This window comes from Tribolium castaneum, chromosome 7 (assembly GCF_031307605.1).
Source record: "Tribolium castaneum strain GA2 chromosome 7, icTriCast1.1, whole genome shotgun sequence".
NCBI classification, from domain to species: domain Eukaryota; kingdom Metazoa; phylum Arthropoda; class Insecta; order Coleoptera; family Tenebrionidae; genus Tribolium; species Tribolium castaneum.
The window spans coordinates 16,256,066-16,328,154 of record NC_087400.1 but is presented as its reverse complement, the minus strand read 5'-3'; the positions used below and the strand labels follow the sequence as shown (position 1 = coordinate 16,328,154).

Here is a 72,089-nt window from a genome sequence, read left to right as displayed (position 1 = left end):
TTGCCAAAATATATGACCTTGCGTCAACCACAAATTTGCAAAAACTATTTAAGTATTTACCAACAAGTCAAATGCAAATCTTTGTGATTTGGAACATTTGTACATCTTGTTTGCTCATTTTGGTTTAACTGTTGTTTATTTACAGTAAGTAATGTAAGCAGTCTATATTGAAGAAAGACAGTACTGTTAAAAAAGCCACATCAAGGACTTACAAAAATTCTGACCTGAGAACTGGATGTTATAAACAAGCAGACACATTAAGTTAGTATTTATTACCAGGATCAGCTTTTATTTTTCTAATTTCAATATTTTTAGATAATTTTTCACTACTGCTTACGTTTGCAAGGAAACACTTCAACTTCTTGGAAATCACAACGATCTTCGAGGTATTATTTGTAATATATATTTGTATTATTATTATTAGTAATATTTTTTTTCAGGGCTACCTATGTTTTTAATGAGATACTATTATTAATTTTATTTTTATTTTATTTTGTTCAAAAATAGTTATTTGCAAATTTGTCATTGTTTCCTATTCACATTGAAAACATAGTCAATTCTAAATAAGAAATGTCAGTTTAAATAGACGAATGTGAAGCAGATTTATTGTTGTCATTTCTCTGTTGCTTATGCGTTGATACACAACAATATCAGTAAATCTGCTTATAATTAGTTGTGCAATTTTTTGTCGGCTGAAAAAATATACAAAAAAAAAAACAAAATGAAAAAGTAAATAAAAAAATGGGGAAAAAATAAAAATAAAACAAAGCAGAAATGAAAAATACAAAAAATAACAAAAAAAAGAAAAAAAAATACAAAAAATTAAAAATATAAAAAAACAAAAAATATAATACAAAAAATGTCGAAATAACTATACGAAAAAATGCAACAAAATGTAAGACAGCTTCTATAAACACTTAATTTTTGACACACGTTTTTACAAAATTGGAAAATCATTTATAAGATCATTTTTCTGAGGTTTGTATAAGCTGCCTTATTTATTTTACTCAAATAAGTGAAAGATGTAATGAAATTAGGAAAACGTTTTTGATTTTGCATTCGGTTCACAATTCACAATAAATTGACATCCTGTTTTCCAAATTTCAAATAATAAGTGCTATGTTCTTCTACCGGTAATGTAATACTGCTTATTACGCCAATGAGCGTATTTTTGTAAACGCTTTACTTTCTGTGACTTCAAAAATAATTGCTCTCCGGTCTTATAAGAAAAAATAATCAAATTGTCCGGTTTTTGGAAATCGTGTTTGGTCTAAAAATCGCTGACAGTAACTAAGTGACTAAGCTTTATATTTTGTTGTATTTGCGTTCATTGTTTATATTAATGTGTACATAATTGTTAACGAAGTACGGAAACATTTCATTAATTTTTCAAAATTTATTCTATATTTTACATTTTTGTTACTTTATAAGATGGAAATTATTTACAATCATTTAACAATTCACAATTGGTTTTCGTATTTCAGTTCGATGGTTTCCTTTTTTATTGTAATAAGTTCCATTTTGTGAGATACTGTTTTAAATTTGTATGATACATTAGTTTAGTTTCAATAAATATGAAATATTGTGTTTTAAAAAAGACTGGAGAATGTTGAATTGTCAGATTTTTGGAAATTTGATTGGACTAAAAATCAAATGACAAATTCATATATATTTAGATTAAGTTGTATTAAATGTTTTGTTATATTGGATTTGTAAGAAAGCTAAATTGTACTACATTTATAAAGATCAACCAAATATGAAAAACAATATTTTAATGGTCGGTTTATGGAAACGTTATTAATTTAGTCCGCAATTAAATGCATCACGTGGTCAAATTGAACCAATTTCATTGATCCATTCGTGTTCTTAACTTTTAACAACGTGTTCAATTTTAAAAACAGCTTTCTTTAAACCGGCTCTAAAATTAAATAAGTTAATTTGAAACTTACTAAAATAGAAAATTTTACGTTTTTGACGTTTTTCATTTTTCGTTGATTACAAAAAAAATCTGTCTGGTTAAACTACCCAAATTTGTAAAATAGATTTTGGAACTAATAAGGTATGTTGAAGTGTTTCATTTGACCCTACTTCTTTAATCAAGTCATCTAGAATTTATTGCTTAAGCTAAAATCGACACTTGATCGTATAAACGAGATTTCTAGAAGCTTTATTTTGTCAATAAAATATAACTTTTATCACCTAAAAACACCCTTACTCTACCTACTCTATTATAGGACTCCCCGCTGCGCTCGTCGTGCTCTAAATTCATGCGTGCGACAAAATGCGTCTTATAAAACTCGTATCGTAATACTATTAGTCTGTTCTTTAGCAACAGTACTAATAAATCAAAGTACTCGTAAGATGTCTACATTATTCAAAATTAAATGTCAAATTTAGTGAAAATATACTTAAAGTTAAACTTATCTCAAATCCTAATAGTTCCTTTAAAAATGAATATAACGAATAAATTTGCTTGAATATAGGACCTTCTACTATGGCGAGTGTTGCGATGATGACAATTTTTCAGAGGAGAGGATTAGCATAAAGACTAATGGTTTCTAAGCTAAATTATTTTGGATGAAATAAATAAAATTTAGAATGTGAATGTGTTAAATAAAAACAAGTTACTTAAAACAACAGACATCTTTCTAACAAATTTGAATCAAAACATTTTATTACTTAATTTCTACATTTCTAAATATAAACATAACTGAACAATAAAATTTAACTAAACTAAAAAGAGACCTAAATAGTACTTATTTTACCTATGATTACCCCAAAACCGTGTATACAGACATTAAAATAATCAAGAGGACGTATGTATTGCGAGACACATTAAAGGTTGAAATACGCTCATGGAATCTGCTAAAAGCAATTTTTCAACAAAGTTACATGTTATTGAAAATATAAAAAAATATAAATAAAATAAATAAAAATATTCCAGTATGTTATAAAAGAAAAAAACCGATTTAAACAGTTTCAGACGGTTCATAATTACAGTCGAAAGTCGAAGTTTCTTTATTTTTTATATTTTTATCGTAACTCTTTCATATAACTTTTTGCTTCACAATTCAAACAATTTCGCCCTTTAATCTTAGTTTCGTCTTTGCATTTGAGGCATAAAAATTTGTTTTTTTGGTGAGAAAGCTGCTACCCAAAGTAAATAACAATGACATCTGATCTAAAAATAGCAAAGACTGCAACCTCAATTTGACGCATGCGCACACAAAACAATCGACTACATCATTATCAAAAAATAATTCTGGATTCTTACAATTTTTGAATGTGGGATTCCCAAAAATGGCGCATTGGCAAATGAAGTGAATCACAATTGGCACAGCTTATAGACTTCACGCACATTTTTTTGAAAAATTAAGATTTAGGGCCGGTTTATAGAAAGCTTTGTTAAAGTTTAATTGATTGTTAAAAGTTAACGACGCGAATAGACCAATCATATTGGTGGAATTTGATCACGTGACCAGTTAATCACGCATTTATTGAAGATTTATTTAATGACGCGTCTATAAACCGGTAGCTAGGTATGCAATTTTGAAACGATTATAACATTGGTGTTGAAGTAAGACACATTATTTTTTATGTCAATTAACCTCAACCCTTGACAAGAACAAATAAAAATGTATTACTTACTTATTTGTAAATAATAAAATAGGGTTTCACGCTAAAATTTAGCTAAAATGCTTAACAAATGCATAATTTTAATTATTTAGGCAATAAGTTAAGTAAACTTGAGTTAAGCAACACTGTTTGTAACGAGTAAGAACAGTTGACCACACGAGCCGTGCGCAAGTTAAAAAAAGATATTTTACTCACGAGTTGCATACAACATTTTTTTGTATTTTTGTACAATGTCCGTTATAAAACTTAGCATTTTTTCCACATTTTGGATTTTGCATTAAAATAAAGCGGACAAAACTCTCTCTGTGAAACACAATGAAATCATTATCTTTTTTCCAATACTGGTCCTTCGATTTCTCATGAATAATAATGAGTGTAGTTGCATTTGCCGATTTAATAACATCTTCGGGTATGCAATTAAAGCGTTCGTCATTTTCACATTCCATCACTAATGTAACAACTATTAACACCAATTCTTTGGTGCAACAACACCCTTACTTAGTTTGCAAAAATATTTGTTTATGCGTTACGACACTTTTTTTAACGCAAAAAAGTGAGGAAGTCGCTATTAACTTTCTTATTTTAAATGGAAAGCAATGTTTTTCACTGCGTTTCTGAATTAATTGGGTTATTTTGAGGGAGTTTTTATTAACCTTTCCTATACCAAAGTTTAACCATTTTTGAGATATTTAGGATTTTTTTGAAAATTTTTGGATTTTCACCTGTCAGTAACTCGCTTAATTTTGGAGATTTTGAAATCATATTTAGAAAATTAAATAAGAAGGCCCATATTTGTTCTTCAGTGTGTTCAAAATTGAAAACGATGTTAAGAAACCCAAAAATTTTAAGGCTAAGTCTGAACAATGTCAAGTACATATAACTTAATTTTTGCATAGTTTGTCATAAAAATATTGTTATTAAACTTAAACGATAAACTCTGTTCAAAATTGTATTATCCATTCCCTAAAAACAAAATAAATTCACTGAATGTTGGTTTTCAAAGCTTTAATCTTTTACATTTTTTTATTCGGTTCTATGTCAAAGTATGAGAATAGACCTATGGCTAATGAATTTCTTAATCTCAACAAAAAGTTATTGTAACTTGTGTAACCTAAGTACCTAAGTAACACAAGTTGGTGCCAGCCGGCTCTGGGTGTTGGGCGTGGGTGACCAGAACGAAATCCAAACTGAAGTTATTGAGCGCCACCACAACTAGAGGGTTGAAAAGAAAAGACAAAGGTTTTCCCTCAAAATTAATTTTTAATAAATTAGAGTAAATGTTACAAAAAAATATATGTAACAGAATAATAATAAAAAAACGATGTTGAAAATTGAAAATTATAAAAATAATAAATACTATATCTACGCTGGACAAGTAGACAAGGTAAATTGTAAATTTTATTTTTAACGATCAAGTACTCGAAATATTATTCTTTGTCGGCCGCAAAGTCATAGATCTATGTTTTGTGACTGATATCGATAAGCGAAAAATTAACAACCAAATTTACCGACCGATATGTCCAGAGACAATTCACAAAGGAAACTATATGTATTACATTACGAAATAAAATTATCAAAATTATTATTATTTTTTTGATCGTGAGGCGATCAAAAAATGAAGAATGAGAAGGGAAAAAACACGAAGCAGCGGAACGGTTCGAGGTTGAGGGTTCCGGCGCGTCCGAAAGTAACAACAAAGGCTTGCCTGACCGTCTTAGATGAGAGGCTCCCCCAGAGGTAACTGTTGACCTCGCAGATGGCTGGTTTTAGTCGGCCTTAGGTGATAACGGCGAAGGACCACGTCCGGAACGAGAGATTATGGAGGTTGGGTCACCTCAAAGATTATACTCCCTCAATTTGAAGCCTTTAAATCGAAATACACACTGAACCAAAAACAAAGAAAAGGGGCTCTTGAGAATAAATTCTGTACCTTTGATGTTGGCCGGTTTCAAGTTCCAAGTGCTAGTAAAAGAATTTTGTCTTGGGAATCCGACTATCCGATTATAACGATGGTGCTAGCATTTACCACGAAAATCTTAGTGAAGCTGCATTTACAACGAATCACTCCAAACGATACTCAAATTTTCACACTCTATAACTTCAAATCTCCACAATAATATAAGATTATCTAAAATGTCATTACTCGAGATCACTCCCACAACAGAGCTAGGACAAAAGTATCAGAACGATTTCCATTCAAAGTTTTAAAGAACGAGACTCAATAAAAAATGGAAACAATCGAAAATTTCAAATTTACGCGCTAAACTGAAGATGAAAGGAAAACCAGAAAACTAGACTTTAGAAAGGTAACTAAGATTGACAACTACAGGTTAGATTCAAATTCAAAACAGATAAGCAAATGTAGACAACGACATGGGCAATTAAACTGAGGCCCCCATAGCTCAGATGAGAACCCCTAGGACAGGCAAATGGAAATAAGGAGGCTATCCGGCTCTAACGGATAGCATTTCCGACGATTTTTCCAACTAAGTTATCAAGGCACCAACTTACGGCATTTTAACCAGAGAGATTTCCAGGACAGTGGGCAGTAAAAGGCTACGGCATTCAAGTTTGCTCACAACTCAATGCTGGACGCACCGAGCCACTTATAAGGAAAGAAAGAAGCAGTTTTTTTTGTAATGTTGACGAAAAAAAAAGGACAACACAGAAGGAACATGAACATTGACGCTCCGACATCAGTTGTTCATTCTGACGCCGTTAAGGGCATTAAAATTGCTCCCTGACCCACCCTTCTAAGTCAGGGTGGATTTTCCAAGTGTATATAACATACATAGATCGATGCAGAATTAAATTCTCTACCATCCAGTGAAATCAAACTTTTAGCATTTTATTTGAAAAATATTAGTTATGGGTGCTTAAATTTTTGCAAACCTAACATTAAAAATTTGGAGATTGTTATTCTTTCTTAGAAATTTGAAAACACTAAAGGAAGAGTCTAGGCTTCTCCTTTTAAATTAAGATTTTTTTAAATGGCAAAGTTGCAAATTAAAAAAACTTAAAATCATAAATCTTTCTGAAACGCCTAAATTTAGTTATAGGGTGAGCCTATAAAAACTACCTCAAAATAACTCTTGTAATTCAAAAACGCATTAAAAATTATAGCTTTCCATTTAAAATAAGGAAGTTGATAGCTACTTTCGGTATAACCGGAAGTGCTGCCATCTTGAAAATATTTTCATTGAGCAGAACCTAAATGATTATGGTCATACACAAATTTTCAGATGACTATCATTATTATAACTCTAATGTGGGGTTTAGGTGGAACAGCCTGTATACTTTATGAACAGGCATGAATCAAAAAAAATTTTTTATAACGGAGGTTTTAAAAATATTTTATTACATAACACTAATCTTCTAGTGCAGAAGATTGAATATGACATTAAATTGTAAAGTTTTCAAATTGAATCGCAACAATTAAAAACGTAAAAATAGCATTAAATACACCAAGAAGTGTCTTCCTATTTAGATCAAAAAATCTGGCGGCCGTAAAGCGCAGAAAATCGTTGTTCACAACACTCATAAGCTTCTTTATTTCTTCGAATTCTCCTTCGTCAACACATTTTGCAGCAGCGATTTGATGAAACACGATTCCTATGCTCCTAACTTTTTGTTCTATCAAATCACAGATGAAAACACTACTGAAGGTCCCGACCTTAAAAAATTCAGATTAGTTTAAAAGTATTGAAAATTGTTTTAAAAACTAACCAAATGCCACGTAATAAACATTATACGGAATATGATTGCGGGAAGAGGATTTCTCTTTCCAACGATAATATACTGTATGTGAGTCAAGAGTTCAAAAAACGAAAATCCAATCAAAAGCAGCATTAGCCAACTAAAAATGTTATTGAAAATGTGTACAGATTTTGTTAATATCAAAAAATTGCATTTGATTTTGTTCAAAGTGGTGGTATTATGTGAAAGTCGATTGGAGTACACTTTGAAATTTTTCATAATTTTAAACAAATTTTGGACGCCTTCCAGTATTATTTTCAGAAATCAATAAACCATGAAGTAAACAATAAATTGGGCGTACAATTGATAATACTCCACTGCATACATTTTGAAAAATTCAACACCTATTGCTTGCGTCCAAAGACAAGTTTCGTAAGTTATCATTATTATGAAAACAACATTTGCCAAAAGAAATGGTAAAAACCAAAATTTATTCGTATCCTCGTCGTGACTTAAACGTTTCAAAATAATGATGAATTTGTTCCATTCTTGTTTCTTCGTCATTGTTACGAGAATTGAAGCGATATTGAGAAAAAACAAACTAAGATCTGTAGCTATCTGCAGCGTAAGTCCTATTGTACTGTAAGTTTTATATGGAGGTGTTCTGTATACAGTGGTAACAGATATTCCTAAACAGAGTAGTACTATCCACACCAATGAGTATGCTTTCGACGGAAACAAAAGCCTATTTTTTTCTATTTTGGTAGGTGAGATTGCTAGGAAACTTCCAATTTTGAAAACAAGATTTACTAATTTTAAAGACATAGTGCTTGATTTTTAAAGCAGATTATCAGTGTTAAGTCGAGAATAATGTAATAAATGTATTCACTGTTAATAATAATATTGATTTTCAAATTACATTCAATTAGTAACAATACCATTCTCAATTTGAATATTTAAAGAGGCACGCAAAATGCGTAATTTCTAAGCTTCCTAAAAGAGATTTTATCAGTAATAATTTTTTGTGTTTGCCTCTGTTTTACACAATTCTGTACACCAATTTTCTTTGCGGTTCATAAAACCGTGTGTGTGTTTCTTAAAAAAAGATTCTTTGTTAATAAACACAAAACAAGTTTGTATTGTAACTCATGTCAGAAACAGTCTGTATACAGTGTGTTAGGGAATGGTTTAGCAAAAATTTAAAGGTAGAAGAGAATAGCAAGACAAATCGATAAAGTAAAATATATGTAAATCAAAAATGCATAGGTTTCCCAAAAAATAGTTCTGAAATTAAAGTCCCAAATTTTACGAACCGCTGAACTAGAATTATAAAAATTAGCGTAAATTTTAATATTATTGACAAAACAGCAGAGGTAAATTAACTTATTGGTCCACTACGTTATTCTTGTATTTCAATTTGTGTTTTGTTATTAAATTTTACAAAAAGAAACAAAACTTTTTTTTGCCAGGACTGGGATTCGAACCTCCCACTCGAATGAACTTGTTAGCCGGTATTTTAACCATCTCCATTTTGTTTAATGAAAAAATGAACTGCTAATAAACTACCATCAGCCACACAGTGGCTCTCAACAGGTGGGTTAATAAATTTTTTTGAAGAAAGTACGCATTTTTTGGAAAAATGGTATAAAGGCTTTTAACTCGTCTGATGTGAAATATTGCTAAACCATTCCCTAAAACCCTGTATTTGGAAATTTTTAGATGAGGCAGGGGGTTAGTATCTACGGCTGAGGGAAAAAATACTTTTCTAACATTTAAAGGTGAATAATAGACTTTACCAACTCGCAGGGACTGTATAACACTTGTAATTGTATTTTTCGATAAACGTCAACCAGCCGAAAATATTATTAATTATTAAAAATGTTTGTACATTCTACAAAACACAGTTATTTAGTCTATTAGACTGCAACTTCAAAGGATTGATATCCTTAGAGATATTTCGGACTTTGTTAAGTATTAAGTTCAAAAATGCATAAATTAATAAATAAACAGCAAATTAAAAATAAAATTGGAAGTATTCCACTGCATACATTTTATAGAATACTCAACTCCCATTACAATTTATAACGGGTGTGTCAAAAGTCGCGGATAAGCTTTTAAGAGCAGCTACTATTTAGAGCTATACAATACGTTATTTTCGATAAAAAAATTTGAAAACCTATCATTTGGCTGAAATCAAAAACAAAAATGGCAACGCCGTACACCCATTTTTATACGTTTAGAAAAATATTAATCAAAAGTATTACCATGGTAACATTACTAAATGTTGCCAAATGTTGCTGCACTTTTAAAATGGTGTTTTTTACTCATTTTAAAAACCAAAGAAAATGTTTTCCTACAATTCTTTTTGAAAACTTAGATAATAAATCAAGTAAACATGAAAATAAATTATTGAAAATAAAGTTAACAGGACCGCTTCTCCTAAAATTTTATATTAAAGTATGCATTTTTTGCAACTTTCATTTTTAAAGAGCAGTGAATTATTATTTTTTAGCGGTCAATAAGGCCACTAGTATCCACTCTCAAGAGCTTTTCCGCAACTTTTGACACACGCGATATGTTGGTGATATTGATTTTTACATTTCCTTCGTCCTTTCGATTAGTATTAAGACCACTCATAATTTGAACATTTTTAAAGTAGCACGCAAGTATGCGTGTCGCTTCTAAATTTTTAATTTCTGGTGATGTTCCTTATGTTCGTGCGTTTGTTAACACAATTTTTGTATTTGGGGTTAAAAACATGGCCAAACTAAAAACTAAACTTAGCAAAACCTAATAGTAAAAACATTCTGATTAACAAAGCTTAAAGTAATTCATAAAATTTATACAGTCGCTAAAAAGTATGGATACAGTTAAATATTTTCAGAGCGGTTTAACAGAAAACCTTAAAATTTGGGAAACAGTTAAAATACTATCATCTGAGAGTTTTTTCAAATAGCGATCTTTCACTTGTATATTAGCGAAAAATTAAACTTGTAGATTAACAATGGTAAATTTAAGTAAAACTGAACGATAAAAGTCTCATGTTGGTTGGTTATTGCGACAGAAAGCCACAAAGTTAGTGAAAATCACTTTGAACATCTTTACTTTTATATAACATAAAAATCATGTATTTAATGTATATTTTTTTTTATGAAAACGTGTTTTTTTAATTAAAAGCGTTATTTTAACAATTATTTTTAACTTTTACATATTTTTTGGTCAGTGTTTAAGCAGCAAAGAGGTAACGATAGAAAATGACGACATTTCCAAGGCTAACAAAATTTAACATTTTTTAAAATTCTGTTAGTTTGAATTTTTTTCAAGTTTCGCTTAAATTAAGGTATGCATGCGTTTGACCATAGAACTCAGAAAATATGTTCTTCTTAAAATATTACATTTGACCATTGTTGTCATTAAAAAAAAATCAAGTTTGCCTTGTATTGCCTTGAACTTTTTTATGATATTTAACTGTATCCATACTTTTGAACGACCCTGTAATTCTGCTGTGGGTCATTTTTCGAAAAAATCCTTGAGCAGGTCGATTTAATTTTTGTAAAAATGCTCTCTGAATAATGACGCCATTTTTGTTAATGGCAACTGATATTTTTGGTTACTGTTTATGATAATAAATAGGTACTTCCTTTTATCTTTCTGATAAGTACAAAAAAATTAAATAATGAATTTAAAAAAAATCATAAAAAAGTAAATAAAGTAAAAAAAGCAAAAATGTACTGGTAATTAAATTACACATAAGAGTTTATTGTTGTGTTTGTGCCTTATTTTATAAAAAAAGGCGATTGTTTTTTTGTTTATTTTAAAGTCACTCAGTATGTCAAAAAATATAGTATATTATTCAAAAAATTATATAGGTAAATTTACATTATATTATAACATATTTTGGATAAAAAAAAATAGACAAATTTATTGAAATATTTTAACATACAGTAAAAGTTTTACTCAGTAGCTTGACATTCACCATTCTAAATTTTTTTGAAGACTCTGCCGCAACTTAACTACGTTTTTTGGTTATCTTTCTAAATTTAAGTTTTCTTTTTTGTAACAATTCTTCTAAATTAAAAGTAACAAGTTTTAGTTAGGGTTTCAACTTTATAAAATTCAAATACATACAACACAATTATGTATTTCCTCGTAGTTAATAATTCTTATTCACATTTTCATTGTAAATCGTCTTTTTGATTAAAATGAATCACTCACAATAATTTGAACATTAACGGTAGCACGCAAAAATGCATGTTTTCTTAATGATATTTTCATGTTTAAGTACTTTTATCAGGATATTTAACTGTACAATGGTAAACTTTAAAAGCTTTTATTTAACTTTCTTTGTTGTCTGTCTGTCTGTTTCATATTTCTGGAGCCAAATTTGAAAGGGTTCCCGTTGTCCCAATGATTTGAAATTGTACATACTTACTTAATCTGCGTGACAAAGCACTCCTATGTGGTTAAATACCCCCTTAAGGGGTTAAATGGGATTTTGAAGTTTAAGGTTATGTTTAGAATTAGGTTTTCGATGTGTACATACCGTAACTTATACCAACATTACCGATTGGGAAATATATTAATACCTAATTATTTTCATTACGTTTCGTTATAAACGAATATCGCTATTTTTTTTTAAACAAGTTTGTACAAATCAGCAAAAGAGTGGTGTTATAATAATAAGGCGAAATTAAATCTCAGAGCAAAAGACGTTTAGATTAAGTAAAGACTAAAAAGCGATAAATAAAAAGAAATAAAAAATGTTTTTTAGGAAAAAGCTCTTGTTTAAAAGATGCACTAAAAAGTAAAAAATAATGTTTTTTTTATCAGAGAAGAATATTTGTGCTTACAAATTAGGATTTTAAAATTTATAAAAGCTTTGGGAACGATCACAAGTCATAACAACACTTACTTTCTTAAATTGAACACTCTTCCCAAAGCTTTTAAATTTTAAAATTTAAAATTTGTGCGCAAAAATAATCTCCTCTAGTAGAAAACCTTTATTTTTTACTTTTTAGTGCATTGTTAAAGTATAGGACCTTTTTGAAAGAAAGCTACGTTGTGTTGTTTATGCAACTTATCGGAAAGTAATTTGAAGAATTAATATATTCGCACATCTTATTGTTTGAAATAGTATTAGTATTTTCTTATAATAAGGCACCTACATTTGAAACAAAATGCAAAGTAAATTATCACAAATACCTACACCAAGACACGAAAACACATGTACTGTAAATAAATAATAATCAATAGCTAAATTATCCAAAACACACCAATAAATCATCCTACATGTGCATCTCTTTTAAGAATAATTACCTGGACTAAAAATCACATTGTAGATATGAAAAAACGCCGTGTTAGGCTGCTATTGTACAATGTGTTTTCAAATGATTCTCATCTAGTTAACAGTGAAATTTGTTTACATGTAAAACAATTTTTGCCGCTTTGCTCAATTGAATCCTCTGTCAATAAATGTTAAATTGTGTAAAATTCAATTAATTTCTTTTAAAAATTTCGTAAAAATACAACTAATTTTTTACACTTACAAGAAAACACTTTTATTATCAAAGCTTTTTTCCAATTGAAGACTTAATAAATGGAAAATGGTAATATTGGTGTCTAAATGCCTATCATTAGTTCTATGAAGCGGCATTTTATACGAGAATTTCACAGACGACTAGATGAGAATGGTTTAAAAACACAGGTACATTAAGATAAACGTAAGTTTTCCAACTGAATTGCAATAATTAAAAACGAAATAAGAGTATTAGTAACATCAAGAATCGTTTTTCTGTTGAGAATAAAATATCCGGCAGCTGTAAAGTGGGGAGAAGTGTGTTTTATGACTTCGACAAGCATTTTTAGTTCTTTTGTTTCTTTTCCTCCTGCACAGCTTGCTGAAATTTGTTGGACTACCATTTTTATGTTTCTAACACTTTGTTCAATCACATCACACAAGAAAACATTAATAAAAGTTCCGACCTTAAATTCAAGAAGTGCTTATTTAAAAAAAAAAAATTAACACGTAACTAACCATATGCCATGTGAAAAACAATAGCTTATATGTAAGAATTGCAACATTTGTGTATTCTGATTTGATGATCAAAGTTTGCATATAGACCAATTGTTGTAGAAAGCTAAATCCCATCATCAGTAGTATTAACCCGCCAAAAATATTGTTAAAAATATCTATGCATTCTGCCAATGCAAGAAAATCGGCTTGTATTCTCTTCAAAGCAGAATTATTTAAGCATTTCAAACGCTTTATATCTTTGGAGATATTTCGGGCTTTTTTCAGTATCAGTTTCAAAAATGCATAAATCAAAAAATAAACAATAAATTGGGCATAAATTTGAAAATACTCCACTGCATACATTTTGTAGAATTCGACACCCATTATGCTACCCCATAGGTAAGTTAAATAAACTATGTTTATTACCAAAATAACATTTGTTAGAAGAAAGGGCAAAAAATAAAACTTATTCTTCTTCTTATTGTTATTTCCAAGAGTTTTCAAAATCATCATGAATTTGTTCCATTGATGCTGTTTCGTTACTGCTGTTACAATTGTGGAAATGTTGAGAATAAACAAAACTATATCCGTAGCTACTTGAATAATGAGTTCTAGTGGATGGAAGTTTTCATATCAAGGTTTTCTGTATACAACGGAAACTGATACTCCTGCAGTCAGTAGTATTATCCAAAGTAGTGCAAATGCTTTTGATGGAAACAAAAGGCCATTTTTTTCCATCTTAATAGGTGTGATTGCTAGTAAACATCCAACTTTAAACACAAGGTTTATTAATTTTAACGACATTATATCATGTCAAGAGAACGCATTTATAAGAACCAAAATTTTATTGTTGGTTGGTAATATTGATTTTTACATTATATCCTTTCGATTGGCATCAATATCATATTTAATTTTAACAATTTTACAAATGCGTGTAGCTTCTAAATTTATGTTCGTAACTATTATTAATTTTTATCAATTTAATTTTATCTTTAATTTTTCCGGCCACTGGGGCCCCTGTATTATAATAAGATGATACTTTTACAAAAATTAATTAAATAACTTTCCATCTATAAATATTGATATTTTTAAGATGTATTAAAAAATTATTACCTTGTTTTTAATTTAAATTTAATGCTCTAGTTTCTCGCCTCTTCCACTGAGTTGATTAGTTTGTAAAGTTGCATTTTAAATTAAAACGATGACTGTAGCTTGTAGCGTTGCATTGATAAATAGCCCATTTTATTTCTTAATACGGGGTGTCCATTATTGTTCTTTAATTGTTAGAAAATTAATCTTGTTGTTTACGAAAGCCGTATATACTAACCCCCTGACTTACCCAAAATTATTTTCAAGTATACAGAGTGTTTCTAAAATTAGCTACAACACAAACCTATGTTTTTTTTATGGAACAACCTATATTTCTTTGCATAAATAAAAGTTCAAATGAAACACGCATTTTTTTATTTTTGCATCTAAAAGACTAAAAACAATAACAGTTAAGCGTTTTTTGTCGATTTTTCAAATGATATTTAACATTAAACATTATTTTTTTAACTATTGTTGCAGTCGTCAAAAAGTGAAATTTTCTGCTAATAATAAATTTAATGTTACCCTTAGGCCATTATTTGTCATTTATTACAGTGATATTACATAAATAATTAATTTATGAGATCTTGGATTTGGGACTATCAAAGTTGGTAAAGTCATTTATAAAAATTAAAAAAAGAATGGGTCCTAAAACCGATCCCTGCGGCACACCCAATTCAACAACCGCTAGTTCGGACATGTGACCATTTAGAGCAACAACTTACCTTCTTTCATGTAAATAAGTTTTAATCCAATTATTTGGAATTCCACGAATACCACCATGGTGAAGCTTTTCTAACAGAATACTGTGATTCACAGAGTCAAAAGCTTTTGTCAAATCATAAAAAAGCCCAACTGTTTGTTGCTTATTATTTAATGAACTATATAACGCAGAAACTGTTTCTTTTATAGCAGTTATTGTATTGTATTGATTTACCTTTTCTAAAACCATTCTGTAGAAGAGATCAAATGTGTACATTCCAAGAACTTTACCAAACGATCAGAGAACATTCTATAGCAGGAGACTTCACTTTTGGAAAGTTTTTAAAGCTTCAGGAAAAACACCATTTGCAAAAGACTCATTGATTGAATGGAATAATGGGGAAGATATTAGATCCCTGACCGCAATTAGTAAGGAACCAGGTATTTCATCAATACCAGGTGTTTGTTACATGTTATATTTATGACTGAAATTACCTCCTCCGGTGTTGAAGGTGCCAAATAGAAACTTTGTACAACGGTTGAAGTACATTCGAAGTAATAATAATAAAGCTGACTAATTTCTTTGGGAAAATTGAACACCATCAGCAAAGCAATCTTTAAAGAAGTTACAGAGATCCAACGGTTCACTGATCACTTTGATGTTTTTATCGACTAACTCAATGTTGTTGGTTTTAAAATCTTTTCAATAGCTGTTAATTATATTCCAGCTTTCACGCACAACGTTATCTGAATTAGCCAATCTGTAGTCATCATATGTGTGCTTTCTACATTTTAAAGACTTATCATAAATTTAATAAAATCGACTTGTTCTAGAATTTGTTTGAAAAGTGACCAATAATCATTAAGAAATATATGAATTTTGTGCGTTACTTTTGGTTCAGGATGTATAATGTGTGAAATTTAGATTTTTATAAAAGTACGAGCCAAAAATTTGGAGCACTTTTGACACATTGTCAAAAAGTATAGGAACTTATTTGCTGTTTCAAAGCTGCTAAAACGCCAAAGTCGCATTTTCTTTCAAAATTAGTTGTCATAAATTATTCATGCACAAAAAAATAATAGTTAATAAAATTTATCCTTTCAATGACATTAATAACTATTTACAATTTTATCACATTCATTAAAAAAAAACGGTAAAATGCGACGTTGGTGTTTTTGTATAGTTTTAAGACAGCTAATACACACGTTTAGGTCAGCAAAATGTCAAGGGTATCCGAATTGTTTTACTTGTCACCGTAGATCTTATACAGGGTGATTTTAAAAACAGATGGTGCTCTAGATGTGTTGCTTATGGCCTGATTTCAAAAATAAAAAAGTGAGTCAAATGGCTCTTACATATAAGCTGATGCTTGTAAGATTTTTATAAATGTTATAGTATATATTGGGTTATATTTTTAACCGTTCTGAAGTATATTTTTATTTTCATAATTTAAAAGATATTTTCTTTTACACAAACAAGTTCAAAAATATTGTTTAAATATTAAGATATTGGAAACATATATATATATATATATATATATATATATATATATATATATATATATAAAAGTTAAAAAATAAAAAAATACGCCTCTGCTACCAGTCCCCTCTTACATTTGTGGGCAATTAGACTCCGCCTGGGTGTGTGCTTATACCAGCTGACAAGACTTTTAACTTTTATTAATTTTTTTCCAACTTTAGTAATCATTTTGAATTAAAATTTTTAGTAAAAGGACAAATTGCACATGTTTCAGATTATGAAGAGCAAAATATCGGTCCCAATTTAATTTAAAAAAGTTGAGTGAATTTAGGTTAAAAAAATACTATGACATTCAGAAAAAAATTAAAAACATTAACTTACACTACGTCAAAAGCGATTTTATTTTAGTTGTTTAATTTTTGACATTAGGTCATAAATAAAAATTCTACAACGCCTGACGTTTTTAAATTACTCTGTATACTTAATAAAAAACTGTTTTACACAATCCGACACTGGCTTCAAATAAAGTGTTTATTAAAGACGAATACACTACAATAAGATTTGCAGTAAAGAATTAGGAGACGCTTTTTTAAATTTTTAAATTTTAAAGTTTTCGAACTGAATCCCAACAATTAAAAAAGTAAACAAGGCATTGACTGTGCCAAGAAACGTTTTTCTATTGAGATTAAAAAATCTGGCTGCTGTAAAATAACGAAAATTGTGTTTTATGGTATCGACAAGCATTTCCAGTGCTTCAGTCTCTTCTTCTACACGATTAGTTTCAATTTGATGCGCTACCATTTCTACGTGTCTAACTCCTTGTTCTATCATATCACACAAGAAAAAACTAATAAATGTCCCGACCTTAAATTCAAGAAGTGTTTATTTAAAAAAAAAAATTAAAAAAACAAACCATGTGCCATGTGATAAACATGATCTTGTATACAAGAATTGAAATAGTGTCTCTCGATGACTTAACGACCAAACTGTGTAAATAAGTCAATTGTTGGAGAATGCAGAATCCCATCAATAATAAAATTAAGCTTCCAAAAATATCGCTGAAAATATCTGTACATTCTGCCAATGCAAGAAAGTCGGTTTTTAGTGCTTTTAAAGCACAATTATTTAGTCGATTAGGTTGCATCTTCAAACGATTGATATTTCTGGAGATATTTCTCACGTTGTCCAATATGAGCTTCAGGAATGCGTAAACCAAAAAATAAACAATAAACTGAGAATAACATTGAAAATATTCCACAGCGTATGTTTTGTAGAATTCTGCGCCAATTATTTGACTCCAAAGATATGTTTCGTAGCCAAAGTTTATTACAAAAATAACATTTGTTATAAGAAATGGCAACAAATAAAACAAATGCTCATTATTATTACTTTGAAGAGTCTTTAAAATCTTAATGAATTTGATCCACTGATGCCTTTTGGTTACTGTTGTCATAATAGTACAGAGATTGAAAACAAATAAAATAATATCCGTAGCAACTGAAAGTGTAAGTAACACCGAAGTCAAGTTTTCATATGAAGCTTTTTTGTATACAGCGGAAACAACAACTGCTGCAGTCAGTAGTATTATCCAAAGTAGTGCATATGCTTTTGATGGAAAGAAAAGTCCACGTTTTCCCATCTTAGCAGGCGTGATTGCTAGTAAACCACCAACTTTGAACACAAGTTTTATTAACTTTAACGACATTATGCTCTAACTAACGTCTGACTGAAAGAACACAACAATGAAAACCAAAAAATTTCATTGTAACTATTGATTTCTACATTACATCCTTTATTTATTTAAATATTTAAAGTAGCACGCAAAAATGCGTGTAGTTAATAAATTATTAATTTCGAACACAAAATTTTCTTAATGATATTTTCATGTTCTAGTATTGTTATCAAGATATTTAACAGTTAAATGACACAACTTATTTCTAAATCTCAATATAATTTTTTTAAATGCTTTTTTTGTGCAGGTATGCGCTACAAAAATTAATTTAACAAAATACACAAACTTGTTCTACAAATAATAAAATACCAACTTGCAACGTCAATTTTTTGTTCTTTTCTTTCTTGGTTGTAGCACTCGAACCAAAGTGAAAAAAAATAAGCATTGCTTATTTCATTCTTCATTCTACTTAGCAGAGTACCTAAGTAGAATGGCGGATAGCTAGTGAATGGTTATTTACCTAGTGAGTTTAGACAGTGCAATTATCCACATGAGCAGTTTGTTTGCTGCAAATAATTATTTATGTTACAAGGCTATGAATTAAGACTTTTTTTTTATGAGAATTAATATAATTTGGCGAGGCGCAGGCCTTAATTAATAAGTCAGTTAGAACTTATTCAAGAACTACGTACTAATAATGTCATCAAGAAAGCATTGTTTCTATTTATTAATAATTTTTAAAATTGTTGGTGTAAAACAACCGATTATTTTTGTTTTTATTTTTATAACAGTAATCCCTGAACCGATTTGAAGAAAACTTTTTTCTACTTCGGTTTCGTACTAAGGTCATTACGATACGCTATTTGCTATTTGCGTATCTTAATATCCAACGGAGTGCAATAATAATTATACTAAAAACCAGGGTAATTTAGTTGGAAATGTTGTCAACCTAATTTTTTGGCAATTATCCGAGAGAACTGTCAGTGTCAATCGGCACCTGTTTCAAGTGCATAATTTAATGAAATTAAACAAACACGAACCTGTAGAGGCTTTTGTACCAGCCCTGATATGTGGCCCTTTCGAAAACCTTTCAAGTAAAGTACAAACATAACTTCAAAAGTATTTCAAATACTTCACGTGTTTGCCACAGAAGGCCGTATTTGTTAAGGGGTACATCGCAAAACGTCGGGCACTTTCAAAACACATTTATACGAATAAACTAATGACGGTCCAAATTATTAATTTCAACTGCCACAAAATTCCCTAAATTTCGAAATTAATTTTCTATGATGATATATGATATCTTGATATCTCGTTTATAAGGCATTTTGTCGCACTTACTCTATTATGGGTATTAAATTAAATACGTGCGTGCGACAAAATGCGTCTTATAAAACTCATATCATAATATACTATTATTCTTCAAAATTTCCGGTTTTTCTCCTGTGTAAGTCAGTTTTGACAACTGTTTGGCATTTCTCAATACGAAACGATTATTTTTAACAGATTTAAAGCAATTTGAAGCCTTGTTGAGTCTAATTCGATGAATAAAATGTTGTATTTTAACTCGTTTTTGTATAAATCGGTTCATTTATTTCACCTCGTGAATGATAAACCACTCGTTTTCACTTGTGGTTTAATTATCCACTCATGAAATAAAACGTCCGATTTACAACTCGTTAAATAAATATTAGGACATGTAAGAAGCTACGAGTGTATTATATTAAGCACAAAAATAATAGCATGTCATTAAAAAAATTTATTAATGTGACGTCATAGCTTTCTTGAGACACTCTGTGTAACCAACCGATTTACAGAAAACTTTAAGGACATGTAAAAAGTTAGAAAGGCATTCTAATGAGCACTTAAAAAATAATAGCATGCCATTAAAAAAGAAATAATTATGACGTCATACTTTTTTGTAACAATTTTTGGGACCTAAATTGTAAATAACGTCTGCAAAATATCAAGAGTCCAACTTTACTAATAACTAAACTACAGAAGACGAAAGCTAAGCTCGTCCACGCTCTATAGGGATGTTGTCAGTCTTTAGCAGTGTTGTTGTATGATAGTTTTTTATTCTGAAGTATGGTTAATTTTTCCGAAAGTTTTTGAGCTTCTACTATGATTTCGTCGTCAAAGTCGGTGAAGTTTAAACGTTTATTCACAGAGGAAGTTTAAGCTGACTTGTTTTTGGAGGAAGAGATTATTTTCATTAATTATTTTCTCTGTAATTTTGCGTGACTAGGGGGATGGGGAAGATAGTAAAGGTTCATTCATTTGCAATGTGTTAAATGTAGAAAGTCCATTTTTTCCCATCTTAGGAGGTCATTTACGAAACTTATCTGCAAATCGTTACTATAACTGCAAGTTGCAATTCCGTTACCAAGGCTTATCGAGATAGAGACTGATCCAGAAATACTGAGTCTGTTGGCAACAGATTTGAAAGTATTTATGCTCGTAATTTGCAAAATTGCAACCGAATTCGATTTTTCTTGACAATTATTTGACGTATGTCAACCCCACAGAAATGTTAAATTTTTAACTGGAAGCGTACTCCATTGGTATCCTCAAAAATTTAAGTCCAATGTTACCAACAGACTCAATATTTCTGGATCAGTCTGTATTTGCAACCTAATTCACAATAAAATTGCAAGCTATCGGTACCTTACCGGATAGTTAACGAGTTGTTTATAGCAACGCAAGCTGAATTGCAAATCCATTGCAAATCTAAATATCACTTATCAAATTGTCAAAACAAAAAATAAATTTATTATCAAAATATGTTTAAAGTAATGGCGAAAACCTCAAAACGCCAAAGAGAAGAAAATTATTCAGCCATTTGTAATTATGTTGTGTCTAGTTTGAGGACCGCAACGCAACACAGGTCTTGAAAGTCAGTTCTTCCTCCACGGGCTTTGAAACGTGGTGTTTTGTTTGAGAAATTTCCCAAAATAGCTACATTGACAGAAAAGATATATTAGGTCGGAAAGGAAGTTTTCCAGATTTTTTATTTTTATTACAAATTACAAATCAAAATAAATGGTACAGTTACAAAAAATTTATATTTATTTATTCGTCATAACTTTCAACTATCCTTTTCCAACGAGGATACAACAATAAAATAAAAAAAATTAAACGTTCTAAGATCCTAGGACGCCTGTAATAAGGCAATACTGTTGTATTATTTTTTAATTTTTGTGTGTACACTATTTCTTCTTAGTGTATATTGTAGAGAAATAAAGCGTAAGAGAAACTCATCCTTAACATCTAAAAGAAATAGTGAAAAAAATAGCACTTTACAAGTCGATCGTTTGCAAACGTACGGTTAGACCAAAATTATAATTCAGAATAATTCCTCCCCAAGTAATTGTAATTGGCTCCAATGTATTTGTCATAAAAGTCAACAAAATTCTTCTGTTATTCTTATTGTATAAATACCAAGGAGAATATGCCAACATCTCAAACATTTGACTACTCTGAAAGTTGTATTTAATTTGTTTTTGTTTTTTGTAATGTTTATTCACCTCATCACATAGTCTTTGTGATCCTTCTACAAACATGTAGACAGAGAGGATAGTACAACCGACGACCACAACTAAGCGAATCTTGAGGATAGTGCTAGTGCTTTCAAAGCTCTGTAAAAGCACATAAAAATTGTACAAAGATTATATTGGTGTTCTATGCTTGTGGAGCTAAAGAATATAACTTACGTAGAGGACAGAAAATGTGACAAAAATGGAACCCAATATTCCTAACAAGACGAACACTGGCATTGCTTGAATTACTTTCCGAAGAAATGATTTGGTCCATCTGTTTCAAGAAGAAATTAATAATGATGGTAATGATGATAATGATGATAATAATGATAATGATGATAATGATGATAATGATGATAATGATGATAATGATGATAATGATGATAATGATGATAATGATGATAATGATGATAATGATGATAATGATGATAATGATGATAATGATGATAATGATGATAATGATGATAATGATGATAATGATGATAATGATGATAATGATGATAATGATGATAATGATGATAATGATGATAATGATGATAATGATGATAATGATGATAATGATGATAATGATGATAATGATGATAGTGATGATAATGATGATAATAATGATGATAATGATATTGATTTTTTTCCTTTAATTTAAGAAAAAAATTCTGCGCCCACCTTTTTATTTTTACATTGTGAGAAATGCATAAACACATTTTTTGTGAAACAGCTTCTTGATACGATAAATCGTCAGGAGCAGTTTCAGAATTTGTATTATGTCCTTTAGGAATTTCAAGTATTTGTTGGTTGAGTAGAAATATTTGTAATTTGATTTGTAAACTGAAATACATCATTATAAAGGGCAGACGAACGCATGTCCAAGCTGCCATGGGTTGACTGTAATAAAATAGATTGTACGGAATGTACCACCAAGAACCGAAATATGCTTTATAAGCCCAAACGTTTAAAAACCATTCGCTTTGATCTCCCCAAACCGGGAACAAGATAACTCCTAATAATCCAAACCAGGCGATGATGAAATAATTAAGAACATTTGTTCGATGTATAAATTTTGGAAGTTCTGAGGTTATCATTTCAGGAGGCCAGAATATGGTTTCGGCTTCAGATAACAAATTTAGGAGTTGTTTTTCAAAAATGAAGCAGAAAAGCATGCCCGCTATTACCTACAAAAAATTAACAACTCATTAATTAATTACTCATTAATTCATTACTAAGTAGTAATTTAATCAAATACGTACATAACTGATAAGCATTATCATACATCCGTATCTCACCATTGCTGCTATGCTAAAATTGTTAAACAGGTAGTAAAGATCTAGTAACAGACTGCCGGAATATAAAATGAAATAGACAATGGTAAAAATTTTCATAGTTCTGTGATAGCCGAAATCAATAAAAATTCTTTTGATGTAATGCCAAGGGAAATTTCTAAGCGCTGCTTGCTGCATCTATTTTACAATGTAATGGAAATATTTTGGTCAGATCAATTTATGTGTTTAACTATGTACTCGAGGACGTAAGGCATTTATCAAGTTTAGAATACAACAATGTTGAAGAGGTAATTATGGTACCAGTCAATAATTAATATCTCGTAAATTTTTTATATTAAATATTGTTCTATACTTACTTAACAAAACTACACTAATACAAGTTTAATGATAAAATATGTAGTGGGGAAACATATTGATTTATCATTTTTTACAATTATTGGCTTATTTACAACCGCTAATGTAATTTGCCGATTCCTAACTTCTTAAAAATTGGGAAACAGGTCATTAAATTCCACGATCAGTATACAGCGTGCTCAAAAACTGGCGCACCAACTCAATGGTGTGTGGTAGAGAACTGGTTACATATAAAGGTAAAAATAGTAAAAAAATTCATTGTATTAAAGTTATTGATAAATAACGGATTTTAGATAAATTGTATGTGGCAACATTGTCTAACAGTCATGATCGCAATAGAATTTGAGCAACAATAAAAATAAATTATTTTTGAAACGGTTTCCTAGGAAATAATTCCCAGTGTTGGCACATCTACAAATTGTGATTTTTTGGGTAAATTTTAATTTTTTTAAATTAAAAAAACTGTTAAAGTCTGAAAGGAAATTTAAAAATAATTATTCATCGTTTTGTTACGGAACGATTACCTGGTATGAAACATAAAAACATAAAAAAATAATGAAAACTAAAGAAGTTAACACAATAAGTTTGTAGCTCCAGATTTTTTAAAATATGACTTTAGGAATTTTTTCAACATTTTTCCCGTAATCTGCACTTGCTTCTCAATAACGTACCACTGAGTTGGTGCGCCAGTTTTTGAGCACTCTGTATAATACCATGCGATCATTTGAACTTATAATTAGAATAGATTTTGTCAGTTTTTTAACTTGGATAAAAACGGTGATTGTAATAATTAATCAAACTGAAGAGTCAAATAATAATGTTTTGAAGGGTAATAGTCAATTAGAATACATTTTTCCCTTAGTTTGCACTAGTTTTTCAATCAGAAAGACACAAAACAGCCTACTCTAATTATAAATTCAAATAATCGCATGGTACTATTTATAATAAAAATTCTAAAAACGGGATCACAACAGAAATAAAAATTCCGTGTCAAACAAAAAAAAACTTTATACTACAAATATAAAAATGATTCAATACCTAAAGAACGGTTTGATGAACACGCAAAAATATTATAAGTAACTATAAAAAATGCCAAAGGTTTTTTTTAATGAAAATCACATACAAAATGCTGTAAATAACACCAAACCAGTGTGGAAAATTATAAAATATGTTATTAATAATGTTGAGCTTAGTAAAACGGACTCAGCATTGATAGGTTTAAAAATTGAAAAAGGAAGTGACCAGGAAGCAGTAAACAGAATTAATAAGCACTTTATTAACATAATTGATCACAACAATAAACATGATAACAGGTACACTAGTTCCTCCACAGAATTTAAGAAACCTAAATATTTCGTAAATGGCTAAATTTAGGTAAAAGGACTTGTAAAAACTACCTTAAAGTAACTCTAGTAATTAAATATTTTCAGAACGATTTAACAAATGTAGGATGAAGTCCGAGCGGTCATAATTTTTTTTTTAATTTTATATTTTAATTTAATGGTAGTTTGTTTTTTTTACTTTTCGTCATAGATTAGCATGTAGATAATTAGGGTAATTAGTCAGTAAAGTTCCGAAAAGACCCCGAGACTTTTATTTCGAGAAACATAAACACTGGAGCCTAATTTATTAGCTAGTCAGGGTGACAAGCAGACCACCCCAAGTCGATCGTGAGAAAGACGCCTTCGAATATGCAATTTTGCATATGAGTTTTTAGTTTTCAGCCACACTTTAGAGGGGTAGTGTGAGCTAGAGTCAGTTCCAAGTTAGAGTGACTTAAAGTAATTGCTTAAGTGAATCAAGGTGAGTTATCACTGAGTAATCCCAGTTTGTTGGTGTGTGAGGTTTTTCAATCCAATAAGGTGTAGAGATTTATGATAATTACCATATCAACGGTAGGGTGAGTCGTTCACTTATTATTTTAATTGCTGCGGTGTTGATATTTATAATTGTTGATAACGTTCATCAGAAACCTGCGTGAGTATTGAGTACAATATCAAACTGAAGTTGAATTAATGCGCTATTCATCAGTTGATAGTTTATTTAATTGGTTGATACTAAAGTTGGTGATATTTGATGAGAATGATATTGAATTGAGAGTTGACGAACTATAAATAAGATTGAGTTGAGCCCCGACATGTCTTGCTAAATTTTGTTAGTCTGTCTATCCTTAATTAATCCACGGTTAAGCTTGAGGCGGGGCGGCGCTCGAAAATGCCCATTGCACGCCGAGATTAACCCAACAGGGGACGCTGGATGGTCGCGGCGTCGCGAGGCCTCCAGGTCTGGTTTATGTTTATTTGTGGACGCGGGGGATCACTAGGCAGCCGCGTTCATTGCACCCCCAGGTCTAGTTTGCAGAATAGGTCGTGGGGAGAGCGCTGGAAGGTGATCATTGCACTTGCTCGTTGGTCCGTGAGACGGCTTCGGCTATGAGGTTAAGGGACTTGTTCGCCACCTGCACTATGAAGAGGGCTTCCATTGCACGCTCAGGGCTATGTGTGATTAGCAGTTGAGCAGGTTAGCCAAAAAGGTGTTCATTGCACTGCCCGGAACCGCCCCTGAGATACGGCTGCGGCCATGAGGTTTATAGAGACTTGTTCACCACCTGCACTATGAAGAGGGCCTCCATTGCACGCTTAGGGCTATGTTTGATTAGCGGCCGAGCAGGTTGGCCAAAAAGGTGATCATTGCACTGCCCGGAACCGCCCCCTTTTTATGTTGGTCATAGGCGAGCACCATGAACATAATATCCATTGCACGCTTGGTGTTGAATGACCTGCGGGTCTCGAAGTAGACGCTGGACGGATATTACCGGGGTACTCATTGCACAACCTAAGACAAGTGGTGGATGACAAGGCAGCGTTGCCTATTGCACGTCAGAACCGCGAGGTGGTCTCTCGATTGCTGCTGATCCAGAGACAAGCGGGCTGGATGGTATCTATGAGCAAAGGGGTAACCCTTTGCCTGGTTTTCCCTATGCTCCTGGAGTCCTATTGACCAGGACTGCGACTGTTAACCTTTTGAACCCCTTGGACAGAGCTCAACCGATTCTATTCGAATTACATATTTTATTGATGGTAGATTTGCATAATTATTTTGGGTTAACGACTGTTACATTTATTGGTTCACAAATGGCGATTGTGGACGTCTCACTCTGATGGACTGGATTACTCACACCCCCATTTTATTTTTCAGACGTTGTCTTAACTAAAATTGATGACCTGACCCCGACACCTCGGCACCAGCTCTCCTGACAGGATTATTTAAAGTGGTTGAGTACTTTCAAAGTTAGTAAAGTAGTGAGTTGCTAAAATTGCCGCCGGTCCAAAGATTTTCCTGATATTTGATAAGCATATGTTTTGTAATTTGCGATAATTACGCTTCTGTACAAAAATCGGTTCATCAAAGGCCATTGTAATGGATTTTGCACGTGTTCAAATTAGCTGTTATTTTGCGTTTCAAAAATGGCCCTACACAAAGAATTTTAATATTTGGGAAACATTAAAAGGGTTCAAATTCTATCATCTGAGAACTTTTTCAAATTTCTATCGTCATCAAGGCTAACTTGATTTTTTTTACATGGCACAACAGGTCAAATTTAATGATTTTTAAAAGAGCATATTTTCAAAATTCACTGATGTAACATAATACCTACCTATATTTTTATTAAAAGGTAAAAAAAATAAAAATTTAAAAATTTAAAGCTTAGTTAGCTTTGAAAATACTGTTATTAACGATTTGTCACTTATATATTACCCAAAAAATAAACTTGGGTGCAATAATTAGTTTAACAATGGTACATTTAAGTAAAACTGAACCGAAAAAAATTTACATGTTGTTTGGTCATGGCGACAGAAAGCCAAGAAGTTAATGGAAATCATTTTAAACATCTTTTGTACCGTAAAAATAATCTATTTCGTGTTCTTTTTTAGTTGAAAGTGTTATTTTAATAATAATTTTTTATTTTTACTTATTTTTGGTCAATGTTTAAGCAGCAAAGAGCTTACGATAAGTAAAGACAACATTTCCAAGTATAACAAAATTTTACATTTTTCATTTTTTTTTAAATTCGAAACGATGATTAAAAGATTAAATTAATGTATTAGCTGGTTCAAAACAATAAAAACGTCAACGTCGCATTTTACCAATTTAATTTAATTTAATTTTTTTATTAAGATAAATAAAATTGTAAAATAGTTATTAATAATTAGGTCTCTCATTGAAAGTGTAAATTATATTAACTGTTATTTTTTTGAAGTGCATGAATAATTTATATCAGCCAATTTTGAGACAAAATGCGAGTTGGCGTTTTTATTTTTTTTATTTGTCATTTATTACAGTGATATTACATAAATAATTAATTTATTAGATCTTGGATTTGGGACTATCAAAGGTGGTAAATCATTTATAAAAATTAAAAAAAGAATGGGTCTTAAAACCGATCCCTGCGGCACACCCAATTCAACAATCGCTAGTTCGGACATGTGACCATGTAGAGCAACAACTTACCTTCTTTCATATAAATAAATTTTAATCCAATTATTTGGAATTCCACGAATACCACCATGGTGAAGCTTTTCTAACAGAATACTGTGATTCACAGAGTCAAAAGCTTTTGTAAAATCATAAAAAAGCCCAACTGTTTGTTGCTTATTATTTAATGAACTATATAACGCAGAAACTGTTTCTTTTATAGCAGTTATTGTAGATTTACCTTTTCTAAAACCATTCTGTAGAAGAGATCAAATGTGTACATTCCAAGAACTTTACCAAATGATCAGAGAACATTCTATAGCAGGAGACTTCACTTTTGAAAAGTTTTTAAAGCTTCAGGAAAAACACCATTTGCAAAAGACTCATTGATTGAATGGAATAATGGGGAAGATATTAGATCCCTGACCGCAATTAGTAAGGAACCAGGTATTTCATCAATACCAGGTGTTTGTTACATGTTATATTTATGACTGAAATCACCTCCTCCGGTGTTGAAGGTGCCAAATAGAAACTTTGTACAACAGTTGAAGTACATTCGAAGTAATTTTGTGATAAAGCTGACTAATTTCTTTGGGAAAATTGAACACCATCAGCAAAGCAATCTTTAAAGAAGTTACAGAGGTCCAACAGTTCACTGATCACTTTATTGTTTTTATCGACTAATTCAATGTTGTTGGTTTTAAAATCTTTTTTTTTAAATTATATTCCAGCTTTCACGCACAAGGTTATCTGAATTAGCCAATCTGTAGTCATTATATGTTTGCTTTCTACATTTTAAAGGCTTATCATAAATTTAATAAAATCGACTTGTTCGAGAATTTGAAAAGTGACCAATAATCATTAAGAAGTATATAAATTTTGTGCGTTACCTTTGGTTCAGAATGTATAATGTGTGAAATTTAGATTTTTATAAAAGTATGAGCCAAAAATTTGGAGCACTTTTGACACATTGTCAAAAAGGATAGGAACTTATTTGCTGTTTCAAACCTGCAAAAACGCCAAAGTCGCATTTTCTTTCAAAATTAGTTGTCATAAATTATTCATGCACAAAAAAATAATAGTTAATAAAATTTATCCTTTCAATGAAATTAATAACTATTTACAATTTTATCACATTCATTAAAAAAAACGGTAAAATGCGACGTTGGTGTTTTTGTATAGTTTTAAGACAGCTAATACACACGTTTAGGTCAGCGAAATGTCAAGGGTATCCGAAATTTTTTACTTGCCACCGTAGATCTTATACAGGGTGATTTTAAAACCAGATGGTGCTCTAGATGTTTTGCTTATGGCCTGATTTCAAAAATAAGAAAGTGAGTCAAATGGCTCTTAATATAAGCTGATGCTTGTAAGATTTTTATAAATGTTATACTATATATTGGGTTATACTTTTAACCGTTCTGAAGTATATTTTTCTTTTCATAATTTAAATGATATTTTCTTTCACACAAACAAGTTCAAAAATATTGTTTAAATATTAAGATATTGGAAAAAAATATGTAAAAGTTAAAAAATAAAAAAATACGCCTCTGCTACCAGTCCCCTCTTACATTTGTGCGCAATTAAACTCTGCCTGGGTGTGTGCTTATACCAGCTGACAAGACTTTTAACTTTTATTAATTTTTTTCCAACTTTAGTAATTATTTTGAATTAAAATTTTTAGTTAAAGGACAAATTGCACATGTTTCAGATTATGAAGAGCAAAATATCGGTCCCAATTTAATTTAAAAAAGTTGAGTGAATTTAGGTTAAAAAAATACTATGACATTCAGAAAAAAATTAAAAACATTAACTTACACTACGTCAAAAGCGATTTTATTTTAGTTGTTTAATTTTTGATATTAGGTCATAAATAAAAATTCTACAACGCCTGACGTTTTTAAATTACTCTGTATACTTAACAAAAAACTGTTTTACACAATCCGACACTGGCTTCAAATAAAGTGTATATCAAAGACGAATACACTACAATAAGATTTGCAGTAAAGAATTAGGAGACGCTACAGGCATTTTTAAATTTTAAAGTTTTCGAACTGAATCCCAACAATTAAAAAAGTAAACAGGGCATTGACTGTGCCAAGAAACGTTTTTCTATTGAGATTAAAAAATCTGGCTGCTGTAAAATAAGTCTCTTCTTCTACACAAATAGTTTCAATTTGATGCGCTACCATTTCTACGTGTCTAACTCCTTGTTCTATCATATCACACAAGAAAAAACTAATAAATGTCCCGACCTTAAATTCAATAAGTGTTTATTTAAAAAAAAAAAACAAACCATGTGCCATGTGATAAACATGATCTTGTATACAAGAATTGAAATAGTGTCTCTCGATGACTTAACGACCAAACTGTGTAAATAAGTCAATTGTTGGAGAATGCAGAATCCCATCAATAATAAGATTAAGCTTCCAAAAATATCACTGAAAATATCTATACATTCTGCCAATGCAAGAAAGTCGGTTTTTAGTGCTTTTAAAGCACAATTATTTAGTCGATTAGGTTGCATCTTCAAACGATTGATATTTCTGGAGATATTTCTCACGTTGTCCAATATCAGTTTCAGGAATGCGTAAACCAAAAAATAAACAATAAACTGAGAATAACATTGAAAATATTCCACAGCGTATGTTTTGTAGAATTCTGCGCCCATTATTTGACTCCAAAGATATGTTTCGTAGCCAAAGTTTATTACAAAAATAACATTTGTTATAAGAAATGGCAACAAATAAAACAAATGCTCATTATTATTACTTTGAAGAGTCTTTAAAATCTTAAAGAATTTGATCCACTGATGCCTTTTGGTTACTGTTGTCATAATAGTACAGAGATTGAAAACAAATAAAATAATATCCGTAGCAACTGAAAGTGTAAGTAACACCGAAGTCAAGTTTTCATATGAAGCTTTTTTGTATACAGCGGAAACAACAACTGCTGCAGTCAGTAGTATTATCCAAAGTAGTGCATATGCTTTTGATGGAAAGAAAAGTCCACGTTTTCCCATCTTAGCAGGTGTGATTGCTAGTAAACCACCAACTTTGAACACAAGTTTTATTAACTTTAACGACATTATGCTCTAACTAACGTCTGACTGAAAGAACACATCACTGAAAACCAAAAAATTTTATTGCAACTATTGATTTCTACATTACATCCTTTATTTATTTATAAATATTTAAAGTAGCACGCAAAAATGCGTGTAGTTAATAAATTTTTAATTTCGAACACAAAATTTTCTTAATGATATTTTCATGTTCTAGTATTGTTATCAAGATATTAAACAGTTAAATGACACAACTTATTTCTAAATCTCAATATAATTTTTTTAAATGCTTTTTTTGTGCAGGTATGCGCTACAAAAATTAATTTAACAAAATACACAAACTTATTCTACAAATAATAAAATACCAACTTGCAACGTCAATTTTTTGTTCTTTTCTTTCTTGGTTGTAGCACTCGAACCAAAGTGAAAAAAATAAGCATTGCTTATTTCATTCTTCATTCTACTTAGCAGAGTACCTAAGTAGAATGGCGGATAGCTAGTGAATGGTTATTTACCTAGTGAGTTTAGACTGTGCAATTTTCCACATGAGCAGTTTGTTTGCTGCAAATAATTATTTATGTTACAAGGCTGTGAATTAAGACTTTTTTATGAGAATTAATATAATTTGGCGAGGCGCAGGCCTTAATTAATAAGTCAGTTAAACCTTATTCAAGAACTACGTACTAATAATGTCATCAAGAAAGCATTGTTTCTATTTATTAGTAATTTTTAAAATTGTTGGTGTAATACCGACTATTTTTGTTTTTATATTTATAACAGTAATCCCTGAACCGATTTGAAAAAAACTTTTTTCTACTTCGGTTTCGTACTAAGGTCATTACGATACGCTATTTGCTATTTGCGTATCTTAATATCCAACGGAGTGCAATAATAATTATACTAAAAACCAGGATAATTTAGTTGTAAATGTTGTCAACCTAATTTTTTGGCAATTATCCGAGAGAACTGTCAGTGTCAATCGGCACCTGTTTCAAGTGCATAATTTAATGAAATTAATCAAATACGAACCTGTAGAGGCTTTTGTACCAGCCTTGATATGTGGCCCTTTCGAAAACCTTTCAAGTAAAGTACAAACATAACTTCAAAAGTATTTCAAATACTTCACGTATTTGCCACAAAAGGCCGTATTTGTTAAGGGGTACATCGCAAAACTTCGGGCACTTTCAAAACACATTTATACGAATAAACTAATGACGGTCCAAATTATTAATTTCAACTGCCACAAAATTCCTTAAATTTCGAAATTAATTTTCTATGATGATATATGATATCTTGATATCTCGTTTATAAGGCATTTTGTCGCAATTACTCAATTATGGGTATTAAATTAAATACGTGCGTGCGACAAAATGCGTCTTATAAAACTCGTATTATAATATACTATTATTCTTCAAAATTTCCGGTTTTTTTCTTGTGTAAGTCAGTTTTGACAACTGTTTGGCATTTCTCAATACGAAACGATTATTTTTAACAGATTTAAAGCAATTTGAAGCCTTGTTGAGTCTAATTCGATGAATAAAATGTTCTATTTTAACTCGTTTTTGTATAAATCGGTTCATTTATTTCACCTCGTGAATGATAAACCACTCGTTTTCACTTGTGGTTTGATTATCCACTCATGAAATAAAACGTCCGATTTACAACTCGTTAAATAAATATTAGGACATGTAAGAAGAAGAAGTAAGAAGGACATGTAAGAAGCTACTTGTAGCTTATATTAAGCACAAAAATAATAGCATGTCATTAAAAAAAATTATTAATGTGACGTCATAGCTTTCTTGAGACACTCTGTGTAACCAACCGATTAAAAGAAAACTTTAAGGACATGTAAAAAGTTAGAAAGGCATTCTAATGAGCATTTAAAAAATAATAGCATGCCATTAAAAAATAAATAATTATGACGTCATACTTTTTTGTAACAATTTTTGGGACCTATATTGTAAATAACGTCTGCAAAATATCAAAAGTTCAACTTTACTAATAACTAAACTACAGAAGACGAAAGCTAAGCTCGTCCACACTCTATAGGGATGTTGTCAGCCTTTAGCAGTGTTGTTGTATGATAGTTTTTTATTTTGAAGTATGGTTAATTTTTCCGAAAGTTTTTGAGCTTCTACTATGATTTCGTCGTCAAAGTCGGTGAAGTTTAAACGTTTATTCACAGAGGAAGTTTAAGCTGACTTGTTTTTGGAGGAAGAGATTGTTTTCATTAATTATTTTCTCTGTAATTTTGCGTGACTAGGGGGATGGGGAAGATAGTAAAGGTTCATTCATTTGCAATGTGTTAAATGTAGAAAGTCCATTTTTTCCCATCTTAGGAGGTCATTTACGAAACTTATCTGCAAATCGTTACTATAACTGCAAGTTGCAATTCTGTTACCAAGGCTTATCGAGATAGAGACTGATCCAGAAATACTGAGTCTGTTGGCAACAGATTTGAAAGTATTTATGCTCGTAATTTGCAAAATTGCAACCGAATTCGATTTTTCTTGACAATTATTTGACGTATGTCAACCCCACAGAAATGTTAAATTTTTAACTGGAAGCGTACTCCATTGGTATCCTCAAAAATTTAAGTCCAATGTTACCAACAGACTCAATATTTCTGGATCAGTCTGTATTTGCAACCTAATTCACAATAAAATTGCAAGCTATCGGTACCTTACCGGATAGTTAACGAGTTGTTTATAGCAACGCAAGCTGAATTGCAAATCCATTGCAAATCTAAATATCACTTATCAAATTGTCAAAACAAAAAATAAATTTATTATCAAAATATGTTTAAAGTAATGGCGAAAACCTCAAAACGCCAAAGAGAAGAAAATTATTCAGCCATTTGTAATTATGTTGTGTCTAGTTTGAGGACCGCAACGCAACACAGGTCTTGAAAGTCAGTTCTTCCTCCACGGGCTTTGAAACGTGGTGTTTTGTTTGAGAAATTTCCCAAAATAGCTACATTGACAGAAAAGATATATTAGGTCGGAAAGGAAGTTTTCCAGATTTTTTATTTTTATTACAAATTACAAATCAAAATAAATGGTACAGTTACAAAAAATTTATATTTATTTATTCGTCATAACTTTCAACTATCCTTTTCCAACGAGGATACAACAATAAAATAAAAAAAATTAAACGTTCTAAGATCCTAGGACGCCTGTAATAAGGCAATACTGTTGTATTATTTTTTAATTTTTGTGTGTACACTATTTCTTCTTAGTGTATATTGTAGAGAAATAAAGCGTAAGAGAAACTCATCCTTAACATCTAAAAGAAATAGTGAAAAAAATAGCACTTTACAAGTCGATCGTTTGCAAACGTACGGTTAGACCAAAATTATAATTCAGAATAATTCCTCCCCAAGTAATTGTAATTGGCTCCAATGTATTTGTCATAAAAGTCAACAAAATTCTTCTGTTATTCTTATTGTATAAATACCAAGGAGAATATGCCAACATCTCAAACATTTGACTACTCTGAAAGTTGTATTTAATTTGTTTTTGTTTTTTGTAATGTTTATTCACCTCATCACATAGTCTTTGTGATCCTTCTACAAACATGTAGACAGAGAGGATAGTACAACCGACGACCACAACTAAGCGAATCTTGAGGATAGTGCTAGTGCTTTCAAAGCTCTGTAAAAGCACATAAAAATTGTACAAAGATTATATTGGTGTTCTATGCTTGTGGAGCTAAAGAATATAACTTACGTAGAGGACAGAAAATGTGACAAAAATGGAACCCAATATTCCTAACAAGACGAACACTGGCATTGCTTGAATTACTTTCCGAAGAAATGATTTGGTCCATCTGTTTCAAGAAGAAATTAATAATGATGGTAATGATGATAATGATGATAATAATGATAATGATGATAATGATGATAATGATGATAATGATGATAATGATGATAATGATGATAATGATGATAATGATGATAATGATGATAATGATGATAATGATGATAATGATGATAATGATGATAAAGATGATAATGATGATAATGATGATAATGATGATAATGATGATAATGATGATAATGATGGTAATGATGATAATGATAATAATGATGATAATAATGATGATAATGATGATAATGATGATAATGATGATAATGATGATAATGATATTGATTTTTTTCCTTTAATTTAAGAAAAAAATTCTGCGCCCACCTTTTTATTTTTACATTGTGAGAAATGCATAAACACATTTTTTGTGAAACAGCTTCTTGATACGATAAATCGTCAGGAGCAGTTTCAGAATCCGTATTATGTCCTTTAGGAATTTCAAGTATTTGTTGGTTGAGTAGAAATATTTGTAATTTGATTTGTAAACTGAAATACATCATTATAAAGGGCAGACGAACGCATGTCCAAGCTGCCATGGGTTGACTGTAATAAAATAGATTGTACGGAATGTACCACCAAGAACCGAAATATGCTTTATAAGCCCAAACGTTTAAAAACCATTCGCTTTGATCTCCCCAAACCGGGAACAAGATAACTCCTAATAATCCAAACCAGGCGATGATGAAATAATTAAGAACATTTGTTCGATGTATAAATTTTGGAAGTTCTGAGGTTATCATTTCAGGAGGCCAGAATATGGTTTCGGCTTCAGATAACAAATTTAGGAGTTGTTTTTCAAAAATGAAGCAGAAAAGCATGCCCGCTATTACCTACAAAAAATTAACAACTCATTAATTAATTACTCATTAATTCATTACTAAGTAGTAATTTAATCAAATACGTACATAACTGATAAGCATTATCATACATCCGTATCTCACCATTGCTGCTATGCTAAAATTGTTAAACAGGTAGTAAAGATCTAGTAACAGACTGCCGGAATATAAAATGAAATAGACAATGGTAAAAATTTTCATAGTTCTGTGATAGCCGAAATCAATAAAAATTCTTTTGATGTAATGCCAAGGGAAATTTCTAAGCGCTGCTTGCTGCATCTATTTTACAATGTAATGGAAATATTTTGGTCAGATCAATTTATGTGTTTAACTATGTACTCGAGGACGTAAGGCATTTATCAAGTTTCGAATACAACAATGTTGAAGAGGTAATTATGGTACCAGTCAATAATTAATATCTCGTAAATTTTTTATATTAAATATTGTTCTATACTTACTTAACAAAACTACACTAATACAAGTTTAATGATAAAATATGTAGTGGGGAAACATATTGATTTATCATTATTTACAATTATTGGCTTATTTACAACCGCTAATGTAATTTGCCGATTCCTAACTTCTTAAAAATTGGGAAACAGGTCATTAAATTCCACGATCAGTATATAATTCCATGCGATCATTTGAACTTATAATTAGAATAGATTTTGTCAGTTTTTTAACTTGGATAAAAACGGTGATTGTAATAATTAATCAAACTGAAGAGTCAAATAATAATGTTTTGAAGGGTAATAGTCAATTAGAATACATTTTTTCCTTAGTTTGCACTAGTTTTTCAATCAGAAAGACACCAAACAGCCTACTCTAATTATAAATTCAAATAATCGCATGGTACTATTTATAATAAAAACGGGATCACAACAGAAATAAAAATTCCGTGTCAAACAAAAAAAAAACTTTATACTACAAATATAAAAATGATTCAATACCTAAAGAACGGTTTGATGAACACGCAAAAATATTATAAGTAACTATAAAAAATGCCAAAGGTTTTTTTTAATGAAAATCACATACAAAATGCTGTAAATAACACCAAACCAGTGTGGAAAATTATAAAATATGTTATTAATAATGTTGAGCTTAGTAAAACGGACTCAGCATTGATAGGTTTAAAAATTGAAAAAGGAAGTGACCAGGAAGCAGTAAACAGAATTAATAAGCACTTTATTAACATAATTGATCACAACAATAGACATGATAACAGGTACACTAGTTCCTCCACAGAATTTAAGAAACCTAAATATTTCGTAAATGGCTAAATTTAGGTAAAAGGACTTGTAAAAACTACCTTAAAGTAACTCTAGTAATTAAATATTTTCAGAAAGATTTAACAAAGAATTTTAATATTTGGGAAACATTAAAAGGGTTTAAATTCTATCATCTGAGAACTTTTTCAAATTTCTATCGTCATCAAGGCTAACTTGATTTTTTTTACATGGCACAACAGGTCAAATTTAATGATTTTTAAAAGAGTATATTTTCTAAATTCACTGATGTAACATAATACCTACCTATATTTTTATTAAAAGGTAAAAAAAATAAAAATTTAAAAATTTAAAGCTTAGTTAGCTTTGAAAATACTGTTATTAACGATTTGTCACTTATATATTACCCAAAAAATAAACTTGGGTGCAATAATTAGTTTAACAATGGTACATTTAAGTAAAACTGAACCGAAAAAAATTTACATGTTGTTTGGTCATGGCGACAGAAAGCCAAGAAGTTAATGGAAATCATTTTAAACATCTTTTGTACCGTAAAAATAATGTATTTCGTGTTCTTTTTTAGTTGAAAGTGTTATTTTAATAATAATTTTTTATTTTTACTTATTTTTGGTCAATGTTTAAGCAGCAAAGAGCTTACGATAGGTAAAGACAACATTTCCAAGTATAACAAAATTTTACATTTTTCATTTTTTTTTAATTCGAAACGATGATTAAAAGATTAAATTAATGTATTAGCTGGTTCAAAACAATTAAAACGCCAACGTCGCATTTTACCAATTTAATTTAATTTTTTTATTAAGATAAATAAAATTGTAAAATAGTTATTAATAATTAGGTCTCTCATTGAAAGTGTAAATTATATTAACTGTTATTTTTTTGAAGTGCATGAGTAATTTATATCAGCCAATTTTGAGACAAAATGCGAGTTGGCGTTTTTATAGTTTTGAAACTGCTAATATGCATGTGTTACTCTATAGAGCTCAGAAAAATATGCTAAAAATATTAAATTTGACCATTGTTGCCATTAAAAAAAACAATTAGCTTTGTATTCTAAGAACAAGTGGAGATATAAATTTGATAAACATCTGAAACGATAGAATTTATATACTTTTAAGCATATACCAAATTTCAATAAATTGTGATGAATGTTTTTAATAATATTCAACGGTATCCACACTTTTTAGCGACTCTGTATAGTACTTAATGTTCACAAAAATAGGTAATTTCTTGCGTAAACCGGCCGATCACGTACGTGTATATTAAGTACTATATCTTCTAATCTGTATTACCAGTATTTTTTGAAATGGAGGAATCATTTTAAAGGGAAAGCCTAAGTCTTTTCTTTGGTGTCTTCAAATTTCTAAAAAAGAATAACAAACTTCAAATTTTTACAATTAAGTTTTGCAGAACTTTAAGCACCCATAACTATTTTTTTTCAAATAAAATGCCAAAAGTTTTATTTCACTAAATGGTAGAGAATTTAATTCTGCATCGATCTATACAGGGTGTCTCAAAATTGACGCCCGTGCTTTGGGAATTTGATTCAGGGGGCTAACACAAATCGAAAGTTAAGAGTAAAAAAAACTCGTTATCGAGTTATTGATTAAAATGTAAATAATAAGCTTTATGCTGTCTTTCCAATTATTTGTGCAACATAATTCATTAGTTGATGTTAGCGATGTTAAAATTCTTAGAATCGCTTCCTCTAGTGACAAGTATTATTAATTTACTTCAGTTCTGTATGTTTACAATGCTACAATACTACTGCATTAGTGCATTCGAGATTTTGTCGATATGTTAAAAAGCTGATAATACGTGTGTATGATGGCAATGCCAGTGCTGAGGTTAGGAGTAGATATGCTGTGCCGGTTCAGATTCACTTCGTCTGCGCATGCGCCATTTCAGGGATTCCCCCGACGCAAAATATGGGAATCCCCTGATGTTGTAGCTATTTTTAGATCATGATGTCATGGCTATTTTTGGATCATGACGTCAGGATAAGAACTGCGCATGCGTCACTTTGGGGAATCCCACATTGAAAATTATGTGAATCCCCTGATGTTGTAGCTATTTTTAGATCATGATGTCATGGCTATTTTTGGATCATGACGTCAGGATAAGAATCTCCTGGGAAATCCCACATTGAAAATTATGGGAATCCCTGCGGTCATTGCTATTTTTGGAACATGACATCATGACTAAGTTTAGATTATGATGTCATAGTTATTATTGAATCGATAAGTCATTGCTATTTTTAGATTGTGACTCATTAAGTGAAATCCTGACGCCTCAGTCCCCTTAGATCTCATAATGATGTACCTATAAAACTGCGAACTTGCTGTATGCATAGATTATTCATTCATCTCACTGTTGTGCAAATTTAAGTGAAAATGAGTGATAATCAAAACGTGATAATTCAAAGTGAAAGAAATAGGAGAGATATTAGACTTAAAGTGAAAAGTCAGCAACCCCAAAAAGTCAACACAACAACAACAACAATTATGAAGTCAGTAAAAAAGAAGACTTCCAACGTGATAAAGGATAAGAACTATAACAACTTAAAAAAAATGTATAGTGATCGGTTCAAGTTATATTTATTAAATCTAAAAAGATTAAAAGAAGATTTAGAAATGTATCAAGTACTTATAAATTTAAAAAATGTTGCAGTCAAGTAAAGTAAAGTGTGCTGCATAGTGTTACTCTCCATCAGCAAACAAATAAACGCGGAGGTGGCGTACGCCCACGCTCGAATGATTGTATGTTTTATTGAAACCCCACGCTCTTTTCTTCCATTCCTTTCGATAAGAAACTTCAACGGCGGGCTTTTGTTTGCTTATCGCATTTAAATAAATGCGTCTTCGCGCAGTAGAGTTGGATGCGCGAAAGACATACACTTCGGGACATTTCTATTTGGACATAAAAAATTTGAATTTTCTGACATTTATACGTGTATTCAGCGTCTATGTGAACAAAAAATGTTCTCTCTCTCATTCTATGGTCCTTGAGCTTTAATAACAGGGACATTTTTTAAATTGGTAACATTAGAAAATGACAGTAAACAGCTGACTGATGTAAACAATAACACAATAACAAAGGAAATGTTATAATTTTAATCTATATAACCAGTGGCTGCTTTAAAAGTGTGTACTAACGGGATAATAACATATTTACGCAAGTATTTTTGAAGGTAGAAACATTAGTTATCATATAACAATTATTTTTTTTACTTAGATTATATGATGAGACGGGAATGGCACAACACAGAATTGCAGTCAGTGATTGTGCTGGAGAAAGCTGCTGTGATGTACTGACAGTACTGACTATCGCTGGTTGTACGATTTGTGCAATTTGTGATATATTTTGTGTGAAAAACTGGAAAACAAAGTGCATAACTGCATAACCTCACTTATCGCAGTTTTGCACATTTTGATGATGGGAATTGCGGTTCAAGTAATTATGAGTTATAGATGAAGCCCACTGTTTACTTCAAAGTAAGTTCACGACATTTACAGATACTTTCTTTATGGTTTTGTCTTTTCTGGTGTAGAGGGTTAACCTTTCTATTTTCATATAAAATTCAAACCAAACGAAATCGAAAAGCTTAATATTGTCATGTTTTTTATTAATTATTAAAAAATTTATTTAAAAAATCACAGATAGTGTTTATAATTTGCAGCTGATGCCTTTTGGGTCCACTTTTTTCGTTGTTATTTCCTGGTAGCCACTCTTGTTTCAAGCAGAATGGGTGTAAAGTTAAAAATAATCCCATAAAATTGTTAATATAACTCCTTTGCACTGGCATGGGGTATTTGAAAACTTACGTTTAACAAATACGTCACAAAGTCTCAGCCATGTCTCAGCCATCGTCGAAAAACATAATAAGGGCTTTATAACAAGAAGCGCTTTCTGATTTTACTGTGGACGTGTGGAGAATAGTGTGAAATATTGCGAAAAACCAACTTTTACTCTTGTTTACATTTTTGTACGTCTCTGTCTGAGAGTAGTCGTCTTGTATAAAAAATATAGCCTACTAATAAAGGAAATTAAAGTGTTTTTATTTCTGTGTTGCCCCCAATTCCACTTTGCCCTTGCCTGATAATCAAGACACTGATAATGAAATTGGTGTAAGTGCATCGAATACAAACGTGTTGAATAGATGAATAAAAGAGAGACAACTGTTTTTTTCAAAAAGGCCATTTCAAATTTATTCAAAAAGTACACACTCATTGAAAAGGGTCCATTCACGATAAAGTTTGGCTTCCTGCATGACATAGGTCTCGGACACCAATCTCACTGTAAATGGTCTAAATTGGTCTTGCATCTCTAAGACATGGACTCACTGAGAGCGACTTCTGCAGTAGGCTTGAGACCTGCCTGCCTGTCTAGCAACCATCTCTGCATTATGATTCCAAATCATTCTATAAAACGCTGTCAATTACAAGCCATGATATGAGGCATGAGGCCGTCTCAGTGTATGTCTTGTGGTTTACATTGAAACTGTTTCTTAAAGAACCCATTCACAATGAGATCTGTTTCGCTACATGCGGCGCGACAGGACTCAAAGACTAATCCCAAAAGACACAAAAAAACTGACAAAGTTTATCATTTTAAGCCATTGACAGCGTTTTCGAATGTTGGTGCAAAGACTTGTCGCGAGGCAGGTTTCAGCCTTCCGCCAACGTCAGTCTCAGTGAAACCCTCTCAAAGTGATCTCAGCGAAAACCATTCACAATGAGATTGGTCTATGAGGCCTATGTCGTGCCGCATGCAGCGAGATATGTCTCATTGTTAATGAAAATAGGGCCTTTTTTGTTGTTTAAAGTCGTTTTTTAAAACTTTTGTGGCAAATTTTACTGATGTGGCAGAGAGGGGGCATGCAATTGGAACATGACGATGACTACCCTAAAAGGAACTTCGAGGCTTTTATGGCCTTTTTAATGCAAATTTCAACTTTAAACCTGCCAGTCATACCAAGGTCAAACATAACCTCAACAGTAATCCAGCAACGGTAATTCAAAGCATTTGAAAGTTTCTCCATTTGTTTTTAAGTGTTCTAGTTGGTACATTTTTCTGTACTTTACTACAATAAAGAAATATTTAAATTTTTATTATTCGGAAGTAAAATTACCGTTGGGGGCGCCACTGAGCTAGGTCGAAAACAGTAGCCATAAATGGCGGGAAAATCTTTATTCGGATATTTTGAGCGTTGTACGAATTTTGGGGCTTCACAATTATTACATTGTCTATGCGGAATGATTATTGCATCTTTGAAACTTATGTTGACAAATGAGAGATGACGAGGAAAACACGAATAACGAATGTCTGTTTGGTTCACTTTCTTTATTGGAAAATTATTACAAAGACATTGAAAAGCCTACCTTTTGGCATAATTTACGTTTAAATGTATCAGCAGTTGTTAATCTTTATTGTAGTTTTGTAGATTTACCGCAGCATTTCATGATTTTTTCAGTGGAAAATTCTAACTAAAATTCATAACACTTCACTAATTTATTGGTTTCTTGAGCCAAACTTTGTGTTCGCTGTGATCCATTACTTATAATCTTTAATTAGACAACTGTTTGATAACACTTTGTAATCAAAATTTAAATATTTTTCACTTTTTATCCCCTTTCAAGTTCCAACAATAAACACTTTATACCACGAAAAACCACAGAACCAAAGTGAACGCTAGTATTTACCACCACGTACTTTTAAAGTAATTCTTTGTATTGTAAGTAATTAACACTATACACGCAAAATTGTTGAACAATTCATTAAATGTCAGTCATATGTCAGTTAAATGTGGCATTACGAAAATTTCTTTACTGTTTTCGACATAGTTCAAAAGTCATCACCAGAGGGCGTCTAGTTAATTTTATTTCCGAATTGTTTACATTTATCATCTGTCAAACACATCAAACAACCAAGTTCCCTAAATTTGAGCTCTTATCTAGTTTTTGTGCTCTATATAGTCTCGCGTCAACGTATGCGCTGTGACGTATCTCATATAGAAATGTCCCGGACTATATATATATATATATATATATATATATATATATAGCAAACAAAATCTTACTAAAAATGGTGTGCTCTTAGAAGGTGTTTTGTAGTGTTTATTTAGGTATACTACACTATCCTAACTTAAATAATTAGTTGAAAAAAGACTTATAACCCAATCTAACCCGATTTTGTTACTCAAAACTCAAAATGAAAAATTTAAAACAAGTAAGATTCAATGAAGGTGTTACTCTTTATGTTTTGAATGATGTTAATGAAGATAGGAAAGGCTATTGGGTAAGAGATAGGATGTGGTTTCAGAAACGAATTCGCGATGTAGAAATGATTCTTAAACCATTTCTTGAATTGAAAATTATCATCAATGAAAGAGAGAAAACGAGAGAAAAAAGTATAAATACTCCTTCTTTAACTATTTAACTTAGTAGTTAAATCTTCTGCAATCATACAACATTGTTTTGGGTTTGTAGAATACTCCACATTCTTAGACAGTAAAAAGTATAAATGATCAAGAAAAGATCAAAACTTATCAGTCGTAATAAAGCTTTCCAAAGAAAGATACGAAATCAAACTGCAGTTGTTGGTTCAGGAATTGTAAATTCTGTTATTAATAAACTACCATTCGAATTACACATACCTGGTGATCAATTCTGTGGTCCAGGAACCAAACTTGAAAAACGACTAGAGCGCGGAGATCGTGGTATTAATAAATTAGACGAAGCGTGCAGAGAACACGATATCGCTTATAACGAACATCAAGATTTAGAAAATAGACATAAAGCTGATCGTATTCTACTCGAACGCGCGAAAGAGAGAAGACGTGCCCCTGACGCTTCTATTGGTGAGAAATTTGCTGCTTTAGGAGTTTCAACAGCAATGAGTGCCAAATTAAAACTTGGAATGGGATGTCCTAATAATAAAACGCAAAAACATAGAAGACGAATTGGCAAAGTGAAGAAATCAGGAAAAGGATTAATTAAATTTAGTGATTTAATAAGTAAAGCGAAAAACACATTGAATAATGGAAAATTTGATGATATGAAGAGTGCCATAGGTGCAGCAATAAAAGCTGTAAAACAGCTTCGGGGAAAAAAAAAGATACATCCAAAGAGAGTGATTTCAGTACCGAAGACAGGTGGTGCACTGCCTCTTATTCCAATATTTGCTGCTTTGGGGGCTCTCGGGTCTTTGGGTGGTGGTGCAGCAGCCGTTGCCAGAGCAGTCAACCAGGCGAAGGTTGCTAATGAACAACTTAAAGAAAATAAACGACATAATCAGGCAATGGAAGCGGTTGCATTAGGAAAGAACAAAGATGGAAATGGTCTTTATTTGAAACCATATAAAACAGGTCTCGGTCTTTTTTTAGATCATTCAAAATTTCCAAAAAAATACCGATAAAGCTTCCTAAACGTCCTCTTACTGATGTAGATCTGTGTAAATATTGTAAAATGTTAAAAATTCAAAATTTTAGAGGTGTTTTTATGAGAGATTTGTTGCCTTAAAATGTACGAATCAATGAATGTGGTATATTAAATTTAGATGATGAAAGTGGTAGGGGTACTCATTGGACAGCTTACGTAAAACGTAGGCGAGAAGCTACATATTTTGATAGTTATGGTAATCTTCAACCACCACGAGAACTAGTTAAATATTTAGATAGCAATGGACCATGTAAAATCCTGTACAATCATGAGCAAATTCAAAAATATGGTACGGTTAATTGTGGACATCTATGCCTTCAATTCTTGTACAATAATAACAACTACAAATGCAAGTGATTCTTTGATTACATTTCGTTCTCATATTACTCTGCAAGGTGAAACTTAGTTGTAACTTGCTGTATAATCTAAAACCTTGCAACGCTCACAACGACCTTTCAAAAAATGTGCGTATCAACGTAACAAACAATCGGTTGTAAACGGAGTATTTAAAGACGTAAAATTATCAGAGACACTCAGTGATAGTATTCATTACCTTGTGATCAGCAAGGTTGTTTAATACGTGCTACCTCTAGTGACCTATATATCAGTGCAATAAAATGTCAATGACATTTACTTTAACTGGAAACAGTTCAATTCTAACATCTGAATATAGTCCATCAATAGCATTAGAAAATGATAGCAGTTATGTAATTGGATTAACTAACTTAGAAACTTATAATTCATTTCCAAATATTGATCACACCAATAATAAATTCTTTTATGTAAGTGAAGATAATGAAGAGGTATGTATAGAAATACCTGAAGGATCTTATGAAATTGATGATATTAATACATATCTTAATAAAGAAATTGTTAAAAAATATTATCATATCCAACAACAAGATGAAGAAAAGAATAGCAAGAATAATGTTAATCCCATAATACTTGTTGATAAAGATTCTACTAAAATAGTTGATAGTAACATTCATGAAAGGAGAGCACCTATTTTATCAATAAAATCAAATACAAATACGTTAAAAGTAAAAATCAAATCAACAATAACGATTGATTTCACTAAAGAAAATACCATAGCCAGTATATTAGGCTTTACATCTACTGTATTAAAACCTAATGTAAAACACATCTCTCCTTTGCCAGCTAAAATTCATAAAGTAAACGCTTTATGTGTACATTGCAATCTGGTATCGTCTTCATATAGAAATGGAAAAGCAGTACATGTTTTACATGAGTTTTTTCCAACTGTACCTCCCGGGTATCGAATTGTAGAAGCGCCAACCAATGTAATCTATTTACCAATTAATCGAAATGAAATTTCTTTATTGGTACTTAAAATAACTGATCAAGATGGAAATGTAGTCAATTTTCGTGGTGAAGCCATCACGGTAAGGTTGCATCTTAAAAAGCTCCTCTCAACATAAAACCAAAAAAAAAATTATGGGATTAGTTTTTGATTCCTACCGTAAACGGTTTAATGTCAATAAAAGTTGTATAAATACGTCAACAAACATTAAATCACTTAGTCGACATCGTAGACTAAAACGATTAACATCGGAAAACAAGAACTTTCTTAAATCTCTCGGTTTTACTGTATTAGTGTAAACTAAGTGTGCATCTATTATTACGTTGTGTATTTAAATAAATTTCCATAATGAATTTTGAAATATTAAATGTAAATGAAAAAGCTGTTTTTGATACATCAATAAGTTATGCTGAAAAACGTACGCATCAACCATACGCATCCACTTCTTTCAATTTGAATGATGAAATACGATTACCAATCGAACATCAAGATGTATATACACTTCCTTGGTTGAGTTCATTGTATACGTATTGAAGGAAAAGTAATCGCAACAAATGATAAACATGAAACCATAATTTCACCAAACGTTAAATAGCTAATAATGGTATAATGTTAATGTTTGATGAAGTAAGATATGAGATTGCTGGTAATGTAGTTGATAGAGTACGAAATCCTGGTTTAGCATCAATTATGAAAGGTTATGCAACGTACAATACTAATGAAAGTATTGCTCTTCAAAATGCTGGATGGTTTCCCAAATCTCCATCAACAATTATTGATCAAGATTCTGGATACTTTAATGTAGTTATTCCATTGAGACTAATATTGGGTTTGTGTGAAGATTTTTGAAAAATAATATTGAATGTTCGCCAAGAACTTGTTCTTGTTCGAAGCAATACTGATCTAAATGCTCTAGTTGTTAACGATGAAACAGTACATAACGTAAAAATTAACATTTCAAAAATCTTTTGGAAAATGCCTCATATAACAGTTTCGGATGCAGAACGATTACGTCTAATTGATACGTTATCAAAGAATCGTGAACTAGATGTTCCCTTTAGAAGCAGAGAATTGCATGAATATCCTCTGTTACCACAAACTCAGCGACATACATGGTCTATTAAAACATCAATCGAGAAACCACAATATATATTTTTCGGACTTCAAACTGATAGAAAAAATCAACTTTCCAAAGATTACAGTCAATTCGATCACTGCAATTTGAGAAACGTTAAAGTCTATCTCAACGACGAAATGTATCCATATGATAACCTAAATTTGAATTTCAACAATAATTCCTTTGCCGCATTATATGAAATGTTTATTGAATTCCAAGCATCATTTTTGGATAAAGTGGGGGAACCAATCTTCACGCCTGAAGAATTCAAGACCATTGCACCAATAGTAGTTGTTGATTGCACCAAGCAGAGTGAAATGCTCAAAAGAAGTCCTGTTTCCATCCGACTCGAGTTTGAGACCAGAACCAACATACCAGGGAAGACGACAGCTCATTGTCTAATTCTACATGATAGAGTAGCGAAATATATTCCAGCTCAAGGTGTTATTCGTGTTGTGTAGTGTGCTAATTTAAAATGTATTCATTTATTTTTAGTGTTATTTATTTTTGTGTTTTGTTTTCTCTAATGTATGCTTATCTTCAATATCTCAAGACTCTCTCAAGATCGGCACCTCAAGATATTGTTAATACAATTTAGTGTAGCTACTAATTTAATATTATTAATATCTCTTTTGTTTTTCATCTTAGATTTAATTTTATTATGTATGATAAAGTTGTTTAATAAAACACATACAAAACTTATACATTGTTTTATTTCACAAAAATGCAGTACATTATACAGGTTACGTAAGTATACATAACAAATCGTAGGTATCTTTGTAATCTGTCAATTTCATGGAAGGCCAACGTGCTGAATCTGCTCCAGTAGTCCAGCCAAGATGTGCTTCAGGATTTTCCTCACCCTTTCTAATGTTTTTCTTTAACCAATCCAAAATGTCCTGATGTCTTTGATTCTCCAATGGATTAAACTTAAAAGATAAATCAAACAGAAACAAAGTTCCAAAAAATGATCTTAATGGTTTATAATTAGCTAAATAAGCAGCTTCACAAACAAATGTATTAATACATTCATTTATAGTTTTATAATTATTTTTAATGTTTTCAACAAGATAATATTTTGAAAGTTCATCATCTGCCAAAGAATCTGAACTATTTCTTAACAATTCAAAAAAATAAAATTTAAACTGTTTAGTTTGTTTTGTTAGAATGTTATCCATCTCATTGAAATTAATGTATATTCGATTTGTTTGCTGTAAAAGATTCTTAATATACTTATCCATCTCTAGTTTTTTCTCCACTAGCAAATATAGATCGATCAGTCGAGGTACTTCATATGCTCGTGCAAACCACAGCCAAGCGTTGTCTGAAATTATGCAGTTTGATTTTTTAAGAAGCCATCTTACCATAGGTTGTTCTTTGTGATACTTTTTTATTGATTTGTAAAGGTTGATCTCCTGCACATGTCGATATGCTTCATATTCTTCATATTCAATATGAAAACATCGATTTTTAATAAATAAGTTTTCTGTTGATTCTTCTTCCTGACACTGTTGATGTTCCATCTTGCTACAACTATCATCCGATTAGAATTGCACTGTCATATGTACATCTGTATGTATATAATATAAATGTTATATATGTACATAAGACAGTGCAATTCTAATCGGATGTAATTACCTTCTTTTTCTTCGTATGATCACTTTCCTTTATTTCACATTGGATTACCAAGTAGTAAATTTATGTATCGTTTCATTATTTATTTATTAATTATTTTTTTAAGAATTTGTTTCATATACCGCTCCTCTATATTTCACGTTGGATTAATAGCATATCCCCAAGGTCTTGTATCCGTAGTATTTCTTAATAATATGCGTTTATCATCATATGGACTTAAGACCACTTTTTCTTGTTTTATAGAATACACAGAGTGTTTTTTAGATCGAATGAGTCTTTGCGTGCTACGAAATATATCTAAATCGAATAAACATTTTTTATAATCATTAAATGTAATATGTTTTATTGAAGATTTTGTGCACCCTTTCGACTTTTTCACAAATTTTTTACGTTTTATAGCTGGACCTACTTCATCATAATCATGCTCTTCATCTTCAGTGTCTGAATCAACTGTATAGGAATACATTTTAGATCGAAGCCCAACAAATTCAAGCATAATTTTGCCATGATTTTCATCTTTCATGAGCCCTGGACATTTCTTATTTTTTAATTCAATATTAAATTTATTATCAAGTTTATAATCGGAAGTATCAAAGCGATGAATATCTTCCTTAATATTTTTATAAATATCTTCTGTCTTAAAATGATATATTAAACTATCGGTGTCTGTGTACAACAATTTTGCATTATTACCAAACTTATTTTTAATATAGTCATAATGAAATTCGTAAATAAATATTTTTGAAATATCTAAAATACAAAAACCTACATAAATTGGTTTATTTAGTACCACATTTAATTTATTCATTTCAACTATTGACATGTCTTCTTCAAATATAACAGAACTATGAAAATTGGGTTTTGAAATTAAATCGCGCATACCGTACCTACCATCCCACCTAGTTACAATTCTAATGTCTTTATGTTTACGTACATTTTCCATGCACTTACCATATATAGCATTGATCATTAGTTTAAAAAAATCTTTTTCAAATTCGTTTTGTGACTGCTGTCTTAAGCGTGTATTTAAATCTATATATTCCTTAAGCCATGGACTCTGATTAAATGTTAGGACGCGATGTACTTTAGTAATTTTTAAACCAAGTCTTAAATACATTTTTAAATTGCGATAATGGACTATATAATTAATTTTTGGAAACAATGTTAAAAGCAATTTTTCTAATTTTGATTTGGAATTTGGTGGTTTTAAATGTTGTGGTGCTAAAGGTAGGTCACTGTGTAAATCATGTAAAGGAGTTGGATATTCTAAATCACATTCAATTATATAACCATCATTGGAAGTATCTGATGTATTTAAAATTTCTGTAATGTTAAAGTCTTCTAAAAATCTAAAGTTACCATAAGATAAATATTGAGACATTGCGGCGCCATAGAGATTGTTGACATCAAAATACATGAGATATGAAAGTTCTTCATTTGAATTATATCCATCTTTCATGTAATGATTATTGGCTTTTGCGTATCTATTACTACACTGTGAAACACCTCCTCTAATACCCCGTTCAATAAACATTATCATATCTATATCACTTAATAGCTCTAAACAAATTCCAGTAGATTTCAGCATTGCATCGAAAGTTAATCCTGGAAGAGTGAAGTAATGAAGTGGATCTAATTTATAAGTATTTAAACATGTTTCTCGAAAAGTTTCGAAAACATCAGCCAACAAAATAACATCAGTACGTAGATATAAATCACTATATTCTCCCAATGTTTGAATTTTAAATGTCTGCCACACAGTTTCCGCATGTTTATAACTATCTTCAGATATATTAGATTCATGCATTGTACTATAAAAATCTTTTTTTGATGGTAATATTGTTTCATTGAGTTTATCCCAGCTGTCAACATAGTCATATGGAAATACCCCTTTTTTTATTAATAAATTAAATTCTTCATTTGTTTTACAGAATTTTCGTGTTATTATTTTTTGTTCAGCTTTTAAGTTTGATGAAAGTTGATCAAGACTCTTAGACATAAAACGAAACGAATCTATAAATCGAAAAGTGACATCAGTACCTCCCACAGATTTGGAAAATGATATATATTTTTCTTTATTTATTGGTAGTAATTTAATATTACCGGCAAAAGCTGTTGACAGTTCTTTAATAATAAAATGAGCATCATATCCACTCAAATTATGGAACACAACAGGAATGGTATATGAATCTTGATAATTTAAATTACATCGTTGATGAGCCGGTCCTCTAAATTTTCCCGTTAAATGATTATGATCTCGAACTTTAATTTGATCTGATTCAATAGTTTTATTACAAATGTGACAAATATTGGACTCTTTATATGAACGTTCTTGATCGTAGCTAAGTTTTTCCATGGGTAATTTATTTTTAAATATTTTATCACATTGTTCGGCAATGTCTTTTAGTTCCTTAACAAACCACTGAATACAATCTTGATTACGATATAATTGAAATTTTGAAAGCGAGTCATCATATGAACACTTTAAGTAATAAGCTATACTACAAGCAATAGTTTTTGGTAAGGGATAGTTTTACTGTGAATATTATTATCAATTTGAGAACATTTTGCCAAAATACTTTCGAGATCAGCATAAATTACAAATGGCACTTTTTCCTTATAAAGATGATTTTTAAATTTCAAAGATGTATCGCGTGGTAATGACACTGAATACTGATTAAGCTTTTGACAGTGAATTTTATGTTTGGTTAGAATGTCTTCGGTTGTAAAATAATTTAAACATCGTTCACAAATAAATGTTTTATGTTCATGAGTAGACAACTGATGTGATAAAAGGCGAGATAAATGTTTAATCCATACAAAATGGTAATATAATTTTTTATTATGATGCGTTTCTTCTTCATCCATATTATTTGTTGGTAGCATGAGTAAATTGATTGTAGGAATATTCTTATCATTATTTTTATTATAAGTGCTTAAACGTGCCGGAAATATTTTATTTTTTTCTTCAATACAATATAAATTAATTGATAAATTGTTCATTATTTCAAATTTTTCAATATCTCTAATTGTTATTGGAAAACTTATATTATCATACCTTAAAACGTTTTCAAAATTTGGATATGATGATGTTCTGTGGGGATTATTTTTTACAGGATATAATGCAGACACAACTGACCAAAGAAAACAAAATTGATCATTATTTTGTACATTTATTATACAACGTTTTTTTTTAATAAAGTTCGGTACTTCCACAAAACTTGAATTATTTCCAAATTTTATTGGATCATATTGATTAATATTTACCTTTAATCCCAAAATTTCATATAACGCCCAACCACTATCTTTTTCAGCAAATGATTCTAATTTATTTAATATTACACTAACTACATTTTCATGATACCATTCTCTAATATTAGTTGTTGAATCTATATGATTATTTCTAGTTGCAAATGTTTTTAAATCTATTTCCAACGTAGATGGTTGTATGAAGTTACCTGAAAACACAACATTTACTTTGAGCATTGACTTTGCTAATTCTTTTTTAATTTTTAATACAAAACTTTTATATGCTCGTGTTAAAAATATTGCTGGATCTTTTATATGAATATTTGAAATAAAACCTGAACGAATTCTTCCTTTAAAACAAGAATTTAAATCCTCCCATAAAACCTTTTGACCAAATGTTTTTTTCGGTACATTTGATAATCCCTGACCAACTTTACTGCTTTTATTGTGGAGTAAGTCTTTTTTAATTGTTTTTAATTTGAGTCGATAGTATTTCAAATGAGCAAGACTGGCTTCCAAAGAATGTGGATTTTCATGAATGCTTGTTTCATGAATTTTATTGATCAAAGCTTTGCTAACTATTTTAACACTTCTATTAATATATTTCGAAAACGAATTAATTTCATCTAAAGTTTTAATTTTACTAATGTATTCACGAATTAAATTTATAGAACGTTTAGCTAAAGAGCTCACTGTGTCAGACATACCTACGTTTTTTCACTTTTGTCACAATAATTATACCTATGAATTATCCACAACTTGTATTTTTACTATACGAGGAAGCACAAAAACTGTTAACAATAATTATATGAATTAATCACAACTTGTATTTTCACTGTATGAAGATTGTCTGAAGACTGTTAAAATTCATGCTTTCACCCTCATATTTATACTGATTAAATATTGCGTCATGATCTAAAAATAACAGTGACCTCATGAACTAAAAATAGCAATGAAATTAGGGGATTCCCAATATTTCCGATAGGGGATTTACCCTGTTGTGATATTAAATGAAATAAAGATATGAGCATTCGTCTTTTGTAACACTATACACATTTCCGCTGATAAAGGGATACAAAATCAAATATACCTACGTTTGTTCGCACAGGCATCAGATAACACTTGCTGCAAATTTGCAAAATTTTTGCAAAATCAGCATTTTTTTGATATCGGATTACATTTTGTGCAAAGTCAGCATTTTTGGTGTCAGATTACATTTTGTGCAAAATCAGCATTTTTTGGTATCACATTACATTTTTTGCTGATGTCGACAAAATTTTTGCAAATTCAGCAAATTTTAGTATCAGATTACATTTTTTGCTGATGTCAACAAAATTTTTGCAAATTCAGCAAATTTTGGTATCAGATTACATTTTTTGCTGATGTCAACAAAATTTTTGCAAATTCAGCAATTTTTTTTAATATCAAATTACATTTTTTGCTGATGTCAGCAAAATTTTTGCTAATTCAGCAATTTTTTTTTGATATCAGATTACAATTTTTGCTGATGTCAGCAAAAATTTTTTTTGTATAATCAGCATTTCCCACTCTATTTTACCTCCAAAATGGCGGATTTGTTTTCCTTAAGGCCTTATAAAAGCTTTAGGGGCACTCAAAGTTAACAGTAAAGCTTCATCGTGTGTACATTGTGTGTTTTTAAAATATGAGTTATTTTGAAGCCTCTACTTCGGCAAATGCCACCACTTCCGAAAATAAAGTAAGTTATTGAAATTGATTTTAATTACTTTTAACAATTTTTTAACATTTTTTTAAATCAAATTTACTTCAATAAAATATTTATTATTTTTTACTTTAGTCTAATATTTTTTTATATTTTATAGCTAAAGAGGAAAAATTTGTTATCATTAAAAAAAAGCCAACCTCCACCACCACTACGAAAAAACGTAAGTTTTTAAAATTACCTTTAATTAATTTTAAGAAATGCAATTAATATGAATTGTTTTTATTTAATATTATTTTCCTTTTAACTTTATTGAATATTTTTTAATTTTTTATAGATGAAAATAGATGTCTCAATTAACGAGCCTCCACCACCACCGCAAGAGGGTGTAAGTTTTTTTAAATTATCTATAATTAATTTTGAAAGATACAATTATCGAGAACTATTTTTGTTTAATATTATTATTTTTCTTTTAACTTTAATGAATATTTTTTAATTTTATATATTTCTTGTAGCAAATTATTGATCTGGTAACTCCTGCCTATGTAGGCACACCTGCGGGGCAGGAGGAATTTGAAGAGCTCCTCCTAGCTGTAGGGGGAGACTGGGAGGAGCTCTTTAAATTTGGAGAAGAAGTGGACAGTCACCCCAAAATTGTTGTCCACTCGGACAAATTAATTAAACCGGCTGCGGCCACGGGCCGTAAAAACCTTAGCCTCCTAAGGAGGCAGGAGGAGGAAGAAAATTTCTCCGACATGGAGGAGGAGGCTGGGCTCGTGGCGCAACCGGTTGAACCGGAGAAAATTGAGGAAATAAGGAATCAGTTTGAAGAGGCGGCTGGGGGGATGCGAGAAGAAATTAGTGCTCTAAAACTTAAAATAGAGGAGAAGCTAATGATTTTGAAGCAGAATAGATCAAAAGGTGAAAAACTCATTAAATCACTTCAAACAAAAATTGAACATATAAAAGAAACCCAGGAGGGGGTGAGTTCAATATTAAAAGCACAAGAGAAAGAAGAAGAATATTACCAGAATATCTTAAAAAATTTGTAAATTTCTTGTAAATATAATTAGTTATAGTTTGTAAATATTTTTAGTTAGTAAATTGTAAATTTGTAAATAGGTATATATTTTTGTTAGTTTAGTTTTTATTTATTAGGTAGGTATTAGGTATTACTGTTAGGAATTAATTTTTTAATTTATTTAATAAATAATAGTTAGTATATCTGCCTTTTATTTTCACATCACAGGTTCAATGACTGAAAGGTGATATAGTTGCGTACTACAAGAGGTTGTTGAAACTCAGATCGTTGCATTCAGAAGCGTTCACAAACAGAGACTTACAATACGTATAAAAATTAAAAACCTTTACATTACGCTTTAGTTGCTGGTTGTCCATCATCATGCGAGTAATAAAACAAAAAACTAAGCTTCCAATAAATATCAGTGATTCTGATATTTTAACGAACCAGAATCGAAGACATGGTGATTTATTACCCTCATCTATTCGATGTTTAATTGTAGGTCCAAGCAATTGCGGTAAAACTAACTTAATTATTAATCTTATTGAACAGATGAATGGAGTCAGATTTGAAAATTTATACATTTATTCAAAATCGTTATATCAACCAAAGTATCAGTATTTGGAAAAGCTTGTAAAACCCATAAAAGGTTTGGGATATTTTGCATTTAGTGGATTAGAAAACAATCTTCCGCAGCCGCATGAAGCAAAACCAAATTCTATATTTATATTTGATGATGTAGCATGCGATAAACAAGATCTTATGAAAGCATATTTTACTATGGGACGACATAAATGTATTGATTCATTTTACTTATGTCAAACATATTCACATGTACCAAAGCATCTAATTCGTGATAATGCAAATTTAATCGCTCTATTCAAGCAGGACAACCTAAACTTACGACATGTATATGATGATCATGTAAATACTGATGTTTCATTCGATAAATTCAAAGAAATGTGCTCAATGTGTTGGAAGAATAATTATGGTTTTTTAGTGATAGATAAGGATAGCGATATTAATAATGGAAGATACAGAATAGGATTTGATTCGTTTATTGATCCCCAAATCAAATAAAAACTCAATACACTGTTTTACTGCATTTTAGTTATAATTTGAACTTCTTATTGTGAAGACATCATTTTCCATAACTTATAGTGTGTGTGTCGAACTGTGTGTGTGTGTCTTTATAATTTACAATTAATATGAATACAGAAACATTGAAAAATACAATCGAATTAAAAAAGAAAATAATTCAAAAACGAAAACAACTTCAACGTAAATTAGCGTTATTTAAAACGAATGAGATTCATCAGCAACATAAATTTTTACCAATTATTACGGAGCTTAAAACAATAGCGAAGAAATTAGATAAAGTTGAAGGACATGATGAGAATAATTTAAAAACAGAAAAATTATTAGAATCAAAAGTTGAACGTTATTCTAAACCGAAATTTCATCTTTTTATCGATACAAATGATTCATTACCATTTTCAATTGGAGAAGATAAAGTTTCGAATCTGTCACATCAGCAAACATCAACACTCGAAAACAGTAATTTTGCTAATGTTTTTGATGTGAGTAATAAACCTGAAATTAGTAATCGAAATCATGATACTAAATTGCAAGAACATTACATTGAAGAAATGTTGCATGGCAAAGAAAATACTCAGTTTGACAAGACGTTCGGTGTAAGATATGATAAGCGTAAAGACAAGTTTTTTGTTGGATCAGAGCAAGTGGATTTCGATGATTCAAATATTATTATAAAGGATAAAGTGTATAAAGCAACACCTGGATTATATGAATTGTTATTTAGAAAACAACCTAATAAAATTTATACAAATAATGACTTAAATGACTACAGCGATATACTACACACAACCTACGCATATAAGAGAAACTTTGATCCGCAAGATCGAAATGTTGGCACAAGATCAAAAAAATATAAACAAATTATTGCTCCATTATTACGTAAAAAAACAACAATTTCGACGTCAACCCCCAAAACGGGTCGGGGTATGATTAAAGAAGTAAATAGAGATAAAATAGATTATGTACATTGGGATGACCCTAATGAACTTGTTGAACGACTTCGTTTGTTAATAGCATCTCAAGCAAGGTAATACAAATCATTCAAATGAAATTGTTTCCATAATTGAGGAATTACGTGAATTCAATATTATAGCTTAATACAATAAGTGATTCAAATTATAAAATATTTAGTCGTTAATGTACAATACGTGCAGGTGGTGCATACTACTGATTGATAAGCTTGTGTCTGAGAAATGAAACGTAGACGTCGAGTTTCTTATCACCTTCAAGAATCATCAATAAAAAAAGATGTAGTCAATGAACTTCACAAGCCTGCCAGACGTAATTTTAATAGACGTAGAGTCATAATAAAAGGTATTAATGACCTCTATCAAGCTGATCTTGTGGAAATGATTCCTTTTGCTAAGGAAAATCAAGGTTTCAAATACATTCTTGTTGTTATTAATTGTTTTTCGAAATATGTATTCTGTGAAAAAGTAAAATCCAAAAATGCAACCGATGTAACTAAAGCAATGAAAAACATTCTGCAAAAATTATCAAAACCACCAAAAAATTTACAAACCGATCATGGAAAAGAATTTTATAATTCAGATTTTCAAAATTTAATGAAAGATTATGGAATTCACCATTACAGTGTTTTTAGTACCAAAAAAGCTTCTATCGTTGAAAGGGTTAATCGCACTTTAAAAAATATAATGTGGAAACGATTCAGTCTTCAAGGTCATTATAAATGGATACATCTGTTATATGATGTAGTAAAATTGTATAACAACACATTTCATCGCACCATTCAAATGAAACCATCAGAAGTGAACGAAAATAATGAAAAGAAAATTTTAAATCAAGCCTTTACTCATATAAAATTAGCTCATAAAAATAATAAATTTAAAATTGGTGATCACGTCAGAATAAGCAAGTTTAGAAATGCTTTTGATAAAGGATATACTCCCAATTGGTCAAATGAAATTTTCACAATTAAGGAAATTAAATTAACCAATCCGACAACATATTTGTTGTGTGATGAGAAGGGAGAAGATATATCAGGCGGATTTTATGAGATGGAGCATCAGAAAGTAAAACATCCCAACGTCTACTTGATTGAAAAAATTATTAAAAAACGTGGAAATAAATTGTATGTGAAGTGGTTAGGTTTTAGTGATAAACACAATAGTTGGATTGAAAAGAATAGTATTGCTTAAAACAACATGCATTTGTATGTATGTGATATTCAAGGGTTTTGTATACCAGAATTTGTTGTTAAAGAATTAACTATAATGGATGCTCAATCAATTCAACATAATCTCTTTAAACCTTCTAAACCATATGAAGATATAGATTTATTTTATAGAAAACAGGTGAAATATCTGGAAAGATATCATCATTTACTACGCTATAACGATGGACTTGAAGCACAGAAGAATGTTGTTGGGATTATCCGAAACTTTCTTCATTTGAATGAATTGAAAAACAGTGAATCTGATATCATCATCTACGTAAAAGGATACGTAAAAGAAGATTTCCTACGAAAAATTTTACTCGACTCATGTGTTCGAATAGTCAACTTAGAAAAAATCGACGAATCACCCAAGTTATGTAAAACAAGAACAAGATGTGAATTTCATAATCTAGATAATTATGATTTTATGTGTTCGTTAAATAATGCTAAATGTATTTATGAATGGTTATGTACAAAACTTATTCCTCAGTAATAAATTCTTGTATAAATACTTAATGAGTTTTATTCCATCATATGTGTTAAATTTAAATCCTCGAGACATGGTGTCAGCAAATTTTCTTAAGTTACGTAGATATTAACACGTGAAAGTCTACATCCCACGAAGTCTGATATCGACGCCTACACGCTACACATGTATTCGAGGAAACGTAAAGAGTTGTTGATAATATGGGTTGGGAAAGGTTAAGAAAATGCATGAATAAATATTACAAAGTTTATTTAAAATATAACTCATTATACATTTCAATACATTATTATACATATACATGAAATAGACTAAAACAATATACCTTTACTAAATAAAAAATTATTCCTCAAAAAATTCTATTTTCGTTGTATTACCCATTGGACCTTTACTAACCATAAATAATTTAATATTTCCACTTTTAATTTTTTCATTCCAGTATCCAATTTGTTCATCGTTGAGACGGTCAGTGAATCGATGTGGTAATATGCTCGAAAATCCCTGGCAGTCGACCATAACTTTCATTCCAAATTTTGTTGCGACTTTTTTAAACGCCTTTACACAAAACTTTTCATCAACTTTAATACTTTTAATGCTAACAAAAGACTCCATTTCTACATCTTTGTTTAAATTTTTAAATTCAACACTGCTCATCTTGAATACTTTCGTTTTCTTCACAAAATAATAATTTGTTATTTAATTCGTACTGATGTAACTAGTACGGGAGATGTGATTAAACTGAATTAAATTTTAAGCTTATTACATCGTTTGTATAGAAGAAATGAGGGAAAGAGGTGTGAAGAGTAAGGGGTTGTTTTACTTAGAATTATTACATCATGATCTAAAAATAACCATGACGTTATGAACTAAAAATAGCAATGGAATTAGGGGATTCCCAATATTTGTGGTAGGGGATTTACCGGTTTGTTATTACAAGAAATAAATATGTAAATTCATTCATTCCCAATCACAATTTAACTACAATAGCAACAAGAAGCAGGAAGAAACAGCTTTTGACTTCCTCAACACTATGCCCGTTCCAACCATTTTTGTATGCCCCAAATGCAAAGGCGAAACCGAGATTCAAGGACGAAACTGCATGCATTGTGAAGTAAAAAGTTATATGAAGATGTTAGGACAAAAATATAAATAATAAATATATATGTACATACGTTTGTTTAAGTGTAACTGTTATAATAATTATTAAATATGTCTGTACAAAATAAATGCATTTTTATTAATTTGAATACACTACAAAACCCATATCCCACCCTGACATAAATATCTAAATATAACAATGACCGCAGGGATTCCCATAATTTTCAATGTGGGATTTACCAGGAGATTCTTATCCTGACGTCATGATCCAAAAATAGTCATGACATCATGATCTAAAAATAGCTACAACATCAGGGGATTCACATAATTTTCAATGTGGGATTCCCCAAAGTGACGCATGCGCAGTTCTTATCCTGACGTCATGATCCAGAAATAACCATGACATCATGATCTAAAAATAGCTACAACATCAGGGGATTCACATAATTTTCAATGTAGGATTCCCCAAAGTGACGCATGCGCAGTTCTTATCCTGACGTCATGATTCAAAAATAGCCATGACATCATGATCTAAAAATAGCTACAACATCAGGGGATTCCCATATTTTGCGTCGGGGGAATCCCTGAAATGGCGCATGCGCAGACGAAGTGAATCTGAACCGGCACAGCATATCTACTGTTAGGGCATATGTCGAAAAGTTTCCAAATCGCATTATAGCATATTTTATATATGCTAAATTCGCTTTTAATAAATATAATGTTTGAATTTTAAATTTTAGTTTTTTATCAATAACTTGATAACGAAGTCCAATTGGACAATTTTTCACTCTTAACTTTCGATTTCTTATAGTCTCCTGAAACAAATCCTAAAAGCACGGGCTTCAATTTTGAAACACCCTGCCTGTATTAACATTCCCTATACTTATGTTTAATGGTTTTTAAGTTACAATAACTATTTGTTGGGATTGAGAAATTTATTGGCATAGGTCTATTCGCATACTTTGTCATGGAAACGAATGAAAAAATGTGAGTTTTTTTAACCAACATTCAATGAATTTATTTTGTTTTTAGAGGATGGATAACAGAGTTTATCGTTTAAGTTTAATCAGACATATTTTTATGACAAACTATGCAAAAATAGTTGTGGTTAGTAAGAAATTTCTTACAATGACAAAAAACAGTATAACTTGAAAATTATCATAGATAGGTATAGATAATACTAATGCAGATCGATGCAGAACGAAATTCTAATTTATTTAGTAAAATAAAAATTGGGACATCCCAGTTGAAAACATTAAGTTATAGGTACTTGAAATTGTCCAAACTTGACCTTAAATTTTTTGGGTTTGTTAACTTCAATTTCAATTTATTTCATTTTTTTAAATGATTATTTTTTTCCAGCCCTATAGCGAGTTATAGGTTAGTCCTAATGGTTAGTCCTACAAGTAAAATGCATATAACAATTTTGTAGGAAATTATATCAGTTTTAATTTTGGCAAGAAGATAAAAATTGATAGTAGTAACAGTTTCTGAGATATAAGCAAAAAAACAAAAAAAGGCTGCTTTAAACCCTTCCCCTCCTCGAGCTCGCTTTCCAGCCTCGGAGACTTTTGATATATGTCTACCCAAATGTGAAGAAAGCTTTTAAAAAAATCTCCAACTCTCTAGGAAATTTTTCCACCGATTTGTCTAATTTGACTGGGCTAGTATAGGTATAGGAAAAGCTGATAAAAACTCTCTTAAAATAACTCAACTAATCAAAAAACGCAGTGAAAAACATTGTTTTCCGTTTAAAATAAGAAAGTTAATACGACTTCCGGTATAATCGAAGTGCTGTCATCTTGATAGTATTTTCATTGAGCAGAACTTAATAGATTATGACTGAGTACCAACTTTCAGATAAATATATTTATTAGATATTAGCACTTGCAATACTTCTAATGTGGGGTTTAGACGGAACAGCCCTGTATGTAAAGCATTATTCTAAATATTTTGTTATGGATTAGTTATATGAATAACAGATTCCAAAAACTCTGTGTTTCGTATTTCGTCAATTTTATAAAAGTAAGTAACTTCACAAATAAGTCTCATACAAAATATCATTATGTACTATTTACAGTAATGCTTTCTAGAAGAACAATTATCCCGAATATGATCGAATTTCAGGTTATCAATTTTTTTTTGTTGTCCGCTTCACGTAAAATGCCCCAAATGTTAGTTGGTCACTAGTCACTAGCAACATACCAACAAAACAGCATAAAACTATAAAATTACAACCATTTATTTGTTTATTTAAGCCTTTATTATTTTTATTTTTCTAAAGACATGTTTTAAAAAAGGAGTAAATTTAAAAAAATTGCTGTTTTATTAAGCAACACTATTTTTGCGAAGGTTGAACAAAACCAAAGCATATGAGACGGAGATTCGTACCATCTGAAACAGAAATTAAATTAAAAAAATTAATACAAATATGATGTACGTACGGTAACAAACAGATTGTAATCTAAACAAATCCCGGCCAAAACAATACTATCGTTTTGGGTACAGTTCGTTATAAACATCAAAAGAATTTTAATGTTTGCAGCATTCCAAAAGTACCAAGGAGCTCCGACTAACGCAAAAAAAATTTTACTCGTCTTCAATAAATTAAAATCGTTAAAAGTGATTAAGAGTATTATTTTTTACAAACCACATCTATCACTTGTTGACCAATCCAACACAGCACTACAGCGACACACATAATGCTTAAGGCAAACATAAACATGCGTATTTTTAAAATGTTGGTCATAGTGTCGGCAAACTACAATTTATTTTACCAGAATTTTAAAATTTGCAATAAACTTACATTTATGATGAATGCGAACGAACTGATGAGAAGTAAAACTCCAAATACCAGAAAAAACGGCATGGTTGTCATTGTTACATTCACAACCATTTTCAACAACCTGTAAGTAATTTGCAAACTTAAAAATATCGATTTCATAAGTACAGTCAAGACTTTTTCAAAGCGTTATGGTGAGCGATACAAAGACGTAACGATTTTCCTATATCTTGCTGATAGCGAGTATCTTGTAAATATTTCCATCCTTTCAAATAACGAATTTGATAAGTTTCATACAAAACTTCCTCAATGAGGAAGAACTGTAACTGTGCTTCTAAAATGGCATAAACAAAACTGATCCAAAGCCTCATAAAATTATAAAACAAAAATGGAAATCCCACGAAATAAAAATAGTAGGGAACAAACGACCATTCCCCAAAATATTCCTCAAAAACTTGAATACAAATGAAAAGTTCTCTCTGATTTCCAAAATACGGAGCGTTGATAGTTACTGTGCTTACAAGAAGCAGCAAAACGAAAGATACACAGATATTTACGATTTGGCATTTTCTTTTAAGCTTTGTTTGAGCACTTTTCCTTATTAAACTAAGGGACCAACAAATTTTATCACAAAATGTTACTATTTCCAGAATTTTCTTTTCCAAATGAAGGAAGAGAACTGCAGCAGCAGTCACCTCAAAAAAAATCATCAGATTTTGAAGCCAGTGAAGACTACCTACAGTTTTATTTTACTCACCACTATGAAAAATAACATCCCTGGACCATATCTGATCAATAGGTTTAGGTTTAAATTGTTAAACATGTAATATATCAGTAAGCAGTGAATAAGTAAGTAAATAATATTAAGCAAAACGTTACACTGTTTTAATATTTTGTAACTGTTCATGTTAGTAAAAAGGATTGTTCTCAATAGGATGAAAGGATCTGAAAATTAATTAATTCGTTTTAATTTAACTTCTGTTACTACCATTAAATTCGGCCATCTGGCTGTGTTGAAAACTCTCGACTAAAATATAATTGTCTTTGTGTCTAGACAAATATCGAAAAAATATTAAAGACTGCATTATGAATAAAATATCAAGTAAATTATACAGAATAGAAAAATCTTCGATTTACCAAAAGCTGTCCTTGGTAATATGTAAAATTCAATAATGTGATAAATAAATAAGAGTAAATAACAAGTATACAGTCTGTTCTGTCTGAACTACCTTATTTGAGACGAAGTAAAAGTGTGGAGAGATCTAGAAATCGATAAATATCCGATTATTATCAGAAGATGCAACTAATGTCTTTGTAGTTTTAAAAGCAATTTTATCAAAAAAATAAACTAATAGCTGACAAAAAAGACAACTCAAGTTATAGCAAGTTTTCTAAGTATGATAAAATTCGTTGAATTTTTATAGTGGTAATTGTTAGTTAGAATTATGACGAAGTTATTTTTGTTAGGCTTTGAGTTATTAACGTTTATTCCTTGACACTGTCAAAATTTACGGTGTTTCTTCTGGCTAAGGAAAGTGTTGACAACTGTTTGGCATTTCTCAATACGTAACGTCAGATTATTTTTAACAAATTTAAAGCAATTTTAAGCCTTGTTGAGTCTAATTCGAAGAATAAAATGTTGTATTCAACTCATTTTCGTGTACGTAAATCGGATCACTTATTTCACCTCATTGTCACTCGACGTTTAAAAATCCACTCCTGAAATAAAGCATCCGATTTACACTCAAACTTGCTGAATAAATAGTTATTTAATATTAAAAATAACAAAGTTACAAAAATTTGTGATTATGTCAGAATTCCTTGACAATGGAAAAAAGGGCCATTAACTATTCGAACCCCTACATTAAAATGTTAACTCAAAATCTATCAACTTTTGCACAGTTGTATTTTATTAATTACCATTCTATAAAAATTACAAAATTACAATTACCATATTTTAAAATGCCAAAAACAATCAAAATTGGTTTTTAGTGACTTAATAATGAAAAAAAAAAATTAAATAAACGAAATGAAGCCATCAAATTGTAGAGTATTTAAATCTTTATCAATAACACTAATGATTTCTTTCTTTACTCAACTAGAAATATTAATTTTTGAAAGGGTCAAATGACTTGGGACGCCTTGTACTACGTACTTACTGTCTTGTTTTAATCTAATACCTCCATGATGAAAATCGATCCTGACAAAAAAAGCCAAAGGTTCTTTAATAGAGGAAACCATTCGAATTACAAATAGCAAGAAATAAATAAACTACATATTTTATTTTATAACAACCAATTTACCTTATTTCACAAAAGTTTAGAAAAATAGAAAACTACAAAAAAGTATGTTTTATTTCTAACTAGAACTTGAGAATTACAGATAACACCGCCACTTTTCTAAACGTCATTTATGAACGCGTCAGTCTGTTACCTGTGTAACAGGTGTAACAATGTGTCCGACCAATGAATGGGTGATATTTATAAAAAGTAGAACATGCTTATACTTATATTTTTTAAGTAGATGCTTACATTCATATTCATAAAATTTATAAGTATATACTTTTGTAGTAATATAGTATTAGCATATGCTTAACAATCATAAAAAAAAAGTATCTACTTATGTAGATATTTATAAAATAGAGAAGTTAGTAACAAAAATTAGCATGTACCACTAGTCTGCTATTCGTTAGACTTATGTTTCTGCAGAAAAATCATTTCACTAAAAGACGCTGCATTTGCCGTACCAGAAACTTCAAAAGCCTTTAAGGCCAAGCAAGAAAATACGGCCAATAAAATTTCATATAAATGTAAGGGTTTTCGGCAGAAAATGTGCAATGGTTAATGCAAAATTTTCTGATGAAGGAAAAAAATTATATTGATCCCGATAAGCTTACGAGGGCAAGGTGAAAAATTCTCGGCCTAACAATGAAAAACTTTGTTTTTTAATTAGGTCTGCAAAATACTTGTTTATAGCCACAATCATCTCTTCAGTCGAGTGATAATTTTTCCTAACCACAATTTTTTTAAATTTGTGGTTGGTGGAAGTCTGGGGAAGTCAAATCAGGCCAATATGAAGAATGTTCTAATGATTTATGTTTTAAATCCCTCAAATTTCCTATTGCCTTTGTGGGTAGGTGCATTGGGCCTATGCGACCCTTTTGCACACAATTTTTTTCGTATTTAATCCTTAGTGAAAAATAAACTACACTCTTTTCTGAGATATCCCTATGACCCTAGCTATCCCATACACTTTCATTCGCCGATCATCCAATACCAAATTGTGCACTTTCTTGAGATTTCCATCCGTGGTTACTTTTTTTGGTCGTTCTTCACAAAACTCATCATTGAGAGATATTCGATCACGTCCGAATTCAGCTGGCCATTTTTTACAGTAGAATATGAAGAGGTTGACTATTTATAAACTCTCACCAACTTTGAATAAATTTCTGTTGACAATAAGCCCTCCAAAATAAAGAATTCAAGGACAGCGAAATTCTCCATTTTATCTATTGTTCTAAACAGACATGCACCTTTACTTTAAAAAATGCTCAGAAAAAAATATTTGTCAGACTAAGACGAAACTTGAGGGATGCTATTATGACGTGATAATAACTTGCTCCTACATAAAAATTTTATTGATCTGTGGTAGGCCGAGAATTGTTATGAAGCTTAGGAGGAAACTTTAACAATGACGTCAGCTTTTAGCAGTTTTTTTGCTTTTGTGGATGTAACATAATTATATAAAGGGTAGAAACGTAAAATTATTGTAAAATTGCTTATTGATGTAATTACTAAATCTTCTCATATCAATAAATAACCACTGGTACAATAATAAAATACCTTGAATTCTACATTGTTTACGGAAAAGACAGAAAAAAAAACTACAAGAAATACTACGAGTGTTTATTTATTTCTGGTTGTTTCAACTTGAATTCAAACAACACTACTTTGGCGAAGCTTCAACAAAACTAGAGCATATGAGATGGAAATTCGTAACACCTGGAATAAAAATTGAACTAAAAAATTACTACAAGTCTACATGCTCTATAACAATGCTCTCAATCTTTATCTATACAGGGCGTTCACGGTCTACGAGTCGAAACTTTACCTGGTACTAAAAGAATGTAGAAATAAGGTAACTGCGGCAAAAACTTAGGGAATTGTTATTTTTAAGAATGTTATTTAACCCTGAAGTATTAGTTCACGGTTTGAAGGTTATTGAAATAATTTCTCTGTTAAAATAAAATTTAATTATAGCAACAAATAAGAATATTGTAACTATATGACAGTGACATTTGCTCAAAATTTAAATCCGCTGATCCTCTGTTTGATTACATCAATCGAAATCGTTTCGAGCAAGTTTGGTTTGTGTTTTGTGAAGATTTTTTTTATCAAATTTACGTCTTTTACGAATTATTGAATAATGAAGTCATGATTAGGACGTAGGGTGGAGCACAAGGAATAAGTAATTGTTATAGTCGAAGCACCAATTCACAAACAAATGATGTGAATTGAATGATTTTCTGTTATAATGTGAATTTTTATTTTATATAGGGTTTTGGGGTTGTTCTATCACTATACATAGTATTTCCTTTAAGTTTTAATCCTAAGACCGTAAACACCCTGTATACAGGGCTTTGATTTTAAACGAAGCCAGTCTCAATAATTTTTGACAATGAGCAAATCTATTTTCAAGCAAAAACAGGTCGATTATAATCGCGAAAGGGAAGTTCAGAACCAACATTAGTTGATTTCATCCCTTAATCGCTACCTTAAAATTTAAAATGGCACCCCCTACTTTTTCGAAATGGAAAAATTTGCGTATCTAACTGTCAAAGACAAAAAATTTTTTGTCAATTTGTTTTTTAGTTAAGGGTGGTTATATTTTTGAAATTTTTAATCGTAGCTGGCCATGATTTGAAGCTAATTTAATTCTATCTCTAATGTCGATTAGAGAGCCGATAAAATAGTTTAAAACCAACATTAGTTTAGGTTTTATCCTCTAATCGCTAGCCACCCCTACATTAAAATTTTAAATGGCACACCCTACTTTTTGAAACATTTTCGGAAAGGAAAAAATGAACTTATCTAACTGTCAAAGAAAAAAAATGTGCGTTTTGTTTTTTAGTTAGGGGTGGTTTTATTTTTTGAAATAGATGGTCCTAGTAGCCTTTGATTTGAAGCCAATTTAATTTAAACAAAAAATTTGTTAATTAGAAATGCGACGAGATAATTTGAAGCTAAGATAAAGTACGTTTTAGATTTCATCCGCTAGTCTCCCTTAGTTTAAAATTTTAAATAGCACCATCAACTATTTGAAATATTTTTGGAAAGGGGATAATAAGCTAATCTGACCCTAAAAGCAGACATTCTTGTCGATTCGTTTTTAAGTTCAAAACCAACATAAAATATTTCAAAATGTTGGGGACTATTACAAATTTTAAAGAGCGGTTAGCGACTAAGGGATGAAAGTTGAAATGTTATTAATGTTGGTTTTGAACTCTCTCATTGCATCCGTAATCGACAATTTTTTATTAAAGTTAAATTGGCCTACTACGATTAAAAAATTCAAAAATAAAATATCCTTTAACTAAAAAACGAATCGACAAAACATTTTTTTTCTTTGAAAATTAGATATGCAATTTTTTCCCTTTCCAAAAACGTTTAAAAAAGTAAGGGGTGCTATTTAAAATTTTAAAGTAAGGGTAGCTAGCTATTAAGGGATAAAACCTAAAATGTAACTAATGTTGGTTTTGAACTTCCCCTCGCGATCGTAATCGACCTGTTTTTGCTTGAAAATTGATTTCCTCAATGTCTAAGGTTATTGAGACTAGCTCCTTTTAAAATGAAAACCCTGTCTTTATGTCTTTACACGTATCGATAGCATTTTTCATAAGCTCTCTAATGGTTTAGGGTTATAAGTTATACTTTAGATTAACTACCTGAATATTACAGTAAGACAAAAATTGAAATTGTATGCACAGAAAACAAGTAAGTGTAAACAAAACAAAAAACAATAAAAAGTAAGAAGTTAAAAATAATAAATAAAAACTACGGACTTTATTAATATTTTAAATAAAAAGTCTCATTAAGATACAAACATAGTTGGGAAAAATCAAAAGCGTGATGTAATAGAATATATAGTTTGTAAAAACAAAATAAAAATTTAATTAAAGTAATTAATGCATAGATAACGAAAATGTTAGGTAAAGAATCTTTTGTTCTTAGTTTTGTTCCTTCGACATCTTAAAGAAGTACTTATTGACCAATTACGTCGAATGGTAACTCACTCTACTTGGTATTACTTATTCGTGTTAGAAATTGTAAATAAAAGTTCAAGAAAAAGTTAAAATGCTTTATTTCTTGTAACATTAGCAATAAAAGTTAAACCTAAAAATCACAAGTTAAAAAAATTACCAACTTTCTAAGTGTAAAAAGAAGTGTTACTTTAAACAAGACTAATTTCACGAAGATTGTAAATCACAACAGCATATGAAACGGTGGTTTGCACAAATTTAAATAGAAGTAAAAGGAAAAAAATCACATATTGGTAAGGTTTACCCACCGAAATAAACAATGTGAAACCTAGACAAATCCCTGCCAAAGTAACACTTTCAATTTGGGTGCAATTGGTTAATAGTATTTTACAGTATTAGCAAGGTAAAACGCCGAAGGCGAGCCTGTCACCTCCTGGAGCCAGTAAAAACGGTTACCTTGCGTATACTGTACAATACTTTATTTGTTTCTCACTTGTAAACAAAACGAAAGTTATTATTAAAATTTGAATAAAAAATGTGGCTATTTTCGAAAATTTATCAAAATGCTGTAGAAAATTACTGTGGAAACGATATGACAACAACGTTATTTATTAAACAATTTCTTTGCAATTTTGCAATTATTACACCTTTAACAGACTAACAAAATGTCTCACGTACCAGAAGCAATTAGAAACGAAGCGAGAAGTGTTGTTTCGGGTTTATTACCCAAAAAATCTTCAGCAAGGTACGAGCATCAGTATTTAGATTTTAAAAATTGGCAAAAGAAGCAGAACGTAGGTAGTGTAAACGAGGAAGTGATATTGGCATACTTAAATCAACTGTCCATGAAATATAGCCCCAATTCTTTATGGTCCAAGTGGTCAAAGTTAAAAAGCTGCTTAGAAATTAAAGAAAATATTGGAACTGACAGGTTTGCTGTTTACTGTAAATAACTGAAAGAAATAACTGTTGTTTTATTTAGATTTTATAAAGTAATTGCTTTTTTAAAAAGAAAAAATAAGCGTTACAAGCCAAAAAAAGCCAAGATCCTAACAAAAGAGCAAGTCGAGACTTTTCTGCTGGAAGCTCCTGACGACCAGTGGTTACTCTTTAAAGTTGTGACAATTTTTGGAATTTTCGGAGCTTGTCGGTGTGATGAGCTTTTGTCTCTCACACCAAACGATGTAGAAGACACAGGAAAATACATAATTGTCACTTTGCGAAATACAAAAAAATTTACAACAAGGAGGTTTACAATAACGGGTGAGGAGTGCAGATTTCAACCTTGCGTTTTGTACAGAATAATGCGTCTCTTCGACTAACTCAGGCCAAAAGTCTACGCCTTTTCTTAACTTATCGTGGCGGTAAATGCATCTCCCTGAATGTTGGTCAATACACTATTGGTGGCATACCGAAGAAAATTGCGTCGTACTTGAAATTAAGTGAACTGGAATTGTATACCGGTCATTCTTTTCGCCGCTCAGCGGCAACTATGGTTGTGGATTCTGGGGGAGACATCTTGGCACTGAAACGTGCAGGAGGCTGGAAATCTAGTGCTGTTGCAGAAGGATATGTAGAAGATTCAATTAAGCAGAAGCTAGAACGAGCAAAAAAATTGTTTCTAGTTCCAGAGCCGACAAGTGCTTCCTCCAGTTCCAAACACGCCTTCACAGTTTCAGAAGAAACAAGTGAAAAATTTAATGTTAGTGGGAATCAAAATTGCAATATCACTATTAATGTGTATAGCCGAGAAATTAATCCTGTCAATAATGAATAAGTTGTTCTTGTATTTTAATAATTTGTAGTTTAATTCAGTAATTCAGTTTCTGTTTGGAATAAAAGCTTAAAAATTAAGAGTAATTTTGCCTCAAATTTTGCTAAATATTGATTGTTGTAAAGAAAACAATTTAATTTTATAACTGGCGCTCCTGTCAGTTTTACTAGTAGCTAACTTGTAAAAGTGAAGTTTCGAAGTGATTAGACAGATCGACTAATTGACGTTTACAAGTGAGGAACAAATAAAAACATTAAAAGGTTTTAGTATTTTTGAGATTCCAATAGTACCAAAGACCTCCACCCAAAGTAAAAAGATATCACTGGTCTAAAATGAAATAGTTGGGAGGCGAAGAAAATGTTAACCTTTTTACAAACCACATTTATAAGTTGCTGGCCAGTCCAAGACAAAAAGATAGTAATGCTTACCATACTAAAAGCAGATATAAAAATTTGTATTTTTAAAATAATAGTCACAGAGTGGTATGATTAAGAAAAAGCATTTGCTTTTACTTGAAGTAGAAGCATTTACTCTGTAGCATTTACTGTACTATAAACTTTTATATAAAGTAAAAACTTCGGTACGTAGTAAATGCTACAGCTTTCCTAATGTCAACTGATTGACATTAATTTTTTTATTTTTCGTAAAGTGAAATAGTGTTAGAAATGGTGTTTGTAACCTTGTGAGAATTTGTTTGCACTAGTACTTAAGCTTATGGAAAGTGTTTAGGCCAAAAAGACGCAGGGAGAGTCTCCCCAGGTCATGAAATATCAAGGAGATATAGTTAATTGTTATCGTTTTGACCATTAGTGAGAATAAAAATAATGTTGGGAAGCAAATGCGGACTGATGCTTTGTTAAAGAATATTATTTTTTTTATTATTATTTTAGTATTAGTAGGTACAATCTGTAATTCTGTAAGCATTATTGCTCTAGCTCTCTGCGTGTGCGCTATCCTTTTTGCAGATTCTGTTTTACGCACTGGTCTAAAAGAAAATCTTCAAAACTTTCTTGACACAGGATAAACGAGATTTTTTTTTAATATTTTCATTTCTATTACATTTTCTGATCCTATTTGATTTTCTATAGATTATAGTGGTCCTCATTTATTTAACATTCTCTGCATTCAAGCTAGAAGAATTCTGCTTTATTTTAATCATAACATTCTACGTAGTTTTTTGGCGAAATCACGAAATCGAAGTTACTCCTTGAGCAACTTCGCAAAAACTTTACGATGAAGCAAATACTACAGATAATTGAAAGTTTCCATAGTATTGCCCTCTATATACCAAAGTACATAAAGCAAAGTCTGAAGTAATTACTTTTACTACTTACTTCAAGTATACTGTGAAGTAAATGCTACGTTAGGTAGTATTTACTTGAAGTAAAAACTAAGACGTGGAGTATTTACTTAAAGTAAAAGCAAATACTTTTTTTAATCATACCACTCATTGTCTCTGCAAGCTACAGTTTGTCATTACTTGTAATGTGTTCAAAAATGGTTGTTCATAAAGTCACCTATGAAATTTTAACGTAATGTGCCGCTTAATTTAAATTGTGAATGCCGTCAAAATGACAGATCCGTCAAAGTAATGCAAAATAATGCTTCGAATCTAAAAACGAAAGAATGCACAACAACAAAAATCACGGAAATATAAAACACAAATTAAAACAAACGTTACTCTTGAAACAACTTTGGCAAAAAATGCAAAAAAGTGAGTACAAAGCTAATTTAAAGATCTGACGGAGAAACTACAATAGACATTTGGACAAAGCGGCACACTGAATTTTTGAACAGATTGTATATAAACATACATTTATGAATTATGATAAATGAGAAAGAAATGATGAAAATTAAAATCCCAAGATAAAACGGCATTATTTACAGAGCAAGGTTCTCTATCATTTTGACAAACCTAAAAATAATGTTTTAAAAGATATTTTAATTCAATGTGGTGTGAAATACAAAGACGTAACGATTTCCCTATTTCTTATTGATAACGAGTGTCTTGTAA

At 30.6% G+C, this 72,089-nt stretch overlaps 4 long non-coding RNA genes, 2 other non-coding genes and 1 pseudogene across 11 annotated transcripts in view; 2 read left to right on the top strand and 5 right to left on the bottom strand.

Annotated features, from left to right (window-relative positions):
- LOC107399086 (uncharacterized) overlaps nucleotides 1-2,145 on the top strand; it is a 7,340-nt gene extending 5,195 nt beyond the window's left edge. For 2 of the 3 annotated variants that reach the window (XR_010334959.1, XR_001575764.2), the window contains exons 4-6: nucleotides 146-261; nucleotides 316-386; nucleotides 441-2,145. This is a non-coding gene — a long non-coding RNA (uncharacterized LOC107399086). The remainder of the gene's footprint in view (nucleotides 1-145; nucleotides 262-315; nucleotides 387-440) is intronic. The other variant, XR_001575763.2, reaches the window with a different exon arrangement.
- Nucleotides 2,146-7,022: 4,877 nt separating this feature from the next.
- Nucleotides 7,023-8,157, bottom strand: LOC103313966 (uncharacterized; annotated as a pseudogene).
- A 13,393-nt stretch (nucleotides 8,158-21,550) lies between these two features.
- On the bottom strand, nucleotides 21,551-22,107 carry LOC107399081 (uncharacterized). The gene is made up of 3 exons (XR_010335038.1): nucleotides 22,002-22,107; nucleotides 21,816-21,926; nucleotides 21,551-21,767 (listed from the first exon to the last, which is right to left on the bottom strand). It is a non-coding gene; the product is annotated as an uncharacterized LOC107399081 (transcript).
- Nucleotides 22,108-39,839: 17,732 nt separating this feature from the next.
- On the top strand, nucleotides 39,840-40,997 carry LOC103315200 (uncharacterized). Its single transcript, XR_010334915.1, has 2 exons — nucleotides 39,840-40,435; nucleotides 40,621-40,997. It is a non-coding gene; the product is annotated as an uncharacterized LOC103315200 (long non-coding RNA).
- Nucleotides 40,975-42,104, bottom strand: LOC135266765 (uncharacterized). Its single transcript, XR_010334916.1, has 3 exons — nucleotides 42,073-42,104; nucleotides 41,903-42,024; nucleotides 40,975-41,846 (listed from the first exon to the last, which is right to left on the bottom strand). It is a non-coding gene; the product is annotated as an uncharacterized LOC135266765 (long non-coding RNA).
- Nucleotides 42,105-47,513: 5,409 nt separating this feature from the next.
- LOC135266728 (uncharacterized) lies at nucleotides 47,514-52,899 on the bottom strand. 4 transcript variants are annotated; one of them, XR_010334893.1, is made up of 4 exons: nucleotides 52,410-52,899; nucleotides 51,721-51,911; nucleotides 48,457-48,737; nucleotides 47,514-48,351 (listed from the first exon to the last, which is right to left on the bottom strand). It is a non-coding gene; the product is annotated as an uncharacterized LOC135266728 (long non-coding RNA). The 4 variants fall into 4 exon arrangements; XR_010334895.1 differs by lacking the exon at nucleotides 48,457-48,737; XR_010334894.1 differs by lacking the exons at nucleotides 48,457-48,737; nucleotides 51,721-51,911.
- Nucleotides 52,900-61,692: 8,793 nt separating this feature from the next.
- Nucleotides 61,693-62,474, bottom strand: LOC107399102 (uncharacterized). Its single transcript, XR_010334977.1, has 3 exons — nucleotides 62,067-62,474; nucleotides 61,911-62,021; nucleotides 61,693-61,857 (listed from the first exon to the last, which is right to left on the bottom strand). It is a non-coding gene; the product is annotated as an uncharacterized LOC107399102 (transcript).
- Nucleotides 62,475-72,089: the final 9,615 nt, after the last annotated feature.